The sequence below is a fragment of the Hemibagrus wyckioides genome, linkage group LG10 (genome assembly GCF_019097595.1).
Source record: "Hemibagrus wyckioides isolate EC202008001 linkage group LG10, SWU_Hwy_1.0, whole genome shotgun sequence".
Taxonomy (NCBI): Eukaryota; Metazoa; Chordata; class Actinopteri; order Siluriformes; family Bagridae; genus Hemibagrus; species Hemibagrus wyckioides.
The window spans coordinates 14996191-15067775 of record NC_080719.1 but is presented as its reverse complement, the minus strand read 5'-3'; the positions used below and the strand labels follow the sequence as shown (position 1 = coordinate 15067775).

At 38.8% G+C, this 71585-nt stretch overlaps 4 protein-coding genes across 5 annotated transcripts in view; all 4 read right to left on the bottom strand.

Annotated features, from left to right (window-relative positions):
• Positions 1 to 10622, bottom strand: part of nrd1b (nardilysin b (N-arginine dibasic convertase)) — a 12654-nt gene extending 2032 nt beyond the window's left edge. The window contains exons 1-26 of one of the 2 annotated variants that reach the window (XM_058401663.1): positions 10479 to 10622; positions 9611 to 9806; positions 9299 to 9527; positions 8888 to 8969; positions 8110 to 8263; positions 7176 to 7249; positions 6933 to 7028; positions 6673 to 6795; positions 6499 to 6556; positions 6315 to 6388; positions 6001 to 6070; positions 5768 to 5845; positions 5552 to 5672; positions 5384 to 5442; positions 4340 to 4394; positions 4119 to 4223; positions 3737 to 3860; positions 3098 to 3184; positions 2884 to 3003; positions 2708 to 2759; positions 2291 to 2441; positions 1965 to 2092; positions 1329 to 1491; positions 1168 to 1199; positions 736 to 874; positions 36 to 83 (exon numbers count right to left, since the gene is read on the bottom strand). In XM_058401663.1, the coding sequence (XP_058257646.1) occupies positions 36 to 83; positions 736 to 874; positions 1168 to 1199; positions 1329 to 1491; positions 1965 to 2092; positions 2291 to 2441; positions 2708 to 2759; positions 2884 to 3003; positions 3098 to 3184; positions 3737 to 3860; positions 4119 to 4223; positions 4340 to 4394; positions 5384 to 5442; positions 5552 to 5672; positions 5768 to 5845; positions 6001 to 6070; positions 6315 to 6388; positions 6499 to 6556; positions 6673 to 6795; positions 6933 to 7028; positions 7176 to 7249; positions 8110 to 8263; positions 8888 to 8969; positions 9299 to 9527; positions 9611 to 9804 (2616 nt within the window). In that variant the 5' untranslated portion in view covers positions 9805 to 9806; positions 10479 to 10622. Of the gene's footprint in view, positions 1 to 35; positions 84 to 735; positions 875 to 1167; positions 1200 to 1328; positions 1492 to 1964; positions 2093 to 2290; positions 2442 to 2707; positions 2760 to 2883; positions 3004 to 3097; positions 3185 to 3736; positions 3861 to 4118; positions 4224 to 4339; positions 4395 to 5383; positions 5443 to 5551; positions 5673 to 5767; positions 5846 to 6000; positions 6071 to 6314; positions 6389 to 6498; positions 6557 to 6672; positions 6796 to 6932; positions 7029 to 7175; positions 7250 to 8109; positions 8264 to 8887; positions 8970 to 9298; positions 9528 to 9610; positions 9807 to 10228; positions 10453 to 10478 lie in introns of those variants that run through there. The other variant, XM_058401664.1, reaches the window with a different exon arrangement.
• A 2898-nt stretch (positions 10623 to 13520) lies between these two features.
• On the bottom strand, positions 13521 to 22069 carry rab3b (RAB3B, member RAS oncogene family). Its single transcript, XM_058401578.1, has 5 exons — positions 20741 to 22069; positions 20005 to 20229; positions 17884 to 18002; positions 15881 to 16005; positions 13521 to 15756 (listed from the first exon to the last, which is right to left on the bottom strand). The coding sequence occupies exons 2-5, from the start codon at positions 20227 to 20229 to the stop codon at positions 15572 to 15574; spliced, it is 654 nt and encodes a 217-aa protein (XP_058257561.1). The 5' UTR covers positions 20741 to 22069; the 3' UTR covers positions 13521 to 15571.
• A 984-nt stretch (positions 22070 to 23053) lies between these two features.
• Positions 23054 to 26392, bottom strand: atpaf1 (ATP synthase mitochondrial F1 complex assembly factor 1). Its single transcript, XM_058401577.1, has 9 exons — positions 26177 to 26392; positions 25616 to 25724; positions 25444 to 25491; positions 25298 to 25360; positions 25085 to 25135; positions 24917 to 24964; positions 23881 to 23976; positions 23691 to 23798; positions 23054 to 23433 (listed from the first exon to the last, which is right to left on the bottom strand). The coding sequence occupies exons 1-9, from the start codon at positions 26383 to 26385 to the stop codon at positions 23257 to 23259; spliced, it is 909 nt and encodes a 302-aa protein (XP_058257560.1). The 5' UTR covers positions 26386 to 26392; the 3' UTR covers positions 23054 to 23256.
• An 808-nt stretch (positions 26393 to 27200) lies between these two features.
• Positions 27201 to 58638, bottom strand: frem1b (Fras1 related extracellular matrix 1b). Its single transcript, XM_058401783.1, has 35 exons — positions 58161 to 58638; positions 57234 to 57484; positions 56230 to 56324; positions 55798 to 56087; positions 55285 to 55484; positions 54856 to 55179; positions 54552 to 54660; positions 53893 to 54024; positions 50024 to 50368; positions 49771 to 49913; positions 49320 to 49516; positions 48536 to 48626; positions 48261 to 48428; positions 47262 to 47470; positions 46644 to 46737; positions 46216 to 46468; positions 45806 to 45997; positions 43269 to 43454; positions 42979 to 43175; positions 42369 to 42594; positions 40864 to 41008; positions 40235 to 40376; positions 39953 to 40148; positions 38443 to 38707; positions 35837 to 36251; positions 34640 to 34841; positions 34407 to 34551; positions 32198 to 32327; positions 32004 to 32076; positions 30778 to 30927; positions 30141 to 30457; positions 29293 to 29445; positions 29070 to 29185; positions 27662 to 27747; positions 27201 to 27506 (listed from the first exon to the last, which is right to left on the bottom strand). Exons 2-35 carry the CDS (start codon positions 57465 to 57467, stop codon positions 27286 to 27288), a joined length of 6441 nt encoding a protein of 2146 aa, XP_058257766.1. The 5' UTR covers positions 57468 to 57484; positions 58161 to 58638; the 3' UTR covers positions 27201 to 27285.
• Positions 58639 to 71585: the final 12947 nt, after the last annotated feature.

The following is a 71585-nucleotide window of genomic DNA, read 5'->3' as shown; positions in this document are numbered from 1 at the left end:
TAATGTGGTATATAACTGAGCTGTTCAACTCTTACCACTAGCAGCTCCATCAGTGCATGCTCTATGAGGCTCTTAATCCCAGACTGGAAACAAAAATATCAGATAATATCAAGACCACAAGCACAGAACCAATTAGTAGAATAAATTTCATGAATAAGTTATAGTGCTTGCACTGCTTCTTGGCTCCTTAGATTTAATGAAGTGTAACACACTTGAACAGAATTAAGGCCTACATTGTCACATACACTATAGCTTTCATAGTGGGATTTAATTAATTATTTAAACTTATATATTTTTTCTAAATTATTCCATATGTACTTGATCAGCCAGGATGCTGGATGATTAAAAGTCTATTTTAACAGTTTTTACTGGAGCTATTGGGCTAATGTACATATACTGCATATATATCTTTTCTTTTTTTTACATTAAAATGCATCTAGTTCTTCAGTTGTGAGACAGACCCGTCAAAAGGGCGATATACAATTCAATTTTATTTCTTTAACTTGGGGACGAAGCATATTTGCTGAAATACAGACATAACTTTAAATCCATAATGGACAAGCCAAAAGTAACTGTGGCAAGACAAAACTCTGAGAAACTCTGAGTGGACCCAGACAAATAGGAACCGATTCTGTTTTCAGACAGTGGGATTGTAAATCATTAGATTATACAGTCATATAGAGAAAAAGTTGAACAGTGCATTATGTGTTAAAAGAATACAAACACATTAAATACCTGATAATAAACAGTGACCTCAGAGTTGGCATCACCCTTGTTTAGGGATTGAACTTTACACAGGTGATGCTTCTTTGGCAGATCCACCACACGGAAGAGAACAGGAGGCTCAGATGGAAGTGGCTGAAACTGGAGCTTCCTGTGAGACAAAAGATCAAATGAAACATTGAGTAGAGCCTGGAGAACAAAATCCTGTGTGGTAAATAAAAAGCATTACAGCCACACTAATGTGCATTACTTTTGACATAAGACTTAAATCAGTGGTTCTTGTGGTTACATGTGTATCCCTGCTCTAATACAGGGTTCATTTATTTTCTTACTGAACAGATTTCAGGCCCATGCAAGAATCCTGAAAACTGACTCAGTTTATGAAATGGCTGATGAACTTAAGGGGTAAAATGACCAAAAAGAAGAAACATAATAAGCACTTACTCAACAAAATACTGCAGGAATTCTTTGGACTCCTATGGAAGCAAAAGTACCACAGTAATTAGGATTAGGATGAAGCGGATTTGTGACAATGTTCAATACAATCTTCAGAAGATCTTGTCTTCTTTTAGATTTTCCTTCATTTATATACTAAAGTGACTCACATCCTTTGTGAAGTTGCCCTGCACAAGTCCTTCCACAAACATTTCTGCCTTAAACTTAGTGACAAACTGCATCAGATCTTCCACAGTGAGGTTCTTATTGATGGCCTGGTACTTCTGGATGACTGACCATCGAGAAGGCTCCAGGATCTGCAGACGCACATCTCTGTGACAAATGAGAGACTAGGTAATCAACAAAAAAAAAAAACCAAACATATAAAACAATACCAAATATAATACAAAAGAAACATAATGAATATAATACACAGGGCCACCATGAAGTTAGCTAAGATGGGGAAACATCTAAGGACCCATAGAAAAGGGGAAAGACTGCCCATTCATATCATTCTCCGGTCTCTTGTTCTCTATCAAAATGATTAAAGGAAGACTTAAAATCACAAATCAAATACATAACAACTCTATATAGACTTAAAATGGCACTCTAATTATAGTTTTACAGCACCAATGTAGTATTAGCAGCACTAATGATATTTTATTAATTCCATAAAGCAATAATGTCATAAACTTTACATTTGTTTGAGGAATACATTTACGTCGGAGCAAAATTCTGCAGGACAGAGCATTTCCAGAAGCACAGTTTGGCATCAATAGCTTAATCAGTGAATAAAGTATACTGACTTTCCCAGCCTCTCCGGCTTGATGAGGATGTTGAAGTATGTCTTTTTTAACTGCTCTACGAACATGCTGAACACATCAAGAGTTGCAGTGAACTCTGCCAAGTAGTCTACAATCAGGTTCAGTAGCAACTGTGAAGACACAAAATAACAGACTGGTATAAACAGAATGAAATCTTGTATGGAGGAAATGTAAACTATAGAAACTGAATAAAAATAATCGCCAGACTTAAACAGGGGGCAGAGTTCAAAATGTTGATTAAGCCTAATGAAATCTATCACAACCAAAATATTTTTGTATGCATTTGATCTGCCCAGCCACATGCTTACGGGGAGTTTGTGATTGAAACCTTTGAGCCGTATGACCAGGCCGTAATCCCACGGAACCATCTTGTACTCCAACTGGGCCACATCTGCATCATAGGCCGGCTCAGCCAAGTTATGGGCCAGGATGTTCACAAAGAGATCAAACAGAACCAGGCTTTATGAGGGAACACAGGAAGAAAGGAAAAACATTAAACTGAATAATGCATAAGAACAATTTGATGGAAATAACAGCTACAAGCAAAAAAAATAAAGTGGACAAAGGGTAGAGGGAAAAATAAATCACTTTTATACTGCAAGTTCTCCAAATGCTGTACACACACACACACACACATACACACAGATATATTTAAGAATCTGTCGCCTGCAGCATAATTTGTTTTATATTGTCTGGTAATGAACAAGAAGTTAACCAACACTCACTTTTCAGGAGACTCTTGGATCAGGGGTGTGAGCAAGTTGAAGCGGATATATGCTGCAGAGGGAGTAATAAAAAGATGGAAGAACATTCACAATCAATTAATCATATGATTCTTTTTTTTCTTCTAACACCATCTCCTTCACCACCTCTATCCTGTCTTTCTATCACCAACACACACCTTTTGGTATTTTGAACTTCATGTCCTTTTTGAACCACAGTCGCCCGTGGCTGTTTTCAACTATTTTGACCGGGTATTCGACGTCAGGACAATCTGATGTTTTCAACGTAAAATCCGTGGCTGCAGCCAGACATACAAATAGAAAATGAGAGAATGTGAGTCAAACATATTAAACAACAGAAGCACTCATCATTCAGCAAACACCAGAGCAGACCTATGAACTTGTTCTCAGCTGGGAGGTGAAGGGCAGGGCTTAGAGGAAAATCTTTAGACCACAGCTCAGTCCATTCCATAGGAATATCTGTAAAGGCAAAAGCAATATCAATAAGGGTCTTTTAACAATACACAGTTCGGTTTAATTGTTATGGGCAAGATGTGAAATTGGTTTAGAGACTAAGTGATACATCTGGATGTTTTGACTACAAGTTACGGATTCTATAAGTTATGGATTTAAAGATTGTGTCAAAAAAAATGTTAATGTACGAACAACATTCCTAAGCAAACCAAAAAGGCCACTGTATGATGAATACATATGCAGTTCGCACTATGCAGCATTAAATACACTGTCCTTTTTTTTTTTTTAAAATATACAAATTTTTTAGATGGAACAATTTAATCAATACTGATGGACTCGGGTCAAAATAACATTTTCATCTATCAAGATGATCATTCAAGTGTTTAATTGTGAAATCAACCTGTATAGACAGTTCCACTGATTTTATTGTTTCCGTTTAAGCCAACTTTTAAGTGCTGAAGCAACCATCAGTGCTGAAATACATCGGCCTGTCTGGCAACGATATGACATTTACGCTGTTGTATATCATATTTTGCCGATCAACCTAATGGCTCCCACCTTCTACACTGTACTGGGTGCCAAACCACTTCTCCTTCTGTGGGCACTGTCCCTCGTGTTCCGGGGAAAGCAGCAGCAGGTTTGCTCTCTCAGGAGTTAGCAGCTCCAAGGCACGGGAAATTAACTTCACACACACAGATAAATAGTAGTAATAACTGCCCTAATCATAAATGACATTCTCTTATAATAAACAAACCATTTGCTTCAACTTAATGCTTTCAAGCAAGAAAAATACCTACAGCCTGAACCACTAGAAAAAGCTTATTTTGACAGGTCAAAGTTAAATACTATTAGTCTGACTCATCTTACTCTTCCATCTGTGATGAATTAATAGCTACATTAAAATTCAAGCAGTAACGGAGGAAGTGTACGGCACACATACCTCTGGGTTGTACTCAAACATGAGCTGGTCTCCACAGAGAAAGTCTTCTTTAGGGAAAAGCTGCATGTTCTCACAGATTTTCTCCACATACTCTATTGGATCTGTCTGTAAAAAAAATTAAAATAATAATAATAATAATAATAATAATAATAATAATGTGATAAGAAAGCCACACCTTATCTGTATTAGTTTAGTCATTAAAACAAAGCAAACGCACATACCTGCTCTTGATAATGAAACTCATTGGCATCGATCTTCTGAATTTCTTCATAAATCCTGGGGAAGAACACAAGGTAAACAAAGGGTTTAATGAACTAATGAACCAAGGTGATGGTTGTATTTAAAAAATACACGATATTGCCAAAAGTTTTGGGACACCTCTCTAAATCACGGAGTTCAGGTGTTGTGTTTCAGTGGTTAGGCTTACCCCCTTAGTTCCAGTGAAAGGAACTCTTAATGCTTTAGCATACCAAGACATTTTGGACAATATCATGCCCACAACATCTCCCAACCCCTTCCTGTTCCAACATGACTGTGCACCAGTGCACAAAGCAAGGTCCATAAAGACATGGATGAGTGAAGTTGGTGTAGAGGAACTTGACTGGCCTGCCCTCAACCCAATAGAACACCTTTGTAATAAATTAGAGTGGAGACTGTCTATCTATGACTAAACAAGAGAGCAGTGAGCTCAGTGGTTAAATAGTCAGTCATTTTAGTCAAACACATTTCTATCTATTGCATTTTTAGAACTTGAATGATTACAACAGATAGGAACTTTGAAAACTGTGTACTGAGAAAAATATAGAAAACACGTTTACACAGATCATGGATGTCTAGAGAGTATTTGTTTAAGATTTTGGGTTAACAGTGAAAAGCTTCTAGCGTGGCAAAAACCTTCAGCAGCTCGAGGGCTACTGTACAATGCCTGCCCACAGCCAATTACTTTCCGAGTACACGCCATGTGTAGAAAGCAATTACGTATACTGTAATGTATGTATGAGTAACATTCATGACACTTAAGGTAAAGTATTTGTGGTGCTTTTTTAATAAATAAGATCAAATTGCATCAAATTCCTTGGCTGTTTTGAATGTTGTATTCATGCTGTGACAGAGGATTTTAGCCTGATGACATTCGTAATCCCTGACCTAGACAATTAGCACGAGGACGCATTTTTTCTATAAAAACTACAAAGCACTTCAGAACGGAAGCAGATAATGGCATCTGCTAAATGATATAAATTGCTTGTGACTGCTCTGAGGCTCACCTTTGCTGTGGTTCGAGTTTCTGAAGCATCTTCATGTACTGGAACACCAAATGCACCACCTATGATAATAAAAAAACCTTTAAACCATGTGTTCATTTTCTACCGCCACCCCCACCCCCACCCCCCACCCTCCCCATGTGCATAAAGACCAGCTCGGAGTTTTCTGACCTGGTAGAAATTCTGGTAACCCTCGTCTGTCAGCGTGATGGATATGCTAAAGATGGAGTAAGTGGTGTTCTGATCAAAACCTGTCTCGCTATTTCCTCCAAACAGACACAACGCCCAGCACCTACACATACAAGGAATATTAGATCAAGATGAAAGGCATCTTATTCACATTTAATGTACTTATAAAATGTGAATCAGTGATAGTACAGAACTTACTTCTTCCTGAGCACAGAGAGGATACTGCCAGCACCCTCATGTCCAACCAGCCAGGAAAGGTAGTGCAAAGGTTTCACTCTGTAGTTGCACACACAGACATGGAATTATTCTTTTAGTACATAATTTCTCTAATTATTGAAACAACTGGGCTCCATAAAAACATCCAGTATGTGATAATTCATGCTGACAGCAGCAAGTGTAAGAACAGTAAGGTGTCACATTTCACCGCTAACCTGTAATGCATGCCTTGAGGAGGTAAAGCCCAGCTGACGGTGAGAGCATGGATTTTTCTTACAGGAACCACTGGAAAAGAAAAAAAAACAGATTTAGGGTTACTGATATAGAGTAGCACTATTCTTCCTTTAATAACACAAGAGCAGCAAACATTTAAGATATAATAACTATATAAGAACAAAGAGTCAGCCCAGGCAATGAGTTTTCTTTAAAAAAAGAAAAGAAAAAATATGGCTTTTCTGCCATGCTAAAATTTATAGACACATTTTAACATTTTGAATGCAAATGTCTAGAGTCACAATAGAGGCAGTACCTCTATAAAGCTTGTTGAAATCTGGTGTAGCAAAAGGGTCCTGAAGGTTGGAAAAATCAGCACGTGTCTGACCACTGAGAGGAACAAGAAAAATAAATGTCAAAAATAATAATAATACATAAGACATGTCAGATGATTGTACAGCTTAAGATGATGGTTAAGAAATAATGTGGAGAACACTCACTTGTTTGGGACCTTGATGAAAATTTCCCTCACCCACTCCTCTAAAGTGTCCAGTGTCTCTGCAGAGAAAATGAGCATCGTATTATCAGCGTGCAAAAATACCTTTGAGCTTAGACAGCATGGACAAGGCTGTTTAAATTGTTTCTAACAACCAGAGGTTTGTGATGTCTGTTACCTCGGGACTGCACAGCGAGGGTCATGTAATGGGCAGAGTAGTATCTCCCCCAGAACTCCTGCAGGCGCTCGTAAGTATTTATCATCTTCTCCTTTGGCTCGTGCTTCAGAGTTTGGGCGTTTCCTTTAAACAAACAAAATAAAGCACTTGAGATTAAATGTGGTGTAAGTCTGAATACAGAGGGAGATCTTCTATTTATATAATAATGTTAGACAAACAATATTTCAGATATCTATGAAAGCAAGAAAACAAGATCTCACCCCAGCAGAATTTGCTCATTGGATGTTTGGGCTTTGCTAGACTTCCAAACAGCATTTCTTTGCGATGAGAGTCTGACGGCCTGGCCAACTGGTATTCTGAACATTCACAGAAAAAACACACATTTCTCTCACACTCAGACTCCAACACCAGTGTCTGTGTATAATTATACATACAACTTTGATCTCCAGACGCTTTTCTAAACCCCAGGACCTGTATATTTATAATATTGATCATTTACTAACCACTGTCCACTGCCTCCACCTCCCGTTCAATAGCATCTTCTATCATCAAAGGGCAGATGAAGAACTGTGCCCACCTGCAGACATATTCAGTGAATTCACAATCATTAAAAATGACAGGTTTAGTTTGTAGTAAAACCAGGATCTGGCTTGTGTTAGCCAAGACACTCCGTTAAAAGATTGTTTTATGTATCGTACACTCAGATGGCTCTGTACATAAGGATCATGAGAGTTAAAATGTAATTTGGTACTAGTACTCGTGTATGCACTTCTATGCACCAGCATCCAATGTAAAAACTATAGAAACACACTGTGCTGATTAACTGTGGGGTTTTTTCAGTCTAATACTGGCACACAGTGTTCATTTACACCAATCAGGCATAACATTATGACCACCTGCCTAATATCGTGTTGCTACCAAAACAGCCCTGACCCGTCATGCACTGTGTATTCTGACACCTTTCTATCAGAACCAGCATTAATGTCTTCAGTAATTTGAGCAACAGTAGCCCGTCTGTTGGATCGGATTACACGGGCCAGCCTTCGCCCCCCACGTGCATCAATGAGCCTTGGCTGCTCATGACCCTGTCCCCGGTTCACCACTGTTCCTTCCTTGGACCACTTTTGATAGATACTGATCTGCTCTGATCCAGTTGCCTAGCCATCACAATTTGTCCCTTATCAAACTCGCTCAAATCCTTACACTTGCCCATGTTTCCTGCGTCTAACACATCAACTTTGAGGACAAAATGTTCTCTTGCTGCCTAATATACCCCCCCACTAACAGGTGCCATGATGAGGAGATAATCCGTGTTATTCACCTGTTATTCACCATTCTGTTACTATTCACTTCAACGAGCAAATTTTCTGGAAATATGTTCCCAACAATACATAATTGGATTGAAAGGTATTCTGCATATGAATACATAAAACTTGCCTATCCAGTGCCTCTCTGAAGTACTTCCTCTGAACATCAAACTGGAAGATGGTCCTCTCCAAGTCTGTTGAAGCGTTGTCACTGCCACCGTGCTTCTTTAGAAATGCATCAAAGCCATTCTCAGCTGGGTATTTTTCACTGCCCATAAACACCACTGAGAGACAGAGAAACAGACAGAAACATATGCAGCAGTGAAAGCTTTTTGTTAAGGACGACATGTTAATAACAGACTGTCATCAGACAAAACCATCAGACAAATCTAACCTTTCCACTGTGAGCAAATAGCTGTAATAAGAACTACAAGTATGTGGGTATGCCCAAGCAAATAGGCCATAAGTGGGGCATTATTATTAATATCAATCCATCACATACACAGCGACAGGGTCAGAACTCTTTAGCAGCTACACTACAAGAATGATAAAGAGAATAATAGAGAGGTAGACTGCACCCCAAGCCATTACTCCCATCGCTTCACAATGATCTTTATTCCTCCTGAATCTATGTCAACTTGTTAATAAAAAGGACACATTGAAAGGACATCCTTCTAACTCCAGCCCAAACAGGTAAGTATTTATTAATAGCACACACACGTTTTCCTTTCAGTATTTTTTAAATAATATTATGGTATGATTCAGGAAAATGTATAAACCATGAATCAAGAGAAGAAAACTAAATAATGAAAAAAAAGGAAGCATGACAAATATGGCAATAGCTTGCACGACATGTTATCTGTTTCAAAAACAAACAAAAAAAACACACACACACACACAAAACTTACTATGCTCAAGGAAATGGGCAAGACCAGGCAGATCCTCTGGATCACTGAAACTTCCCACACAGATACAAAGAGCAGCCGCTGACTGAGAAAGAGAAAGTTCACAGTGCCATTAATACAAGCTTTAACAATTTATTCTCTGTTCTTCACAGTATAGTATAAACTATTGTGGTATTATGATATCCCACAGTGTTTCTAATCAAACCTTTATTATGAAAAGTAAGCTATTGGAATAGTTGGTCATAAAAATATGATGTGAACTATAAAAATCTATCTATCTATGTTATATGTGGTGTGCATGGAGAGTCACACAACTAGTTATGATCCTCAAGATGCTCTCTAGTTGGATGATAAACATCAGATTAGAACTAAATTTTAAAAATCTGCACTCCAGATGATCAGTGAAACAATCACCTGTTTCTCTGATGTGCCTTTCTTCATCTTTTTCCTCACTTCACCAGAGTCATTACTATCTCTGTCAGCATCGCTGTCTTGATCAGACCCGCCATCCTCCTCCTCTTCCTCCTCACTGTCATCACCATCATAATCATCATCATCTGACTGGTCTGACTTACACGTGCAGGCTTCCTGACTTTGATCCGAGATGAGCAGTGCTCTCAGACCGTTGCTCAACTCAATGTACCTGAATGTACGATAAAGAAGTTAAATGTTAAATGCATAGGGACCTGGATCAAGCAAGTCAGCAGCTACGAGGCTCCATCTTACCTGTATTTCTTTGGGTCACTTGGTGATTTAATTATCTGCAAGTCCTCAAAGTCTTTCTCTGCTATCCCAGCTGGGTCTCCAGCAGTCAGAGCAGCTCTCGGTTCGGTCTGAGGCTGTGGTGGCGGCTCTCCGCTCTCAGGCCCGAGCTCCTGGAGAGTTCCACAGGAGGTTTTGGACTTGTTTTTCTGAGGCATTTCTATAAGAAAAAACAAACCCTGTGATTACACACCACATTAGAAAGGCAATAAACATACATGGGTCCTCATATCAAAGAATAAATTAAAATAAAATAAAATAAAATCTGACCAGTTCTCCACCCTACAGTGAGATTACAGTGACATGGGCTGCATCTTAAACCACAGCTTTACTACCAATTGCTCTAGTTTAGGATTTTTGCAGTGTAGTTTGCCGTAATGTCTAAGTGTAGAAAATATTAATTTTACAATACAAAAGCAATAATACACCATCGCATGTGCGCAATACCCATAATGCACCATTTCAGACATGTACACACTTTGCATAATAACATCACAAACTAAATTACACTGTTACAAATAACAATGCACTGAAACAATACATTTAATACTTATCGTAATAATTAGAAAAGAATATAACAACCCAAGTAAACAGATCTGTTTCGACGCTGTATTCCCCCTAGTATAAACGCACTATCATTCACCACTAGCTAGCCACTTCAGCTTAAGCACAAGTGTCACACAAGATGGTGTGATTCACTCCACCGTGCCTGAGAATACATGTCTCTAAGATAATACGAGTTACATCTTAAATAAAAAAAAAACATGAGGAATATTTAACACCTCTAAAGCTATAGGTATTTTGTCAAAGCTTCAATATACGCTTTAGTTACCGGTACTGAGCAAAGAAGCTAGGTTGGTTCTTCTTTTCTTGCCTTAATGTGGACCGAGTCACAAATATCACCAAACCCCTACGTAGGTACACTACATAGGGCAGATAAGTAACAGCTTCTGCTGGATGCGCTCTATATTCCCGTAGGCACGCGTTTAGTATTAGGACCTGCCCCTTTACGTGACTTTTAAAGCTCTAGTATGGAACAATGTGATTGGTGAATAGATTTGAACGCAAAAACTAGGGATATTCTGATTGGTTTAGCTGGCAACAGGCTGGAAGGGCAGCTGTAGGGAGAGCTCTTTGACAGTCGGCCTCTGTGGGCGTGGTTCATGAATGGACGTGTATTAGGTTTTTCTTTTCGCAAAATAATAATTAAATGTTAATATGACAGCCTAACTTGCAGTGGAATAAACAATCAACCGTGTGAGGGGTGAGGCTCAGACTCTTCCTCACAGTGTGCTCATGTGTCCACTGCTGGCATATTTTCATATTTTTAATCGCATACATTTGTATATTTTATATGAAATACAAAGGTCAACAACTACCTGTTGCTTTTTGTTGAAAACTTCTTGTCATGATGATGGATGACAAAGTGATTTTACACGTTTGTGACCTTGTATTTATACCTTGAAGAACCTGAGTATAGTTAAAGACAACAGCAGTTTTTTGAGTTGCTTGGCTGGAAAAATAGAATCATTGTAATTTACACCGATCAGGCATAACATTATGAGCAGTGACAGGTGAAGTGAATAACACTGATTATCTCCTCATCATGGCACCTGTTAGTGGGTGGGATATATTAGGCAGCATGTGAACATTTTGTCCTCAAAGTTGATGTGTTAGAAGCAGGAAAAATGGACAGTCGTAAGGATTTGAGCGAGTTTGACAAGAGACAAATTGTGATGGCTAGACGACTGGATCAGAGCATCTCCAAAACTGCAGCTCTTGTGGGGTGTTCCCGATCTGCAGTGGTCAGTATCTATCAAAAGTGGTCCAAGGAAGGAACAGTGGTGAACTAGTGACAGGGTCATGGGCAGCCAAGGCTCATTGATGTAGGTGGGGAGTGAAGGCTGGCCCGTGTGGTCCGATCCAACAGACGAGCTACTGTTGCTCAAATTGCTGAAGAAGTTAATGCTGGTTCTGATAGAATTCACAGTGCATTACAGTTTGTTGTGTTTTGGCAGCAAAAGGGGGACCAACACAATATTTCGTGTCTTATAATATGACAATATGCACGTAAAATGGTGTTACAGCACAGAGTGAAGAGGGAGGTGTCTAAGGCCAAGCAGAAGGCGTATGATGAGTTGTACGCTAGGTTAGACAGTAGAGACGGAGAGAAGGACTTGTACAGTTTAGCTAGGCAGAGGGATTGAGATGGGAAGGATGTGCGGCAAGTTAGAGTTATTAAGGATAGAGATGGAAAGGTGCTCGCAAGTGAGGAGAGTGTACAGAGGAGATGGAAGGAGTACTTTGAAGAGCTGATGAATGAGGAAAATGAGAGGGAAGAAAGAGTAGAAGGGGTGAACTCTGTGGAACAGAAAGTAGATAAGATTAGAAAGGATAAAGTCAGGAAGGCTTTGAAGAGGATGAAAAGTGGAAAGGCAGTTGGTCCTGACGACATCCCGGTGGAGGTCTGGAAGTGTCTAGGAGAGGCGGCAGTGGAATTTTTAACTAGTCTGTTTAACAGGGTTTTAGAGAGTGAGAAGATGCCTGAGAAATGGAGAAGAAGTGTATTAGTGCCTTATTTAAGAATAAGGGTGATGTGCAGAGTTGCAGCAGATATAGGGGGATTAAGTTGATGATCCATACAATGAAGCTATGGCAAAGAGTAGTGGAAGCTAGGTTAAGGAAGGTAGTGGAAATTTGTGAGCAGCAGTATGGCTTCATGCCCAGAAAGAGCACAACAGATGCAATTTTTGCTCTGAGAATGTTGATGGAGAAGTATAGGGATGGTCAGAGAGAGTTGCACTGTGTGTTTGTAGACTTGGAGAAAGCGTATGACAGGGTGCCAAGAGAAGAGCTGTGGTACTGTATGAGGAAGTCAGGAGTAGCAGAGAAGTATGTCAGAGTGGTGCAGGACATGTATGAGAGGAGCAGGACAGTGGTAAGGTGTGCTGTAGGGCAGACAGAGGAGTTCAAAGTGGAGGTGGGACTGCATCAGGGATCGGCTTTGAGCCCCTTCCTTTTGCTATGGTGATGGACCAGTTGTCAGAGGAGGTCAGACAGGAGTCTCCTTGGACAATGATGTTTGCAGATGACATTGTGATCTGTAGTGAGAACAGGGAGCAGGTGGAGGAAAACCTGGAGAGGTGAAGGTTTGCACTGGAGAGAAGAGGAATGAAAGTCAGTCGTAGTAAGACTAAGTACATGTGTGTGAATGAAAGGGAGGGAAGTGGAACAGTAAGATTACAGGGTGAAGAGGTGAAGAAGTTACAGGAGTTTAAGTACTTGGGGTCAACAGTCCAGAGTAATGGAGAGTGTGGGAAAGAGGTAAAGAAGCGAGTGCAGGCAGGTTGGAATGGGTGGAGAAAGGTGTCGGGAGTTCTGTGTGATAGAAGAATATCAGCGAGAATCAAGGGGAAGGTGTACAGGACAGTGGTGAGACCGGCCATGCTGTATGGTTTAGAGACAGTGTCACTGAGGAAGAGACAGGAGTCAGAGCTGGAGGTAGCAGAGCTGAAGATGTTGAGGTTCTCTCTGGGAGTGACAAGGTTGGACAGGATTAGGAACAAGTACATCAGAGGGACAGCTCATGTTGGACGTTTGGAGGACAAAGGTAGAGAGGCCAGATTAAGATGGTTTGGACATGTTTAGAGGAGGGAGAGTGAGTATATTGGTAGGAGAATGTTGGACAGGGAGCTGCCAGGCAGGAGGCAAAGGGGAAGGCCAAAGAGGAGGTATATGGATGTAATAAATGAGGATATGAAGCTAGTGGTTGTAAGTGTTGAGGATGCAGAAGATAGGGATAGGTGGAGAGAGATGATTCGCTGTGGCGACCCCTGAAGGGAAAAGCCAAAAGAAGAAGAAGATGCACATAAAATGGTGTGAGTGGTACTTTTATTGTTACAAAGTGCATCTAAAACCAACTTTTACAATGGTCTGTACAATCACTCTATATCCTTGTGCAAATTTTTCTACCAGAAAAAAAATTACTGACAGCAAAGTTACAGTACATCTATATGTTCCCAGCTTCAATTATAGCATAAAAATAAATATCTACTCAGCAAAGACCAGCTTGATAGCTTACAACATCTCAATTATAAATATCTCATGTAAAATTAATTTCAAAGTAGTTACATAAAACATTATTCATAAATGCTTACATCACTCAAGTGAAAACTCAATGTATGTGATACATGTAGAACTCCACAAGGATTTGCTACGTTTCTGAAATATAAATCAGTCGTGGCACAAATATACATATACTGGCATCTCTAAAGATATTTGAATGTGTTGTCACTGTAAATGAAGCATAAATATGTGCAGTAACAACCTGAATATCACCTTACGGATCCATATGGTCAGTACGCGCACACACACACACACGCACGCACACACACAACATTCAAATATATAGTTACATATATTCCACAAGAAAATACTCACTTTGATGCAAGAGAACATGTAGGGATTTGATTTTTGTTTCATAAGACTATTTGTAGGCTACTCAGCTTGATTCATGCAAGTACTAAACTACTTTTGATCTATCATGATATACTGAACATTTGCAAAGTGCTCCATATGTCCAAACCCACACATTATATTGTGCCTATTATAGGTTTTCAAAGGAACCTATGGTGTTATTTTATTGCCAAAAATGTAGAGCACTTTAGCTTTAGTAGCCGTTAGCTTTAGATACTCAACAATACATGTGTACAAGTACAAGTTAAATTCATTTTTCTCACGTATACTTTTTTGTGCTCACCCGCTGAGGTTTCCTTTTTCATGCTTTGGTGCAACATCACTACCGAAAGTCGTCAGCCAATCAGAATGGGTTTCAGCTTCCCTACAATTTAACAGTAGGAGGATATCTAGATAAGCTCCTCCCATTCTGATACAATATTGCTGATGCTGGGCAGTTGGAGTGGTCAATAATCAGTAGCAAGAACCAATAAATGCTTACAGGCACTGAAAACATATGACCGTAAAAATGTTTGAGAGTGAGCAGGATGAGATTGCTTTACATTTTCTGAATGTGATTTTTTCCCCCCCATTTAAACAATAAGGAGGAAAACTTGCAAGTGCTTCCTCTGAGACTTTTCCGCTTACGCTCTGTCACATGGCAGCTGAACACACTAGGAGGAAAGCGGTATCTGGACATACTGCATAAACGATGCCCTCTCACAGATGCTCACAACTGATAATGTGGTGGTCATTTATGGTTTGTTATCATGGATTGCTGTGGCATAGTAGGCAGATTCAATCTCCTGATGGTAGGGTGAATGCTTTTTCTTCCCTCTCTCACCCAAGCGTAACAGATTTGAGCCTGGACATTTAATTTGGTATGACAGCAAAGTAAATATGAGCAAGAGTGAAAGGTCTCTTAATAACCAGTCAAAACTTTGTGCTCTTGACTTTTGGCAGTGAAATAACTTTATAAGAACCCACCAGCCTGTGGTTCTGCAAAGGTTAAAAAAGCAGAACATCAAACCCACCCTGAAACAACAGACCATTATTGTGCATAATATATAACTGTTATGGCCACTCTGTAATTGTCTGAGTTTAGGTGATACTTGTGCTCTTTTACTGAGCAACAGTTGAAGAAAAGAAGCAGAGAGATTGTGTTAGGTGAACTTTAAGCACCGTCTTTGCTAAAATAATACACCTTTTGAGGTCTGATTTACTCATGTGAGATATCTGTGTCTGGCAGTGAGCATGTGCTTTTTTGTGCTTTGCTGGAGTCCCTGCTTTGACCTCACTCTGACCCTTAGTTAGAGATGTGCTAAAAGTGACAGTGTAGAAGTAACAGTAAATTACATGTAACACTACTACATGTGAGGAATAAAAAAAAATGGATGGAAATGGAAAGCAGATGGAAAGACAGGATCAGCACAATAGTCTAGCATGTGACAGCAGAGTAAACAGGCTAAATCAGCAGCAATTCTGAGGTAGCTGCGTCGGCTTGTCACTAAGCCGAGTGGTCTTGGCTCCACTGATCATGGACGGGTCTGCGTCCACTCGCTCAGACATCTTCACGCAGATGATGTCCACCAGACGCTCAAACACCTGCCTGACGTTGATGTTTTCCTTGGCGCTTGCCTCATAGTACTCAAAACCTGAAGAAAGTCATGTCATTTTATATAATAACCAGGTCCTCTTTAATTCTGTAATTTGGATTTTCCGAGTTTTACTATTTGACATTGATAAAGCATTTTAAAATGGCTTCTTTGTCCTACTCACCAAGTTGATCAGCCAAGTGCTTGCCTTTCTCCACAGGTATCACTCTTTCATCAGCCATGTCACATTTATTTCCCACTAAAATAACCTGAGCATTGTCCCATGAGTAGGTCTTAATCTGGGTTGCCCTGAAACAAGAAACGTTTATGGTTTAGTCAGTGCTTTAAACTGCAGCAGCATAATACAGGATGATATGATGATATAATATTGATATTGTGATACATTTGTTTATAATACTTCTCAGATATTTTAACGGTATCAGAAAATATTTTAAACGACATTTAAATCTGGGAGCAGCTGATTTGGTGGTTAAGCTTTTCATTGTTTATTAAAATATTTTATTTGTTTAATTTATTTGCTTTTAATATTTTACTCATTTGTTATCATTGGAAATTATTTGGAAACTTTAAATTGCTTTAAAAAGTTTTCAAATGCAACTTTCATAGCAAACCTATTTATCATGAGCCATATTTATTTATCAAAAAATTGCTTCAAATATTGTGATATTTTGTCACATCACCCACCACCACATCAACATATTTACAGCGTCGGTAATTAATATGAATTAATATGTGATAAATGTAGATGTGTCTTCTGCACACCTCATCATACCTTCTGTTTATCATCATGTATTTCATCATAAACACTCATGCATGCTGTCTTCAATCAAGCTTCTTTCCTTTCACGGAATGACCTGCTGGATCCCACCAGTATTGCTTCAAGACCTACTATTCCCCCATAATTGACCTATTGACAGTTGCTGATCCCCTAGAAAAGTATTAGTTCTTACACTGATGATTTAATCTTCCACTGTTCATCCTGGCTACTCTCTTCTAACAGGATCTGCACTTAGATAGGAGTTGTATTCCTCATAAAGACCGTCTGTGGTTTCACAGGTAGAAGAATAAAGAGTCTGATCTCAACGTACACCAGTTTGTTGGAAATCAACTTTTATACCATGTCTTATCAATGCTATACAGATGATTCTGAGCGCTAATAGGCTTTTGCCCTGGAAGATATCTGAGCCTTGATGAATTCCCATCACTTCCAACTACACATTTTGATGACCCTTTTATCAGCCTGGCAAGAATCTCAATTCCAGCCAAACACAATTTTAGCAACAGATCAGGCCTTATGACCAATGTTTACAGCATTCCAGTGTACTAGCACTTAATACTACGATAATAAGCACTTAGAACTTAATTCATTTGCATGGTTGCTTCTTCTGTTCTATGATTTTTACTTGTAACTTTTAGATAAATAAAACCCTTTTTACCAGTTATAAATATACCATGGCATCCAAAATCTGGGATTTTAAAAAGTAAAGAAATGCTCAATAGCATGAATATTTCATATTCAATATTTTAACAAATATATAACGTATAACAAATTTGTGATACTGTCCATGATACCTTCTTTGAACAAAATCTCCAAAAAGAATTTCAGATGATATACAGATGGATTTGAGCTAACACAGATCATCAAGTATTAAACAAACTTGTAAAATTCAAAAACTAAAAAAACTCTGAAATGAATGCAAATAATTTGTTGCTGCTGGTGGTCTTGACCCTATAGCGTATATAACACAGTGGTTATGAGTGACTTATCATGCGTGTGCACATTCTCAGACAGATAGCAAGGTTACAGCACATTTATACTATAGGTCAAAATTGTAGAAGCGAAAAATGAGGTATTATGGAATTATGGTATTATTTGTAAGACTGGTTCAATATATGTGTATCTACATCTAATATCTGTATCTATGTAGCTGCACAATATGAAGAATTCATTACCCCAAACCTGATCCTGGTCTATCCTTTATATTGCACTAAGAATTACTCCACTACTCCAGCACAGCCTCATAATGAGGTTGTTACTTAGCTGCTAAAGTGAGTCAGGTATTTTCTGGAGAAGAAAGATGGACAAAGATGTCCAGCACAGGGGGACTCCATGACCAGGACTGACATTCACTCTTCCAGAAAACTACAGCTCTGATTTGGACTCACCAATCCTGTACTGCATTAAACGACTCCTCATTGGTGATGTCATACATGAGAATGAAGCCCATTGCTCCTCTATAGTAAGCGGTGGTGATGGTCCTGTAACGCTCCTGACCTGCTGTATCCTGCACAGAGCAAAACCAAAAAGCCCAAAACATTGACACCTGTAATGCATATTGTGAGGGTTGTGTTGAGATGCTGCAAGGTATTCATGATCTTTAAAATGCTGATGGAAAGAGTGGGTCAGAGTTCATTTATTGGAAATGCTCAAAGAAAAGGTCATGAAATGAAAAGGTCAATTCATGCATTAATGATTGATGATCTGATGGTCTTTGTCATTTTTGACATGAATTATGTCTTGATGTCACAGTAAGAGCTGTAGCTATATATAACCTGGCATAACTCCTAGTGTGGTAATCTCACTATATCTGAAAACCAGCTTGTGATGATCATTCCCATTGCTATGGAACGGAAATTATACTTCTTGATAATTATCTTTAGCACAATTTGAAAAATCTGTATGTTCATGGTTTATTGATTTAGACACATACATATTGAATATTAGGATCACTGGAGAATGCCTTTAATAATGTTTGCACCTGTTTATGTGTGAATTATTTTTCTTTATACCACAACGCTATTGAATACCTGTTTCCGGGAAAATGATTCACTTGCAAAAACAGTAGCTCTCACAGTAGTTACAGATGCAAGGCAAATCACAGGTTTATATTAATAACACATTGTTTCTATAGTAACAGCTCATTCACAGGGACTTGCATGGCTGTGCTCCACATCCATTGAAGCTGGATATAAATAACATAGGGGCTACTATGTAATCTGAATGGATTAAAAACTGTGTCCTTATTTAACAAAAACAAAACATAAAGCTTAATTGTTGATATGGTAAAGCCTACTGCGAGGAGATTTTTATAGAAGCAGTCTCAAGTGTCAGTAAGGTTTTGGACATGAAACGTTATCAGGACAGTTTTTACGTAACATGACAATCTGTGTGCTTTGTCTTATTAACTTCAAGAAAGAAAGAAAGAAAGAAAGAAAGAAAGAAAGAAAGAAAGAAAGAAAGAAAGAAAGAAAGAAAGAAAGAAAGAAAGAAAGAAAGAAAGAAAGAAAGAAAGAAAGAAAGAAAGAAAGAAAGAAAGAAAGAAAGAAAGAGAAGCCCCTTACTTATTGTATAAAATGCCACATTAGGTATATTGAGTGCTTACTGATGCCTAATAAACTGACCTTGGCAGATAAGTCCAAATCACCACTATGCACGTCACAGACGGTTCAGATTACAACTGATCAGCAGGATCTCCACATGATCAGGCAAACGATGACAACATATGAATCTCGCTTCATTAAAAACACCACAACATGGCTCATTTGAAGCGTACTTTATCGGATGAAAAGCCGTGGCATCATCAACATCATTCACTGCATCCATTCCACCATCAGCAACTTTGCAGCTGTTTTGGGGATTCTATTTTTTCCCATCTCTCATCGCACTCCTGTTCAATCAGCCTTGATTACAACTTGCACACAACCACAAACTGCAATTTACTGAAGATACTGTCTTCAGCCTTAACCGTGTGTTTACTCTCTTGTACTACCCCTACTCCCCCCCCCCCACACACACACACTGAGGAGCAGCTTTAATTGGCTCTGAGCATCATTCTGCCGTGTGCTGCTGTACTGCTGCTATGACAACCAGCACTGATGATGCAAGCAGAGGGAGGCTTTTTCCTTGCTTTTCCTCCTGAATAAAATACCAATTCCATTCACAGTTTGGTAGAGAGCTGTGCACTGAAAGTCAGAGGACTCTGAAATGATTCACCTTAAAGGCGCTGAGGTCATAGCACGCATCGATGTGTGTCTAAAATAGATCATGCACCAAAGTGCCTGGTTTGCAAGATCTGTCCTGAGGTTGATATTCTATCACTTACCATATATACCATCTGTTCAGAGAAAGAGTGTGAATTCACACTGTACTGATATTTTTGTGCAGGACAAAAATATGACTTTCTCAATGATGGGTGAATATTTTGGAATATAAAGAATGAGAATGAATTCATTGACACCAAATGAAGGGTATCCACATATAAAGACATACGATCCTGATGGACTCACCCAGATTTGAAGTTTGACCCTCTTGTCATTGCGGTAGACAGTTTTTACTTTAAAGTCGATGCCAACAGTGCTGACAAATGAGTTGCTGAACGAATCGTCTGCATATCGGAATAGAAAGCTGGTTTTGCCCACACTACTGTTGCCTATAATGAGGAGCTTGAACATGTAGTCAAAGTTCTGGTCGGAGCCATCTCTTTGTCCGAAGCGCTGATCTGCTTTTGCCATCTGTAAAAGCACAGAACCAGACAGGTGTGTATATATAGCTCTGAGCTGTGAAAATGATTCCTACAGACTACCATTTCATTTTCATGACAGGGTGGAAAAAGCCTCTACAGGCCATCATGGTGTATCTACTGAGGCTCCTTAAAGTACAATTCATCTGCAATCAACAGATACCTTTCAGATGAGCTGATATGCTTGATATGCATGTAAAAATGTAATTTGCAGCTTAGTATATTTTGACAGCAGCATGTCACCTACAAATATCACTGATTGAACAGATTTAATAAGCTGGCATCACGGAATAATACTGACATTACAGAAAATAAGGTGTAAACAACGAGCAGGTGAGAAGAGCTGGAACACACACACACACACACACACGGCCTGAACGACGACGTGCACAGGCGATTGATATCATATGTGCTGCGTGTAGAAGGAAGAAGAAGACATGCACATCTTATCCCACACATCAGGTTGGTTAATTAATGGTCATATGATGGAGATGCTCTCCTACCTCGAGTGTGTGAGCGCTGCTTCCCTCCGTCCTTCCTTCTAGGTGGGGGCGGATTGCACTGATCGGAGACGAACCGTTTGGACGAATCGTTTCTGTCTGAAATATTTTGAATGGGTTCGAGTGAATCGATTCGCACGAGCGAACGAATCGAAAGTTGCCCTTACATCCGAAATACTGAACCAAGGTGTACGTTTCCTAAATCACAACCACAGATTATCTTAGGCTACAATATTGCCATACTTTGATATTTACTACTATACACCCTCAGACAAATAAACCATTCCGTGTCGCTGGGGTTGTACTTTAGTGAGCCTAAAAAGTACACTATATTCACACCTTCATGTAAAAGACACATTAAAGGCGCTTTCTGTAGTTTATTATGTTAAGGACGTACAGCTGTAGCCAAAAATATTTTGATTCATTGATAACTAAACATTTAGGTTTTAACAACGAACAGCCCCGTCTTCTACTACTGATGCTTGGTGACTCAAATGAATCAAAACACGCGCTCAATGACGCAAACTGGTACTTCAAAAGAATCGATTCTGTAAATGAGTCATATGGTCCATCACTAGTTGATAGAGCAGGGGACAAGGCTGTTACACTTGAACTTTATGATGGTGGTGTCACACTCACCCGTTATCACTAATTTGTTAAGTTTACCAACATATTAACATAACATACTGGGCATTAACACTGTGAATGGTTAACCCCAGAGACAACAGACACTTAAAGCACTATACATTACCACTGTAACTGGTTAACCACAGAGATGTCTAATACACTAAAACTGTGCAAAATAAGACCAAATTCAGTGCATGATAAAGTTACCTTGTTAACCTTAATGTCTGCTAGATAGATTTTCCAGAAACATGAGTGAATGAATGAATGAAGGGTGAAAGGAAGCACACAGGGGCTGTATTCATGCATTAAACGCAGTGGATATCACCGCCTTAATTTTGCTGCACTCATCAAATTAAAATTCATGTGTGCTGATAAATGGAAACTTTTAAAACAAATGACTCATAATGATATCATTAAGACAATGACAAAAACAGGGCCTTGATAGCAATTGCACTTCTAGCTGTTTATCATAACAGCATTGGCTCATTTTATGAATGGACGTATTCATAATAGCTGACTTTAATGACAGCTCATCAATTCAACATCATCTCAACAACAGCAAGGACACTGACATCATGCCGGATAGAGAGAGAGAGAATAAATGCCATGCTGAGGATCACGATACTGAACCACACCAGCAGAAATCTACCTACCTAATTTAAGCTGTCACGTAATTACTCAGTCCTTCTTAGCCTGGAACTGAAATGTGCTGCAAGTGTCAGGGGTTTAACTGTGGTTTAGGAAGTGAAGGAGTTTCATGAGTTCCAACATTGTAGGAAGTGCAGTATTCAGTGTGGGTCATTATATGTAGTGGTTGCTATTATTGAATCTTTTAAATCAAGGTTTCAATATGGGTTTCAAGAATAAGGATTTAATTTAATTAATGCCAATTGATGATCACGTTAAAGTCGTCCAAAAAGTCCTGTATTGCTAAGATACATGACACAATAAAGCCTTCAAAGAATGAACACATCTAGATAATTCTCCTCACATATATACAGAGCAGTCAACATTTGTCTTGACATAAGGAACCCTTATAATTTTGAAAATGAAAGCATTTCCTGATAAGGAGTGTGAAAGTGTATTACACCATCATCATTACAACCATTATGCCATGCTTTACGATGAGTTAAATTATCATCAAATCTAAATCGACTCTATACACCATTGTTTCCGGCTTATTAAACATCACTCTTACAGTGTATATTATTGGCAGCAAGATGTTAAATTTGTTCCACACTATTTTCACATTTGCAAAATATTAAATAACTATGTTCAATGAATGTGGCAATGAAGTTCATATGGGTGTAACAGTTCCAGTCATCATATTCATAACTGCATTATATATGCATCAGACTGCACTCCAAACCAACAATATCTATAATGGTCTCTTATCAGATTCCAAACAAAATATTATTTATATTCTGGAGTTAAGTGTCAACTGTCCTCATGTACACAATTATCATAAATACACAACCTTGGTGTTGTATAAATAATTGTTCATTCGACAAGAATACGACTGAATAACTTTAGAGTCTGAAGAGTCAAGCTTCAGACTCCTTTACTCCATTATCCTGGAGGAGGAAAGGTTGCTTTTAGTGGCCTGTGGCGGCAAGTATTTACATAAATACCTTTTAAACATTTGTACAGGAAGGAACTAACAGATCACGCTATGTAATAAAGTATTCCTAAGGGGAATTGAGCTAGTGAAGGCAACACAGAGCTTGTGTACATCAAATCTGTCTATTATATTGATGCAGTAATTAGGTGGGGTTGTAAGACGATAGCACTGAGGGCTAGTACAGTCAGATCAACACCAGAGTGCTCCCTCCATGTGTCCTTCCGATCCTTTATGCATGACTCCTCCAGCCTCGATCCCACAGGACAGGGTGTTACTTTGCAGTGACAGTCTGTCCTACCCCGCTCTGCTCGAGCTCTGTGATCACAGCCATGTGTTTAAACTCCGCTGGTCTGTGGTTGAACGTCTCTACTAGTTGAAAAGTCTCATGTCTCTGAGCTGCATAGAATAATTGCACCTGATTGGCTAAGCATTGGGCTTCGTGAACCGTCTGGAAAACATGGGCATAAGAGAGAACATAAAATATGCAGAACATGTATTTAAATAATAAAGGAACAGTCTGACCAAAAATAAACTTGAGAAACATTTCCCACTTTGGATTTAAACTGGAGCAAATGTTTACAATTAATGGAAGCCAATTTATCATCACACAAACTGAACTAAAATTTAACTATAAATTACACTATTAACCCAGATATTCTTTGAATAAGTGTATTATCAAAACAGTCTCTTGAGTATGCTACTCACAACAAACTTGCTATCCATTTCAGCAGTCATGAGCACGATGTCCTTGTCCTGCTTCAGGTCTGAGTAGTGGTACAGAATCAGCTGGCTGGGAGCGTTTTCTCCCATAGTCTAGTAGGAAATTTGCATTGCATTAACAAACAGAAAGCTTTGCACTGGGATGTATATTAGCCCGTCCACAAGGACTTTTTACCTGAACATTGATGAGGGAGGTGAAGTGTAGCTCCGGACCAGCCCATTGACCCAGAAAGAATTCGTATCCTTCTTTCCGGGGCAGAGCGTACAGAAACTGTTGTAAAAAAAGAAAACAAGGTTAATTCACTAATTTCATTTCCTCGGGTCACGGGGAGCCTGTGCCTATCTCAGGTTAATTCACTGATGAAGGCTGGTTAATTCACTAATGAATCAATAAAGTAATAAGAAAAAATGTAATAGTAATATGATTGTGATAACGTCTTGATAAAACTTGATAAAAAATCCATTGCAAATATTTTCAGATACATTTTACATAGTACATTCAAATGATTTACTTCTTAAAAAATATATGCCCAAACAAACCTATTATTTAACTGATATTTATTATTGTTCTATTATTTATATAAACCTATTTTTTGTTTGAAAACCATATACAGAGTATAACATGGAACGAAATAAAATATTAACGGGACTCTTTAGCTGCAGATATTAAATCAATGCTGCCACCTTGTGGTGAAATTGTGTTTTATCATCTTCTTCATATAAATATCTGGTTCTGAACCATGGTCATATCAATGTATTCCCCCTGGGACAAACATCAGTGCACTCCCGAACCCGATCTGATCTTCAGTCCTTCATCAGCTGAAATGTGTGTTAGAGTAGCAAATACAGGAAAGGTACTCCAGGGTAACAGTAACACAAATGATATTTCTGCTAGAGATCTCAGGGTTCTGCAGGTTTCATGGTGTTTAGTATTGCAGATCTTAGTAGGAGAAAGCACTGCTAATACTTGAATAGCTGACTGAAATAAATGGAAACTCTAAGGGCACCACAACAACTATTAGTATGTTTGGCCGAGTCAAAATATGTACACAAGTTGGTTCCACAGTACACATAATTTAACAAACCAAAACACAAAGAGGGCATATAATGTAAAGCGTTACCAGACTGAGCACTGCCTATATGAAAGCAGCCTCCATGTTCCAGGATTAAATAAGCACTTTTCTTGAGAATATCATCACTGTATATCTTACCGTTGGGCACAACTTGGCATGGTTGATGATCTTCTCAAAGGTTGAGCCCTGAAGTATAAAAATGATTTAGTTACTGTGAACTAGATACATGTGTCATTGTTTACATTTTTTCCCTAAATTCAGTCATTTTATCATACACCAGCAAAATAAAGAAATGAGCTTACTCACTGGTATGACAGCGCTGATTGTGTCTTTTGTTGAGAAGTAGTTCATCCAAAGCTACACAAAAGAAAGTTTGTTTAATATTCCAACTAGTAACTAATAAATGTAATTATCTTGTGGCCAACACCATGCTTAAATGATTCACCATGTGCTAATTATACATACAGTATATCTAAAATACATATTACAGATGTTTCATTCAATAACTAATATGGTCACCTCTCCAATTTCAGGACCAGACTTGTCCTTCACCATGTCAAGGTTGAGGATTGAATCTAATGTCTGTAACAAAAACAAACAAACGAAACAGTTGAATAACAGAGAACTAAATAAATCTTAGTACAGCATATGTAGAATTCTGCTACCTTGTTTTTGGTAAAACCTCCAGATCCAGTTTTGTTTTCCTTATCTTTCTGGAAGCATGAGAGGAAAAACAGTCCACATTAAAGGAGAGCAGTAACATATTACGAGGTGTAGGCTACGGAAACATGGGCAATGAACGAACAGGAACATGTCTTCGTTTCAGCTGTCAGTTACCTCCTGCTCCATCAGTTTAATGAAGTCAGCTTGTTTCGAGTGTCCAACAGGTTCCTTCTTTATCTCACTGCACTTCTCCAGGCGGGCTTTGAATTCTTGAGGTTTGGTGCTGGTGATACAACAAAAAGATGACTGATTGATTATATACATGCATGTGATTTTATATACATAGAGAGAGAGACAGAGAGAAGGAGGGGGAGATAGACAGAAAGGTAGATATCACTGCAATTGAGTCTACAATCCAAACAACAACATTTTAATCTTGTAGCCATAACGTATCTCTGCCCAAATCTGACATTATTCGTCAGATTTATTTATGTACAGACAAGCTGAAATGTTATGGTGAGTAAATTACTTAAATGTAGCATAAGGTACATAACATTCAGAACACCATAGAAAACATGCTACATAATATGACCCAATCTGTATATTTTTCCCCCAGTTATTTTGACGTTTATTATGATAGGATGCTATTATTATATTTTGATAGTGTTGTAGAAGGGTTAGATTGTGATATGTTATAGGTGTAGCACTCTAATATAACAATTAACCTTAGCGTACCTCCGCAGTTTTCTGATCTTCTCTTCATATTTACTATAATACGGGTTTTCCTCTAATTCCGGCTCCTTTGTCACAGAAAAAGCCCTAAGCTGATTCGGCACAAGTCCAGGTATAAGGGGTCGAATCCCCGCAGCTCTCACCGCTAACATCCCACGGTATAAGCAGGCCATTTGCACCATGGCCGCCGCCATTTTCTCCTCGTCGCACATCAATAATGTTCCGTCTAACTTCCCGCAGTTATTGGTTCCGCTTACACAAAACAGACTAAAAAGTATCAAAACAAATTTTGTACCAACATAGTAATAAACAAACAAACAAACAAACAAACAAATAAATGCACAAAGCAAGAAAAGCTGAGTCTTTTAGCTTGCCTTTTAAAAATGTTTCCTTTCATTCCTAAATTTTGCTTAAATATCTTTTACAAATGTACTTAAGCCAACATGGTGTATAAAGTTTTTTGTTTTGCACGGGAAAAGGTTAATAATCGAATGGAATTAAGATTATAGCTAGCTTTCCATGTATATTAGGAGTTGATTAAAATAGCAGAATAAACATATCAAATATACATGCAAAGCTGAAACTACAGTATTTCAATGTCACATACAGTACTGTAATTATGCACATGACTACAGTCTGATGCACATGCAAAAAAAATGCAAAGAAATGATGATGAATGTGATGAATGATGATGAAAATGAAATAATAGGTCGACATAAAAACATACAACAAAGAACGGTAAAGACTAATAAACTATATGTTAATCTCCTTCCTGACATAACCATGTACCATTCTACTTTTTAATGAAAAACTAATGTTCGGTAATGCAGAATGCATAAAATAAACACACACACACACACACACACACACACACACACACAGAGGTGGTACTTACCTCTGCATTGATTTTAAATGTTTTCCTATAACAGCACATCTAATTGTCTTTTATTCTTTACGTATATTACAGCACACCTTTAAACAAATATTATGCAAAATATTTTGTAATTGAAAAAGGAAAACAGACTGGTCAAATAATATATAAAATATTTATTAATGGTTTACAAGTAAGAAAGAAGTGTCACAAGCTGAATAAAGACATATTCATTGTCTCTTTATTTGCTGACTTCTGCATGTGCTGAACAAATATATTTGTGTTCTGCTATTGTTGTATTGCAGTTTTCTCTAGTCCATATTCTTTGGTCCCGGGCTAGCACACAGCTGCGGGTGGAGCCACTGTGGCCATGACTGTCTGAGTTTTTGTTCTTCTCAAGTCTGGAGAATTTCAGTCTCGTGCTGTCGGCCCAAAACCACTGGCCTGGAGATCCAGAAAGCCCTACACACACAGCATCCATAAAAATGACCACACTGAAAACATCACATCTAATGCTTTACAGTATATTATACAGTGGGTGAGATATCATATTGTGATTCATTGCAAAATATTACAGTTCTTGGTGAAGCCTAGAGGAACGTAGTTTGTATCCTCACCAATCCAAAATGGTTGTTTTCCAGCAAATCTCCACAGCCACTTCATATGTTTCTTGGAACGAACACTCGTCAAGTGACTGTCCAGCCTGGATTTGTAGGATCAGTGAAAGAAAACAAGGGATATAGTTATATATACATATACATTTGTATATATACATAGTACACACACACACACACACACACACACACATATATATATATATATATATATATATATATATATATATATATATATATATATATATATATATATGTGTACTACTGACAAACTGACAAAAAGTTAAGGATATTTGGCTTTTGGGTGAAATTTATGGAAAATGTAAAAAGTTGACGCTACAGTGATATTATATCACAAAAGTAGGGCATTTAAGCAGAAACATACAATGGTGATTTCCTCATCTCAAACAATTTCTTGAAACAAAAGCCAACAACAGTGGTGGGTATACCACAACAAAAAAAGTCAATGTCTCAATAATTTGTCATGTGCCCTTGACCATCAATTACAGCTTGACAACGACGCCTCGTGCTGTTCACGAGTCGACTTATTGTCTCCCGAGGCATGGCATTCCACCCTTCTTGAAGGGCGGCCCTCAGGTCATTGAGGTTCTGGGGTGCAGGGTTACGAGCCTCTACACGGTGACTCAGCTGATCCCATAGGTTTTCTATGGGATTCAGGTCAAGTGCAGGCCACTCCATTTGAGGTACCCCAACCTCCAGTGTTCCCTAATGATGTGACCTCGATGAGCTGGAGCACTGTCGTCCATGAAGATGAAATTAGGCCTATGTTGTTTATGCAGGGGCACAATGACTGGATTAATGATGTTATTCACGTAGGTATCGGCTTGTCACTGTACCATTCACAAGATGTAGGGCAGTTCTGTATTGAGTAGACACACCTGCCCAGACTGTAACACCACCACAACAGTGGCTGATGCATAGCGCTCTCCTTGACATCTCCAACATCGTGGTGGCCATCATTTCTGCTCAGCGTGAATCGACTTTCATCAGAGAACAGCACTGAGGCCCACTGGTCCCTCGTCCAGCGTAAATGCTCCCTGGCCCATGCAAGATGCCTGGTGGTGTGGTCAGGTACCCTTGCAGGTCTAGCACGCAGACCACGCTGATGTAAACGGTTTCGAATGGTCTGATGTGACACTTGGGTGCCTCTCACCTCCCTTAAATGTGCCTGGAGTTGAGTGGCATTCATCATCCGGTTCCGCAGGGCACTGTTCACAATGAAGCGGTCATCAACGTGGGATGTGGCCAAAGGACGTCCACTTCTATGCCTTTCTGTGACTCTTCCAGTCTCTCTGTATCAATGTGTTCCTGCGTTCCTTAACTTTTTGTGAGCAGTGTATATATACACAATCAAATTTAGTGCAAGAGGGAGGTATTTTGATTAACATACACTGCGCATGCACGCTGAGCATTCCTCAAGGTGGCTTGACCTGGGCCTAGGATGTAGCAATGCTTTCTGTAATGGCTCCACCCAGAAGGACAGCCAACACTAACAGCCTTTGCAGACTAAATATAAAAGAATGGAAGAAGATATAAAGTTTTGTGAATGAGAGATTCTAATAACGCAATATATTTTTAAATAAGTCTCATAATCAATAATTAGATGTGCTAACCTTTTGTTGGCGTACAGCTGACGTTAAGCTGGTAGAAAATGTGTCTCTCTGAGGAGTCTCAGGCCAGTTCCAGATTGGCATGATCTCAAGTTCTGGGTGGACACGAGGCACTGGTATTTCCAACGCCGGCCTTACTGGAGTCAATCTATAAAGCTAATAGCCAAAATTGAAAATTTCATCCTTAAAATCCAGTCTTATCTGTCAGGTTATTGTTTTAAAAAGTATTCAGTAACTACAGAGAAACTAAAATAAATGTATGCAGGTATACAGGTCTGGACCCACTGACATATCCTGGGAGTTTAGGCAGGTAAGTAATGTCTAATAAAATAGTAAGAAAAATATAAAATAATGATCTCAATTAACCTTTTGCAATATGGGTTTAAGACAACAGTGTCACAAAAAAATTATGGCTCCCTAAAAAATTCTTAAAACTTTAAGGATTGGGAGCATGTTAAATAAAACAGAGACAGAATGAATGTGCTGCTTAATAAGCCACTTTTTTATAAAATGTTCTAGAGATTTCAGTAAATAAATAATTTAAGACTTGTTCTTGTGGTACAGACTTCTTATACAGTTATACAGTGATAGTGAGCAGATATCGTGATATAGAGTTCTATATGGAGTTGCACAGAGCTTAAACCATGTCCATTTTTCAGAATGTTTCATCATACCATCTGAATAGTGCACTATTACTGTTGTAATGCAGTATTACTAAGATGAATAATAGAACTATTCCTAGAAAACATAAATGTACTGTCAGAATTTCTCAAAGTATTGCTCAACTGCATGTTTCTGCAAGTATTGCTCAACGCAAAATATTCAGGCTGAAGAGATTGAGTATTTAATACCCAATGTGTATGTGAAGATTCCTGTCTCACTCCAGATCCACTGTTCCCTAGCACTCTTGGCTGTGTGTTTCCTTGGCTGAAGGACGGCTGATCTGCTGCCTCCCCACCACTGAAGCGAATAAACTGTGTGCGATATGGGACATCTCCTCTTGGTGGATAGTTCTCCCATACATTCCCAGTGTTTGGGTCTGGTGTGAAGTCGTCTTCTGCTGCTCCTGGTGTTGGTGGATGTGGAGGATTGTGGATTCGTGGAGGAGTTATAAAAGGAGTTCTTTTCTCATCATCCTCAACAATCAGGTCATCTGGGTCACATCTACCTAATGAAGGACATATAAATATATAATATAAACTAGAGGTGCAACTTTTAGCACTTGTGGCCTAAAGCTGCTACAGACTACAAGAGAACAGAACCTTTATGACTGAACCAATTGGAAGACTCATCAGCCACAGTAATTAGTGAAAAGGGCCTATATAGCAAGTGGCATGACATGGACATGATACTATGTTAAAAAGAAGAAAAGCATAGTCATTAAATAATGTACAACAGGTTTGTATCAACACAAAATTGACATTCAAAATCCGTTATATATCTTCCGAGTTATTTTGGTAAAAAATGTGCATGCACTGGGGATTATACCATGTCTGGGATCCACAATCTCCACTGAGGCTCTGCTTCTTGCACCTAAAACAACATTCTTCTGGGCTTTTAGCACCACCTCCAGCCTCTCATGGTTCTCCTCCAGTCCATCATCTTTGAGGTAAATATTCCAAAATTTCACTGTGACTCCTATAAAAGAGGGGAATACAGAGAGTATAACATAGGGGATGGTCTTCCTCACTTGTACACTTTAACAAACACACAGACACAACATACATTATCTAAAATTTGAAACATGGATGAAAACTAATTAGTCTAATTAGTAATTAAATATTAACGATTTTTTAAAAAATATAATCAGTTTGTCAGCTTAATATACTCAATATATAAAAAGTTGCAGATGTAGGTCAAGAACTACAGTTAATGTTCACATCAGAATGAAGAAAAAGTGTGATCTCTGTGACTTTAATCGTGGCATGGTTGTTGGTGCCAGATGGGCTGGTTAAAGTTCTTCAGAAACTGCTGATCATCTGGAGTTGAGTCTCTAGAGTTTCCTTAGAATTTTGCAATAAAGAAAAAACATTCAATAAACGACAGTTCTGTGGGTAGAAATGCCTTGCTAATATGTGATTATAGATGAAAATGGCCAGATTGGTTCTAGCTGCCAGGAAGAATATAATAACTTAAATAATCACTCTGTGGAGAGCAGAAGAGACCCTGAGCATGCACAAAACATGGGACCTTTGGGTGGATGGGCTATAACAGCAGAAGTCACACTGTCAGTAAAGTACAGGAATCTGAGGCTCAAAAATCATATGCAACACAATCACCGGATCTGGACAGGTAAAGATTAGAATTTTTTTAATTCTTGAAATGTTTCAGGTTTCATATTTCTGTACTTGGCTGACAGGAGCAGAACCTGATAAGGTTTGATGTGCATTCCAAGATGCTTTTATGCTCTGCATGGTTGTAAAGAGATCAGCAGTTTCTGAAATACTCAGATGAGTCCACCTGGCACCAACAACCATACCATGATCACAGAGATCAAACTTTTTCTCAATTTTCTAACATTAACTGAAGCTCTTGACCTGTGTCTGCATGGTTTTATGCACTCTGCTGCTGCCGCTGCATGATTGGCTGATAGAAAACTGCCTGAATGTGCCGGTATGTGTGTATTTATTATGTACACACACACACACACAAACACATTTACAAAGTGAATACACTGAACTGAAAGTACTAATAGAAAATAAAAGTCAAGACACCTGGATCAAACTGTATCAGACTAGCCGAGCTGTGAGTGAAGTCCTTTCCCACCTTTGCTGTTCCATCTTCTACCTGAAAGAGAAAAAATAAATCATTTACTTTACATCACACCAAACTCAATTTTCCCCTTTACACCAAGCCAGCATGAAACACTTTTATTTCCTCAAACTTTATTGCTATTGTTGATATTCACCTGGATGCCAACAAAGGCAGGGTCTACGCTGTTCCCACTGCGCATCACCTGCACAGCTAGAGTTCCTGCGTTCTCACACACACGATAACAGGATGCCATCAACTCCACTCGGGACCATCGGAGCTCCATTCTGGGTTTGGCACACAACAGATTTCACACTAGCATTTGGCTTGAATTGTGTTGCATTAACCTCTTCTACAGACAACTTTATAAAGAACATTACACATGGCTTAGAGACTAAACATATCAGTCAGACCCAAATGCTACAAATCAATCTGAAAAGACAAATTATATCTAAAGTTTGATATTTTTTAGTTGTGGGTCTTGACCCACAACCCACAACTTGAGTTAGTCTTGTAGCTTCAATGCAAATCTGAAGAAGCAAATTTTAGAAAATAAATGGGTTTGTTGGATCATCTACATACAGTGTCAGAGGAGAAATAGGTTTATTTAACCCATTAAATCTAAAGGAGATGACTATAACTGCATATCTGTTTCTGTGAAGGTTCTTTTTTTGGTAGTTAGCTGAATATTTCATACTATACCAAACTTCTGCTAGTGGCTAGTGTGTAAAAGGACAGAGGAAATTGCCATTTTCAGTTTCTCTGTTACTGCTTTATCATGATTTAAATAGAGTAAACAGAGTGTGTGGCGAAGAAACAACTGGTTATAGTTTCTATGCTAATATCAGGAGCTAACTCATTTTGTAGGTATTCTACAACATTAAAAGTAATTTTAAATTAATTAAAAATATGTTGTGACTCTCATCTAAATTAATAAATTGACAAATTTGTGTTGTATAAGAAGAATAAACACTTTGGGCCATGCTGATATTGGAAAATGATCAAGTTTGTGACAGTAACAGTAACTCATGTGATTCGCATCACACAACCATGATGTAGATTATTCTCCTAGAATAATTATGCTTAAAGCTAAATAACTGAATAGTTTGGTGAGCTAAGAGGTTAAACCAGGGCTCCCCAAACTACGGCCCAGGGGCTGAATGTGGCCCACCCCCACAACAATGCCAGAGACATCCATCCATTGTCTATACCCGTTTTATTCCTAATTAGGGTCATGGGGATCTGCTGGAGCCTATCCCAGCACACATTGGGCAAAAGGCAGGGGTACACACTGGACAGGTCACCAGTCCATCACAGGGCCACATATAGACAGACAACCACACACACTCCTAATTTAGAATTACCAATCAACCTAATGTACATGTTTTTAGACTGTGGGATGAAACTGGAGTACCCAGTGTTAACCCAAGCAAGCATGGGCAGAACATGCAAACTCCACACAGAAAGGCCCCTGCCTGTTCAAGCCCAGGATTTGAACCCAGGGCCTTCTTGCTGTGAGGCACCAGTGCTAACCACTAAGCCAATGCTGCCCAATGCCAGAGACATATTTTGAAAATTTAATTCTAAATAAATGTTTTACTTATTTCTGTATTTGATAATAAATGTTGGCTTTCAAACTAAAATTTCCCTTAGTTATTAACGTAGCCTAATTATTTGTTAAATTCACCTACCAACAGAACATTCAACATAACGTACCATCGTGAATGAACAGGTGACCAGTGTGAAAATTCAAAGAGACAACAAAATGGCCAAACGGTTGGTATAAAGAAAAGTTGATTCAGAATTGCAGGGTATTTAACCAAAAGTGGACAAAAAGTGATATATTTTTTTGTTCAGTGCAAAGAAGTGGCTGTTTATCTCATCTGTCAAGAAACAGTGTCTGTGTTCAAAGAATAGAATCTCCTCCAACACTATGAAACCCACCACAGTGACAAGTATGCTAGCTTGCGAGTCCAAATGAGAACAGACAAAGTGTTGAAAAGTAATGATCATTTGTCTGTATGGAGCATAACAAAATAATTAACTATTCTAGCATTAGTGGGCATAATAAATACATTTCAAATCATAATAAAATCTCCACAATAATACTAGTAGTCATTCCGGCCCATGTAATTGTCTGGTTCAGACTGACCAGGCCCCCCATTAAAGAAAGGGAAAATTATGTGGATCTCACAGAAACGTTTGGGGACCCCTGGGTTAAATTAACTTAAAATATCTTCATAAAACTTTAAGCATGTAGCAAACATGATGCAACAAACAAATTATTAGAACAAACCCAGTGAAATGCAAACTGCTGAATAATAATCTATAATCCATATAAATAAACACAAAAACAGATAACATACACTTCTGGAAGCATGATGTTTCCTGCTGGGTCAGTGAGCTGGAACTCAAAGCTGTCTGCCGTCACTTCCATGTCTGAGGGAATGATGTAGCGGACTGCTTTCTGGTCCACATCCTTCTGAGTGAAGCGTCCTTTGATATAGCCACCTATGAACACCAAAAAACATACATGAGTTAAAATCCTACTTATCATAATTGATAACATTAATCATCAACAGTCAATCAGTGCACCTGCCTGTGATGGCGTTCTCAAGGTATCCAAAATGTGGAGGCCGTGTAATGATGAACTCCAGCGCCTGGTTAGGGCTATCCGGATCTGAAGTCTGGAGGTATTTGGAGGTGATATAGATGCCTTGTTGGTTGCTTTGTAGATATTCCACTGTACTGGGGGTCCCTTTGGTTACAATGTGTGGAGGGGTCTTGTCTAAGACTTCTATCTGTAAACACAATTGCAGAATTATTTCTACACTCAGTGCTGGATTTAAACCACAAGAGGGAGCCATAATAATGGCTCATGATGAGATTCCTCATGAAGAGAAAGCATAGGTGTGTGATTTAATCTGAAAGGCAAAGGAGGTCGAAGAAGACATCATACTCTAAATAAAACATTTGAAGTGAAACCCTTCTATTAAATAGCTATTGCTATTAGATCATAATGTGAAGTCATTTTGCATTTTAAACTTGATATGTTCATTAAAGTATACTATAAAAAGCTTGTTAGCTGCCTATCTGATCACATACCAGAAATGTTAAGTTATAATCTAAAAACATCACACAATATGTGCTATTATAGCATGTGACCTAAATGCATCATCATTTCAACCTGCAATCTCTGTCAGGGGCAAATTTGTTAACATATTATATTATATTATATTATATTATATTATATTATATTATATTATATTATATTATATTATATTATATTATATTATATTATATTATATTATATTATATTATATTATATTATATTATATTATATTATATTATATTATATTATATTATATTATATTATATTATATTATATTATCTTTTTATTATTTATTATATTTATCTTTTAATATTTTATTTTATAGTGTGTATTTTATTGTACTTTACAGCAGTTATTGTATGTACAGCCTTACAACTCTCTATTTTTATTTATTTATTTATTTATTTATTTATTTATTTATTTAACTAAATTTCCTGCCTCCAAAGCCAAAGCTAGTATATGCACAACGTACATTTCTACTGATAACAATTATTTGCTAGTTATGTGATACAATCTAATACAAGACACCACTCAGTGGTAAAAGCTTTTTTACGGTAACAGTGTGCATACTCGCACATAAGCACTTACCATATTACAAACAATTTGCTCATACAAAAGAATAGTTTCTAATGTTACTATAAAAGAAATATTACTATGTTTTTTATGTATAAATCCCATCCTTGCCTGTATTGTGAAAACCGTCACTTGCTCCTTCAGTTGTCCATGTTCCAGATAGCCTTTATTGGTTCCATCTGATGGCTGAAAGGTGAACCTGTCAATCTTAGCAAAGCTGTTAAGATGCTGGTAGCTCAGGTGCATGTTGTTGATGTCTAACTGTGTAAAGCGGGTCTGGGACATGGGAAACCCGTTTAACAGTAGCTTGCCATACTGTGGTGGTTGAATGACAGTATAGGTGAGGTTCTCTAAGGCTGTATCAGGATCTGTTAGCTGCAGATGCTCAGGTGAGATGGTCCTTGTGGTTCCTTCTGTAAGCTGGAGGCCGGTGTTGATGCTCAGGGTGGGTGCGATGCGGTCATGGTGCTCCACTGTGAAAGTAAGGCTACTTCTAATCGAGGTCACGCCATTGCTGATGTCAAAGCTGAAAAGAAGATTAATATGGTTGAAGATTAAGAAGTTCTTTAAATGCTAGTTAAGACCTTCTGATCAGCTGAGCTTACCCTGGTCTGGGGAACCCCTGTCCTGCACATTTTAGTGTTTTCCCTGCTCTATCACAGCCACTTTAAATTGGAAAGGGCTGATATTTTGCTGATCAATTGAATCAGGTATATTGAGAGCAGCTGTAAATATGCTGTACAGTGAGTACTCCAGGACCATGACTGGGAATCAATATGACAGTGGCATTGGGGGTGATTTAAAAAGTGGTGGGTGAACAGGAACTTATTCTACTTCCAGGCCAGTATAGCTCAAATCACACATCGCTGTCACTGATAAATGATGTCCATTTTAAACATCAACATCATGCCTGACCAGCACACGTCTTCTCATTCAGATAGCCAAACAAGCTAAACATCTGGCCTTACCATTATTTCACATTTTGCTCAGTAATTGTGCCCAGTGCACCACTCACATGGCAGCAACTGCTGAGACAATGCCAGGCAGAAATTATTACTCTCCTAATAATGCCCATTCATCATCCACCTGTCACCAGTGAGCAGAGGGATGATCAGGGCTCCCCAAAAAACACCTTCTGCCTCTCTTTCCCTCTCTGTCCCTCTTGGCCTCGGCCTGAGTTGCTGTCGGCGCTCAGTTTTGACACACAGGTGTTCGCTCAGGTGTTTCCCTAGTTAGAGGGTCTGTTGTCTCAAGCTGCTTGCTGTAAGTGCAAATACAAGATGTTCGAAAAACATCCTCTGTGTACCAGCCAGTGCAATGGCTTTAATACATCTAATGTCCAAGTGTGGTTCTGACTGTTTACTGTTAGATCTCTGGTTTTTGTGAAGTCTAGCAGCGAATGGTGCCGAGTTGTGACTGTAGACCTGAATTGCCTGTAAATGGTGCTATACTGATGCACCGTGCTGTTGTGACGGCACACACTGGCATGGAGTCGAATTGCTACTCACCCTCTTTTAAGTAGTACCATCACCAGACTTGGCTGAAAGAGGCTTGTGTGCTCCCAGCTGACCCTGAAGTGAAACTCAGCCAAGGTTTTGGGTGACAAACCCAGTCACAAACACATATGAGAGAGGCAGGACAGGTCAGCCATACGCTGCCTTCTCTGAAGTCTGCCTCCTGTCAAATTGGCTGGAAAAGTACATAAATATGGTGGAATGCTCCATATTCTCTTATTTTCTTTCTTTTTCTGTCACTGTTGTAGTTTGGCCATCAGAAGACTCCATGCCTTGTTGTTTTTTAAATACTCAAAGGCTGCTACTGAAATATTTAAATGGGTTTTAACTTGTATGTGATGCAAGCTGATGTAAGTGGAATAGAAAAAAAAAAAAATCAAAATACATAATGTGCATCACTACTTATTTTGACTACAGTAGTTAAAATAAATGAAAAAAAGAAAAGAAAAAAGAAATAAAAAAAATCCACAAAAGATATTAAGTACTATAATGGAAAAATTGAATACATATATTTCTACATATATACACATTTTATTTATTTATTTATTTATTTACTTACTTATAATATGTTCTCCTGCTAGCTGGCTAGCTAAATGCCATTAAACTAGCTTGTATTTATAGCAGATCAACACAGTGGGGTTTCAGAATGTGTCTTGGTTTATTTTTTTAATACTTCCAGTGATTTCTTTAACAATAACAAAACCTGATAAAATATACAGTAAAATTCCAAAGTACTTTTTTTCATTATAGCTATCTGGCATAGTCTGTAGATTCTGTGACTAAAAGTTTTTGTTTTACTGATTGGTTGCGAGGTGTGGAGGCTATTTTATGACGTCACAACTTAAGCCTGTGAGCTGATACAGCAGTCCCTGAATGTCTCTAAAACAGTCCCCAGAATTACTGGCAAAGTCAAAAAAGAGATTCAAACATCAATCTTTATGATCAGAATCAGCCTTTTAAAAGAGGTTAAAGAACTACAAATTTTGTTATAACTATTAGGTTTAATTGTGTATTTTGACATATTTTACTCTAAGGTATTCCCAATGTGAATATCATATCATACTGCCTACACCTACACATCAGTGTAATTCATTTCATTACACTATAATGCACTTCATCAAGCATCTCAATATCCTAAATAACTGTGTTTTAAATCTTTTTTTTCTCTTAGATATATAGAGGTTCCAACCCAGTGAGACTAACCTGAAAGAGTCGTGGTCAGTAAAATGACTGTCGTCGTGAGTGTAGCACACTCGGTGCGAAGCCACATCCATCTGGGTGAAAGAGAGCAGTGGGATTCCTGGATATTGGACCATGTGCAGGTGTCCATGTTTAGGAGGGATGGTCACAGTGTAGACAAGCTCAACTGATTGGCTTCCACTGTCTGTAGCCATCAGAATGTCTGTGGTCAGTATAACCCTCTCCCCTTCGGATATAGTCATGGGCTTAGTGATCAGAGCAATGTCACCTGATAGAGCAAAACAGACCAAGGAAAGGACGATGTATATGCATTATGTATCATCAGCATATGTGTGTGTGTGTGTGTGTGTGTGCATACATACATGAGCCATATAGAAATATTAGCTCTGTAGAAGGAAATTGAATTTGTTGAACCGCTTAAACTCTTGGCTCATTAAACTCTCACCTATTGCTAATAGGTTTTAAGAGGTTTAAACCACCCTAAATTTCCTTTAAACAAAAATGATTTGAAGGAACAAACTGCTCAAAGTGTAGTTGCCACTAACCAATTTAAGATTTAAGCCACATTTTACGAAATAGGGAGGTAAAAATGTCAGTTATTACATTTCTAAATGGGTGGGAAATGTAGGGCTTCCAGAATTATGATACAGATCCTTTTTGTTGTCTAATGACATCAAGCAATTTATTATTTAATATAAATTAATATGATCGTTGTATGATATTAGGAATTCACCCTTTCTAATGGATCTAGTAAAGTTCATTCTGTAAAAACAACATCTAATATCTCCCAATGACACTGATGTCAAGCTAAACACAAAGTAAAGCTGAACTAAAAGTGACTTTGTAGGAGTTGTGTGTCATCCCTCAGTGGCCGAGGGGACAGGTCTAGGAACAAGGACGAGGCTACAGTTGCTGGCACTCTGGTCTGTTAATAACTCACACTCATTGGGAGGTAGAAACAGGTTCAAACGTCTCACCTCTGCTCCACCTGAATCAGCAGCACAGACCTAGAAGCTGCTGTTTCACCCACTTGGCCAAGGGAAGGCCATGCTTACAGTCACACATGCATATAGATTATATCTGTCAAACAAAGTGTTTTATTCTTTGACTGAGAGAAAAACACAGCTGGAATACAGGCTGGTCCTGCAAACAGTCAACAGACATTGTTACTGTGCCACTACAATAATTGTTTGAATTTAACAGCTTCTGTTTGTTTCCTTTTGCATCTATTCCTGTAAGCAAGAACAATTGTAATTGCTGCAGTCCAATTAATACACTCACAATCCTTTCCCTTTAGACAGTACAATTTCTGCCCCTTTGCTGAAGTTATCTACATAGGTAAGGTAATTTCATGGCCAGAAAAATGTAATCATGAAACTGAAATAAAAAAAGGAACAGGAAAAACACAGTAGTAGGAAACATATTGAAATATTATGATTATTGCAGGTCTAGAAAGAGTTTTAATAATTACTAAAGCTAATTTGAAGTTTGAGGTGAAACCTGAGGCACATACCTTTTTGAACAGTTTGGACAGCAATGAAGAAACTCAGTGGAGGTGTCTCATTGTCTCTGTCACTGAGGAAAAAGTGGAAGCGGTCATGACCTTTGAACCCACTGAATGTAGTGTGTTTGTACAACAGGCGATTCATCTCCACATCGTCCTGTGTAAAGTTTTGACCTGCGTTCAGGTCAGTGAATCCAGCTTCTGTCTGCGCAGCACACAGTCACATGAGACACATCAAAAAGGCTTTGTAAAAAGAAAAGTGTTTATTGATTGTTGTTACATGAAGCTAACCTTGAGTTGGAGAAGGCCAAATCTGGGGCCGGCATTAAGAACATAATAGACCTGGTTGCTGGGGGTATCATAGTCTTCTGCCTCCAGCACCACACTGGAGATTACCCTCATCTCCAAAGCGTCCACCTCTAAACCTGCATTCCTGCACACACAGAACAGGGACAAGAGATGCTGAGCCACAGCGGGGGCTCATGCAAGCCTCCAAGCTCAAATGAGCCTTACACAAATAAATACGTAAATGCATCAGAGCCAGATGCCTCTGTCAGGATCAAAAGCTAGCAGGACTGGCCTGGACTGTCTGGCCTGTCATCACAAGTAATGACACAAACAACGAGGAAGTGCCAAATAATATTATTTCTGCTGGGTTGAAGTTTACATGAAAATCCTTGGCCTAAAATCCTAAATGAAGTCAAATCTTAGGCGGGAATAAAATACCACTATTGCAAGTAAAACCATTCCCAGTCACTCAGTAAAGAGGATGCAGATTCCCCAACCACATCTGCAGAGCAGAATGTATTGCCCCCTGTAGTCCACCCCCTCTCTCTATAGTGTCCCTGTCCTTCTCCTCTGCTGAATCTCCTCCTTCTGTCTGACTCTCTGACTTGGAATTTGTCCCAGGGCGTCCTTACTTTATCAGTCGGGGCTTTTCATCATTGACTGGTAGGATGTGGACCCATGCCGTCCCCTGGACAGCATGCCTGCCATCTGTCAGCTGCATGGTGAAAGTGTCCTCACGGGTTTCTGTGTCATCGTGCATATACATAATCTTCATTCCTGCAAACCACAACAAGAGATACAGTCAATAGATGTTTGAATAAGGAGACAAAGTAATGCTTTAACTCGTGCCACTGAGTGTTAAAAGTATAGTGTTTACCAAAAATGTTTACACTTTTTTTAAGGAAAACACATCTTAAACTGTGTACACATTTTAAATAATCTCACATTGTTGATTATTTTGATTAGTGTGGACAGCAGACCTTAAAACAATACGAATTAATATATGGGGGAAAAAAATTCACTTGAGTGAAGGTCAGAATGTATTTACATTTAAATATAGCCAAGTATATTTTGAACTGATGAAAAGAGTTCATCACAAGTTTAGCACAACCAGTCCACTGCGACTAACAAGTTTGCTAATCAGTCAGTCATAAAGAAAATATACTGTGAACCTGGATCATCCTAGAATTTAGTTTAATAATGTTTAATGACCCTTTTTGAATGACTGCTAAGGCACAATAGCGACAAAAATGGAAAAAGAGAAAAGCTAATTTAACAAGCTGAAATAAAATTATAAAACTTAAAAAACTTAATTAGCTAATTTCCTTAGCTTACCTTTAACCTAAAGTTAACTTATTATTTCATTTTTATGTAGGAGCCATACGTATAAGATATAAAAATTGGAATATATGTATATATTTATATATAAAAAGAAAAATAATTTTTCTTGCTTTGAGGTTTGAATTTTTTTCTTGCTTTGAGGCTTGCAAGGTCTAAATAAAAACCTAAGGAGTATTAATGAGCCTTTTAGGCTTTTTCAGCATAGTAATGAAATAGTTACTGATGTATTGTCCACCTCTGGTGAAAACACATGATGATTTACTGAACTGTATGTCTTAGAGCTAAACCAGTAGCCATATGTCCATTTTACTTGTAAGCAACCTTTATATAAGTTTTAGATTTATATAAATTGTTACTTTAATGCTGTTTTCTATACTGTGACCTTTGATAACCCCATTAAAGTACAGTTTTATTGCCAGACATGCTGTAACTATGATATCAACCTTGTTACATGAGCTTTTGTTTTTGCTCATTTCCTGATCATCAACATTTCTGCGGATTTACATCATTTTCTATCAGGAAAAGCTGCGCAGTCACTGTATACACAGTGGCTCTGAGGTAATTGTGCAGGAAAGGCCTTCACAGATGTGGCAGAAGCACCACAGGCACTCCATGACCTCTGTCTCCTGCAACATCTGTTCAGCAAGTCTGGAACCCAGAGAGAACAAACCAGCGCCCTCTGGGAGATACAGGGGCAGCCAGCCTTGGTGGTGAGGCGCTGCACTGACAAACCTCCCTCTCCACCCCAGTGCTAAACAGAGTTCCAAACTTGGAGAGATTGTGAAGAGAAACTGACCTTGTCGCAGTGCTTGTATGGTAAAGGATTGCACTGGTATACTCCTTCGCAAAATCTCTGGGCCCATATCTTTATATTGGTTCATGTCAAGCCCATAGATCCCATGCAGCAGAGCCCCGTGAGCAGGAGGAACAAGGATGGTGAAGCTCAGAAGGTCTGGTGGAGCATCAAGGTCCACTGCATCTAAAATAGCAGGGTTGAGATCTTTCATTCCTCCCTCCATAACCTTTAGTAACAGAGAAGAAAAAAGAAAAAAGATAGAGGAGTAAGTTCATCTTCAGTAAGTGTTTTATCCTCATCATGGGAATACTGGGTAAAAATATATCCCAATGAAACACAAGTACAACACAAGTCACGTCCACACAGACGTTCACACTGCAGCAAATTAGCCAGTCCACCCAAAATTACAGGATTTTATGAGCTGGGAGGAAATCAGAGAACAGGAAGGAATCCTTGCAGAATCCTGGAACTGTGAGGAAGCAAATGCTACCTGTGGCACCACCATGGCACCCAGAACAAGACAAATTGCCTATATTTAAAATGTATTCACTGGAACATCTTTTGCTATGGAGTATATTATACATGCAGAAGAAATGAAAGTGTAACTAACTGTGAAGTTGTGCAGAAACAGAGATGGAGCTTCGTCATTTGCGGGGTTGATAACGATGTAGAAAGGTACAGGTTCAGACTTATGGACTCCATCACTGACACTAACACTGAAGTGGTCTCCTGTGGGCTCCACACCTTGGTGAATTGACTGGACGTAATTGATGAATCCAGAGCTGAGATGTAGCTGACTGAAAGAATCTAAATTGAGAGAGTATTACTTAGTGGAAATGTAAAAGGCAAAAGAGTCATGTTGTAATTAGGTTTATATACGATTCAGGGATTAATACTGACCCACTTGGATTCCAGCATTGCTTTTCTCAAAGCCTGGGGAGGGAAGGGTGTTCTCCAGAAAGCCATACTGAGGTGGGATCTCTATGAAGAAGTTTAACTGGTCTGGTTTGGTGTCAGGGTCTGTAGCCATTAACAGATCACCACAAAGGCAAAGACTAGATCCCTCATCCACCACCAACATGTTTCCTAACAGAGATCAGTTGCTGTTAATTAGTACAGTCAGAAATACTTTTTTTTGCCTAGATACAGGCAAGTAAAGCATTCATTAATAGTTAATTCATTAAATCAATACTACAGGGTTTTGGATTTTCCAAATATGTAGCTATTGAGTGACTATGGGCAAATATTTTTCTTTTCTATAAGTCATTTATTTGAAAAGTTGAATTCTGAAAAAATGTATTCTGTCACTAAATTATTTAAACACTTTAAAATACTATACATATATAACATTTAATACTACAGCTCATACTTTTATAGTCAAAACTTCAAACATTGCAGAAATATAGCTCAAAATCATTCTGGTACCTTATAGATTTAGTCGTGTCCATATGCTCTGAAGTGAAAATTAAGTGCAACATTGCCCTGACACACACAGTTCTCTTCTGCATGGGTGTGACACTTGCTGTGACAGTTTATTAGCTCTTAATTATTTTACCTAACACATCTGAAAATAACATTGTTATTTCGTGAGATACTTTTCTTTCTTTCCCTGTGTCTATTTCAGCATCTCTCTCACTCTCTGCCTCTCCCTCCTGCCCGCTATACTGACCCCTCACATTCCCTCTCTTTCTCCACTCTTTGGGCTCTTGGCCAGGCTGCTGCCACCTGGATGCTGATAAAGCCATCATTCCCACACTTACTGGCATCTGCTCCCATTTACTGCACTGATAAATGATGAATGGGGAACGGGCACAGAGGAGGCTGTTTGGATCACGCTCTAGAATAAGGACGGAAATGAACGACCAACAGTCTGCAATCAAGGTGATAAAACCATTATACCTCACCAAGGAAAGCGGAAATTCCAGATTTCCCTTTGTTTCACTTGCTTAATGCTTTAATGCCTGTCATTTTTTTTGTTTTATTTAGAGTAAATTAATTAAACAACTACGTTTTGTTAAAAACTAGTCCAGTGTATGGTGTGTGGTAACAATCCTGCAGAATACCTTCCAAGGATTTGGAGATTTAGGGGATCATCAGAATCTTCTGAATGAGCTAAAACTTGGCAGAGGGAAATACAAAACAAAGGCTGTGTTTTTGTCTTTTCTGCACATAGCATGCTCTATTGTGTTTTTCCCTACCTCGCTGTTCATTTCGCTGGAAGTGGATGTATATGCTATCTGTTCGACGGCTTTCCTGCTGTGCTGTAATCCCAGTCAGCTGTGTGTGGCTCCGCTGTCCCTCAATTCACCAAATAGTGTGCATACTGTATATATACACTGGGATTTCATGTAGGTTTTTAACAAACATCCACATCCTTTGCTCCTTCCTCTCATTGTTTCTCAGTGGTCAGTGTTTTTCAGTGATAACTACAAAGTGCATGTCAGTCTAGGGATTTAGTGAAAATCCATATCCTGAGCCTTGAATGTATGTGCGCCTCCCTTATATAAGGGAGGATGGGGGAGTAGACATGTCTCAGATCAACTCTGAGCTACTTTGTGAATTAGTGGAAAAGGTTATTGAAAGTTGGGGATTTGATTTGGTCATTAAAATGGATTTCAACACTTTTTTTTAACAGGAAAAAAAAACCTAGAAATTGTGAAGCCAGTTTTAATAAACATGTTTCCATGAAGCCATGTGGATTTTGGCAGTCTTTAGGTAGAACTTATTCCTTATTATTTGCTATTATAAGTTATTATTTCACACTTATGCATTCATTTTCACAAGTGTTTTTTATAAAACCTAACTAAAACATAAATTACAAACATATGGGTTTTCAATCTATATGGAGTTTTGGAGGGTGTTCCCTATTTTCCCCCTTTTTATTCCTCCACAATTTGGTCACCTGCCATTTCCCAGTCACCAACCAGATCTCCACTATCAGGACTACAAATCAGGGAGGGTGAAGGCTAAAAACTGCTACTTTGTGAAGCCACATAATACCATTTTTCAAAACTTAACACCCTGTGTAAAATATTGCATTCACAAGCTCACAGACAGTCACGATTAGCTGGTATTGCTGTGATCGACAAGCTCTTAGACAGAATATTATCTCAAATATACTACATTGGTTAGGGCATGTGTTCAACCTTTACATTGTAAAAATGTACTCTGTACCCATAAATTATGCAGTGCTTTTTACATTGCTCTACGCAGTGCTCTTCCTGTAGTACATCACCTACCCTTACAGACAAATAATACAGCCCATGCCCCTTTGCATAAATTATAAGGACTGTCATTAAAAATAATTTATCAAACACACCAGTAGACTTAATTTAATGCAGTGTTTGTTAATCATCCAGTAACAAAAATGGTCCACATACATGACCATTTATACACAAAATGTAAATGACTCTGCCAAGAATCTAGAAGATCTTTACCTATAGTTATGGATGGTGCCTTGTTGTTTACAGGAATCACAGTGACATTAAGGTCATAGACAGGAAGTGTCCCATGTAAAGGGACAGGTGGTGGGACTGCATCTTCTTGACAGCAGCTGTCTGTCCCAGCCTCTCCATCAGACACTATAAGAGTAACAGTGTCTGATACGGGGTCTGGACCAATTTCACCTCCTAGTCACAAAAATGAGAACAAAAAGATTTGGCCATACTAATGTGTAATATGCATTGGTTTCATTTACTCTTTTCTTCAAAACTTGTGTTAAGTGTTGCAGGATACAGTTGACTCTACTTTATCCAAATCATATATAACAGGCCAGTGTTCACGGTCAAATTCAATTAGGTTCTTGGTGAGTTGTACTGTAAGTTTTGTATTTTGTCTATCCTCTCACCTGTGTGCATGTAGAAGATTAGGCCATTGAGCACGTCAAGCTGAGAGAATTTGTCCACAATGACTCCGTTCCTCTGCAGCACACCACGGGCCGGAGTCCGAGCCAGCATGTAGGTGAGTCGGGTATCATCACTGTCTGCATCTGTAGCGAATAAATACTCAGCAGTAATCTGCACAAGACTGCCTTCCATGCATGAGAGCCCATCTTTCAGGCCTGAGCCCAGCTGTGGGGGCTCATCATTCACGGGGAGTATCTAAACATGGGAACAACCATTTATTCAAAACACGTATTTGAAACATATTTGAATTTGCATTATTGATAGTAGTTTGTGTGTTTGCCAATTTCTTGGTTTAACTTAATAAAACTGTCTTGGATTTGGGTTCCTGAATTGTATTTAGATCTATTTTATACATTTTTTTGTCACTCACCTGCACCAAAAGTTCACTCTGAGCAGAGTTGATTCCATCTGTAATCGTAAGGCCTATGCTATCCCTTGTAGTCTCAGAGTCGTCATGAATATATCTACCACAAAAAAAAAGTAATCATAACAATGGGCTGTATTTAGAGTTGGCAACTGAAATCCAAATGTTACAGCACTATTTATGCAAGGCTAAGTTACTTGTATTGACAGTCAGGTTATTTATGTACTTTAAGTACTTTAAGTACTGAAGATTTTCTGACTCTGCTATTTAAATGATGTAAATCACCTTTGTGTAGTTCACAACTCAAGTTTAGTCAAATTGCTCCTGAAAAGAGTTTACGTGTTGGGATTTTTCAATACCATCTCAACAACCACTTTAATTTATCCCTGAAAATAAATAGAGGTAGAAACTGTAGATGTATTCACATCCAGTTATCGTCAAGCTATCTCAATATGTCTATAGTTTCCATATTCTGTAGGACTGAATGTCCAGTTTCATTATTAACTCCTCACTACAGATGCGTAACTCAACTCTAAATACAGCCCAATGTCTCTAAAGGGTCTAAGGAAATAAAAGTGAGTCTTCAGCTCTATACACTCCATTCTGTCATTTCTACAATCCTACCTTACTCTCAGTGCTTTTATGTCTTGTAGGTTGAAGCTTTCTCCTTCTGATAGCAACACCCCTTGCAGCTCCAGTCTGCCATGTTGGGGTTGTGTTCGCACCTGCACCCTGAGTTTCTCCTTCGGACTGTCAGCATCTCGCACCAATAGGTGCTCCTCCATCAGGAAACTGCTTCCACCCTCCTCCACTTTCAGCAGGTTAGTGAACATCTGTACATTAGAATGAGAAAAGTCATGTTAAAGACAAGAAGCTTACAATATTATTCACTTCGAATCATGTTTTCATTGATTATAACCAGCAGTTGATTCCAAAAAAGGGGGGTGGGGGGTAGGCACAGACAATGAGTTTGAACAAGTGAATATATTGTACAAGTAGTGCACATAGTGTACATATTCTTTCCAAACAAAGGTTTTATAAAAAACTTTCATACATATTAAAAAACCTAAATTAACTATACACCGATCAGACATAACATTATGAGCAGTGAGAGGTGAAGTGAATAACACTGATTATCTCCTCATCATGGTACCTGTTAGTGGGTGGGATATATTAGGCAGCAAGTGAACATTTTGTTCACAAAGTTGATGTGTTAGAAGCAGGAAAAATGGGCAAGTGTAAGGATTTGAGTGAGTTTGACAAGGGCCAAATTGTGATGGCTAGATGACTGGATCAGAGCATCTCCAAAACTGCAGCTCTTGTGGAGTGTTCCCAGTCTGCAGTGGTCAGTATCTATCAAAAGTATCCTGTAAATCTTTTAAGTCCTGTAAGTTGCAGGATGGGGCCTCCATGGGACTCACAGCAACTTACAGGACTTAAAGGATCTGCTGCTAAAATCTTGGTGCCAGATACCACAGCACACCTTCGGGGATCTAGTAGAGTTCATGCCTCGATGGGTCAGGGCTGTTTGGGCAGCAAAACGAGGACCAACACAATATTAGATGGGTGGTCATAATGTTATGCCTGATCAGTGTATTCCAAAAGTGTAAGCATCTACATTACCTCTGGAACCTGATTGTCCACAGGTGTGACTGTGATGTTAAAGATCAGTCCAGTGAGTGCGCCACCCTGTTGGTCATTTACAGAGAAGACAAACTGCACGAAGAGTGGCTCAGGACCAATATCCTCTACAGGTGGCATGTAGGCTATTTTGTGGTGGGTCACTGCATGCTATGGAAATCAACAAGCAATATATTGTAATATTCACTATTTGTAATATTGTAATATTTTTGGCACCAATAATCTGAAAATGAGATCTAGTATATAAAACAACAAACCTGAGTAAATGACTTTAGCACTGGAATCATGGCATCTTTTTTCATGGATTTTGTAGTTTCTGTGTAGAAGAGTCTACCAGCATCTGGAAGCCTTTGAAAGAAAGACAGTCAGTGTATTACGTTTATTTATCCACTTTTTTCATTCTTTTCTAAGTAAAGAGGAACATGTCAAAGGTCTTGCACATGTTAATCACAAATTCTCACACATGCTACAGATATTCAGTTGATAGCAGCATAGAAAATGTGATTATTTTTCATTAGGATCTTCAATTATAATGTGTTCTTTCTCACATGTTGTAAATAACCAAGCTTAAATGCCCCATGATACATTCTTTCATCACATTACATGTTCATTGTCTTCAGTAACATTCAAGCAATGTAATAAAATCGTTATGAACCATTAAATTACAGGCGCATGATTTGTTTGTTCTCTCTTTTTGACCTCCTGCATGTGCTTGCATAAAACACTATTGCTTCACTTTAAACCAAAAAATGGACTTTACATACCTGAAGGCACTTAACAAAGTGGCTAATGGCTTTCAAACATTGACTGAAGGCACTCTTTACTGAGCATTACTTACTTTAAAACTCTCAACCTGTACAGTTTTGTTGCTGTAACAGGCTTTTACCTTAATGCCACTGATTTATTTGTACAAGCATTAGGATTTGTTTTTGATGGAGACACAATGCACTTCTGTAAGAAATTTGGGATGAATGCTCTAACTGCAAATGCAGATGTAAAACTAATGTTTTTCTTCTTTAGTTAAGAAGTTTGAGCACATACTGAGGTTTGGTAGGGCTGAAACATGATTGGGTGATGAAGTACATCAGGTCAGTGTCTGGGTGCTCAGGGGCTTGGAAGTGAAGGTGGCGTTGTGTAATATAAACAAGCTCTGTCTCTTTTACTGTGATGGAACGGACTGTGCCCGAGACCTCCACTGGCAGCTGGTCTTTCACAGGGAACACATGGACCATCACCGTCTGTGAGTGAAACAAAGGACAGCGTCAGATACAGTCCACCTGAATCTTATTTTAGCCTTCATATAGTAGTACAATCCTGGCAGTACTGACTGACATATGTTTTATAAAATAATAATTATTATATTATTGCAGTAATACAAACTCAAGACAAAATAATAATGATATTTACAGTTATTGTATATTGGCTAGTCATCATCATACAGTTATTGTATACTGGCTATTCATTAATTTTCACATAAACATGTCGTCCTCACGTGTCTGTCAGATAGATTCGGTGGTTCATGGATGTCAGAGAGGATGAAGTCAAACGAGTCTTCAAAAATCTCCTCTCCTGTGTGTCTGTAGTAGATCAGGCCCTGTAGTATATCCCTTTGCATAAATGTCTTCACTGGAATACCTGCCAAACATCACCACTGACTCAAATATTGAGTTACACTGATTTTAAACAACTCAACTAGGAAACTAGTTTTCCTAATACTGAAACATTGAAGGATTTACAATACATACCTGGTTCATGTGCAGAGCTTTTCCTGACTATGTTGCCTGCACTGGGGAAAGTAACAAGCTGGTAGTTAATATAGTCATCGCTGGAATCCAGATCTGATGCCATAAGCATATACTCTTCCACCAGAACCGAACCCCCCTCCTGCACCTCAAATGCTACATTGTTGATAAGAAAAGGAGGAGTGTCATCTTTGGGGAGGATGTTGATGGGAAACTTGTGACGAATGCTGTGGCGTCCATCTGTGATTCTGAAGATGATGTAGTCCCTTGTGGTGTCACTATCAGAATGATGATAAACCACCACTCCCTCATGGAGGTCCTTCACTTTAAACATGAAGCCCTTTCCACCTGGACAGCAATAAAAGAAATGAGGCTCGGTTGTTCCTGTATGGTCAGGATTAAAGAACAGAAATCATTAAAACACAAAAGAAAGCATGCAGTGTTTATGCCATGTGGATCATTGGCAAATTAATAACACTCTAAAATCATACAATATTCGAATTTAACATTTAATCATATAGTTAAATTATTGTTTAATTTACCAGAAAATCAGCCATATTCGAGGCATCTGCCTTAATTCAGAAAAAAAGAGAGCATCTTTTCCTATCTGGGTTGCCAGAAAGAGTGCAGGATAAGGCCAGACTGAGCAATGACTGGTAGGAAACCTAATTAGCAGATTTATTAAGAGAGAAATTAGTACAATTGAGTAATTGGGCCCAAAGTTGATGGTGGGCATTGAGCCAAGAAATCAACATGTACTGTGTAGACCCATGTTTCTGAGAGCAGTGTGTGGGGCAAATGAAACATTGCAGATTATATTACTTTGCTATGACCCTGTTTCAAGGAGACTGTATGTTTGAATCCCATCAATCCCATATCCATTTATGGCTGGGAGTCCAGGACAGTCAGCTTGGCCTTGTTCACTGGGTAGTGTTACTATGAGAAATAGATTGATAAACTGGGAGAAAGATGGCATTTCCCCCCTCCTCTGTTGATTTAAGTGACTCTAGCTAGTCTTGGGACCTAATGAATACTGTAGATTTAGCTCTCTCCTCCAAGAAAGTTCAGCTGCTCTATGTCTTGCTTCTCACATCTCAGAATGAGTATCTCATAATAAGCATGTAGGAAAATGAGATTAAATGATTCTTCTCTAAAAGATGCTCCTCAAGATGCTAGATCCTCAAGATATTTCTGTTATAGTTTTGTAAATGTCACATTTGGTTGTTCAAGAGACATTCCAGCTCTATCCAAATAGGATAAGATATGGAGTAAGATATAATGCCAATTAGGTGGTCCTCTACAAGGAAATTACATCAGCTGGTAGGACATGGATTACAACAACAATCAGCACTTTAATAAACGTGTCTAAACTTATAAAATATTAGGAAGTTGCATTAACCATGACTCAAAATGACCTTGTGTAGGCTTCTTCCTAATTAGCTAACAAGTTACATGGAACTTGAAATGTAATGCAATTTGTGCCGAGATTGGTTAGATATGTGTGCTACCTGGGGATCAATAATTCCGTGAAAAACTGCAGGGGATGCTCTTCTGTCGTATTTGATTTCTGACTTGGGAAGACATGTCAGGCTTGTTTATACATCAGGTATTATAATAAATGCAATACAATAAATTCCTTAGCATGTTCAGACTCTCGCTGCTCTAACAAAGCTAGCTAAGCTAACCACATTGCCAGTGACCTTGTGTAGTACATCTGGCCCATGTGCACAGTGGCATGAAATGATATTAGCAATCTGCTTTATTGAGGCACTGTGCAAAAACAAGCATGTTCTTGCCACCCGCTGGAGTGGAAGGAAGGACGCTAGGACTCTGAAGATGTCTTTGTGCAGAGACCCACTGGCAAACTGTCGCCAGTGCATTTTACACTTGATTAGTGAACACATGCTAGCCATCTCACACATTCTGAGTTGTGCAAGCATAAAAAGCATGGGGTTAATACATAATAAACTCAGACATTACGCTGACCTATTAGTTGGTCAGGAGCTCTTGGTTGCACAATTCCATTTGATTATACTGTTGTAGCAAGGAGATTATTTATATTCACATTATTTACTGCCTCATGTCACACACATGAGGATAGATCCCTTCTGAGCCTGGTTCCTCTCAAGCTTTCTTTCTCGTATCTCAGGGAGTTTTTCCTTGCACTGTCAACTCAGGCTTGCTCATTAGGGATCAATATTAATTTGATTTTTTTCTATGTTTCTATATTCCTCTAACACTGCTTTGACACAATGTTCATTGTTAAAAGCACTATACGAATAAATTGAATTAAACTGAATTAAAATAGGGGAAACAGACCGTTATTCCCATAACAAAAATACACTATATTGCCAAAAGTATTCGCTCACCTGCCTTGACTCGCATATGAACTTAAGTGACATCCCATTCCTAATCCATAGGGTTCAATATGATGTCGGTCCACCCTTTGCAGCTATAACAGCTTCAACTCTTCTGGGAAGGCTGTCCACAAGGTTTAGGAGTGTGTTTATGGGAATTTTTGACCATTCTTCCAGAAGAGCATTTGTGAGGTCACACACTGATGTTGGACGAGAAGGCCTGGCTCTCAGTCTCCGCTCTAATTCATCCCAAAGGTGTTCGGGTTGAGGTCAAGACTCTGTGCAGGCCAGTCAATTTCATCCACACCAGACTCTGTCATCCATGTCTTTATGGACCTTGCTTTGTGCACTGGTGCACAGTCATGTTGGAAGAGGAAGGGGCCAGCTCCAAACTGTTCCCACAAAGTTGGGAGCATGGAATTGTCCAAAATGTCTTGGTATGCTGAAGCATTCAGAGTTCCTTTCACTGGAACTAAGGGGCCAAGCCCAGCTCCTGAAAACAACCCCACACCATAATCCCCCCTCCACCAAACTTTACACTTGGCACAATGCAGTCAGACAAGTACCGTTCTCCTGGCAACTGCCAAACCCAGACTCGTCCATCAGATTGCCAGATGGAGAAGCATGATTCGTCACTCCAGAGAACGCGTCTCCACTGCTCTAGAGTCCAGTGGCGGTGTGCTTTACACCACTGCATCCGACGCTTTGCATTGCACTTGGTGATGTATGGCTTGGATGCAGCTGCTCGGCCATGGAAACCCATTCCATGAAGCTCTCTGCGCACTGTTCTTGAGCTAATTTGAAGGCCACATGAAGTTTGGAGGTCTGTAGCGATTGACTCTGCAGAAAGTTGGCGACCTCTTCGCACTATGCCCCTCAGCATCCGCTGACCCCGCTCCGTCAGTTTACATGGCCTACCACTTCGTGGCTGAGTTGTTGTCGTTCCCAAACACTTCCACGTTCTTATAATACAGCTGACAGTTGACTGTGGAATATTTAGGAGCGAGGAAATTTCACGACTGGATTTGTTGCACAGGTGGCATCCTATCACAGTTCCACGCTGGAATTCACTGAGCTCCTGAGAGCGACCCATTCTTTCAGTCTGCATGCCTAGGTGCTTGATTTTATACACCTGTGGCCATGGAAGTGATTGGAACACCTGATTCTGATTATTTGGATGGGTGAGCGAATACTTTTGGCAATATAGTGTATGTTATTGTTTTAAACCTAGTGTCTGGTCTGCAACTTATATAAAATATAAACTTCAATCTACTATGGAAGTAATCTGGAAGTTTTCACTGTAAAATCTGAGGCACTAAAGGCCTACACTACAAACAAGGAAGGAAATGTAAAAATTCACATATGGATAAGTGCTTCTCTGTTAAGTGCTTTTCCTGAACAGGAAGCTTTTGTTTGGATGGCAGGGAGTGGAGAGAGCTCACTATCATCATTTTAAGATTTATCATAGCTTTGGAGACAACATGCAGATGATAGGAAGATAATATATAATTCCACCTCGAACACTGAGCCGTCCATGCAGAGGGCCGTCCACAGCTACCAGAGTGACAGCGTCTATGTTGTCATTATCGACAATCTGCAGGTTCTCCCATGTGATTGGTCTGGACTGACCCTCCAGTAGATCCAGACCTTTATGGAAAGAAGCATTACAGATATTAATGTCTGAAATGTCAAAGATACTGAAAATGCTACCCATTGAATGCAGTTACTTCAATCACAAATTTGACATTTTACATACTGTCTTATTTTGCTAAATATTGATATTATTGAAGTCTATTAAATCTGCACCAGTATTGGTGTTTACTTTACTTATATATCCTAAATGCTAAATAAGAACACAGCTAGAATAAAAAAAAACATTTCAAAATATATCAACTGAAAATATCTTAATATCTTAAGCTTAATTTATTTTGATTAATTAATTAATTTTTTTAAATTATTTTTTACAGCTGTAAAATTAGTACAAATACAGACTCATTAGACTTAATACTGAATTAGTAAATTAATATTATTATTTTTTTTCGGATAGTGCCATGATTTTTTTGCACTAACAAACAAATAAATACATATGGCATGATATCTAATCTTAGTAAATTAGCTCATTTTAGATAACCTCACTTTAGCTAGGACCACAAGTCTGCACATATTTTAAATACCCAGATTCCAGGATACTCGAGGAGCATTTGTTTCTGCTGTGCGGATTGAGATGTGCATCATAATAGGCGGACTAGGTGTGAAAAAGCCATCAATAGCTTGGAAATCAACCTATGAAACAAGAAAACTTCAAGTAAATGACAAATTTTAACATATTTAAAAATGTTTATTTTGCTTTGGAACACATGAAAATCTTTTTTTATTGGAATAAATATTTTCTCCACTTTGTCTGAATCAAGACATTTGACTTACACCTGGTTTAGACACAAGAACAGCAGAATAAATTTCAAACTTGATTTTGCTCACCTCAATATTCTTTCTGTTGGTGTGGCTGCTGTTTGGGGGCTGATATGCAATCTTCATCTCATTCAGGTCTTGCCAAGAGAAGGAAAAGACAGCCTTGGTATGATCATCCAGATGTGTGATGTAACCCTCTGCTGGAGGCTTAGTCACGTTAAACACCAGCTGAGCCTGTGGGGTCTCGTCGTCTTTGGCATCCAGAGAAGCTGTGGTCATAGGGGTCAGGATGAACTGATCTACTTCTAGGATGAACATGGACATGAAAGCAGCATGGGGAGGCTGGTTGTGCATGGCTCCATGGATCAGGACCGGGAGCCAAACACTCTCCGCCTGTGGAATGACAGAATAAAAGCCTGTAATTGGGTAGTTCTAAAACAATACATGTACTTGCCGGTTATGTTTTAATACATGAAGCTGTGTAAATTAATTTTTTACCTTTAAGAGGGCCCGAGTGTTTTGATCTCTGATTTCCACCTTGAGTGGTACATAATCAATTTCAGGTGAAGGAGGGCTGAGGTGCTCGTACTTTAAACCTGAAGTAAGGAACTCACTGCAGCTGGTCTTCAGGAAGCGTACCTCTCTGGTGTTATGGACACAGGCCTTATTTCCAGGGCAAGAAATAGCTGTTTGTCGACCTTCATGATGAGAAAAAATTCAATTTAAGTTGACACAAATTAATGGATGGTCTCAATGTTTAAAACAGACTCTTGTTCAGGAAAACCTCTTCATAGGGAAGTGTTTATCCATATGTGAATTTTCACATGCTTTCCCTCTGTATTTGGAGGAATATAGTGGCCCAGACTTTACAGTTATTATAAAATAATAATATTTGAAAGTAAATTCAGCAGTTATTAGCAGTTTACATTTTGAAGTGGTAGACTAATCTATGTATATATAAAAATAATATACAAAAAATAGATTTCTTTTTTAATGAGAATATTGCCATACCTTTTCTTGGCCCAGGGATCAGCTCCGATGCCTGATCTCTCTGTGCCAGATCCTCTTTAACGACTTGACCCAACATAGGGACACTGATCTCAGAATTGAGGAGACGGACAGTACAGATCACGTCAGGCTCAGATATGAAGGTCAGCACACTGTTGTCAATGGTGTTAGAGAGTCTGTAAAACTCTGGAACCACCAAAGGAACTTTTCCAAACTCTATCAAACTCCTCTGAGCTGCTAGCACCTGCACCCTCAGCAGGAACGTCTCAGTAAATGTCTCTGAATGCGTGAATCTGGGAAAGAAATCTATTGTTAATATGCACCTTTCTAAATTAGAAAAAGGAGAGTAGTATTAATTCTTGTACAAGAACATTTAAACAATAAAATGCTTAGAAGGAGCAAAGAAGAATAAATGTTAACAGTTACTGTGTGTACCTATAGACTCTCAGCATGACTGTGTCCTCCTCCAATAATGGACTGCCATTGTGAATATATTTCACCTCATCTGACTGAAAGTGGCAGTCAAAAACCTAGGACATAAAATTTGGTAATTAGAAATCACATTCCAGTCAGAGTCTTTATTGGGATGTTTATTGGGAGCTAAGGTTACTGTGTTATTCACGTGCTACTCCTTGATTTCCACAAACCTTCACAAAATATGCAGGTAAATTAGAGTAAGAATAGTTTTGTGTGTGTGTGTGTGTGTGTGTTTGTGTGTGTGTGCATAGTCCTGCAATGGATTGGTACATCATCCAGGATGTGTTGACCCCTCACTGTAGACTCTGGATCATATGTCACTCTTGTCACTCAAAGAGATCACAGTTCAACCAGAATTGATGAATTGACTTGAATGACTTGAATTTTATTTACCTCATGTTGATTTAAAACTTAAAAACTTCAAGATTTGTGTTAATGGTTTTAGAATTCTGACGGGGATCCATGTGGAACCTTTTGTGAATGAGCAACCATCTGTCTGAAGGTTTCTACATTTACAGATTTTCCTAGGAAACCGTTTAAGGTGCTTAGATCTAACCTTTAAGACATGAAGCTAATGCGGTAATGTCATTATGCGAGCACTTAATTTGCAGTAGGAAATAAAACAGATGCTCTGCTAATGCAATTTTGCACTATACAGAGCTTTTAGGCCTTTCTTTGCAACCCATAATCTAAAAACCTGGCCACAGCTCTGGACATATTGTGCTGGATTAAGTAAACATTACAGGCCACCTGATTTACACAAGGAGCTTCTTCAGTATGAGATGTTAGATATTTACATGTCTACAGCATTTGGCTGACACCTAATCCAATTTTTCACTTAACATCAGGGGGTTTTAAGGGTGTTGCTCAAGGGCCCAGCAGTGACAGTTCGGAGTTTGAACTCACAACCTTCTGATCAGTAGATGAACATCTTAACCAATGAGCTATGACATGGACTTTACCTGTGGAGTAAGTTTTCCCACCCTCTGAGTCACAGGCTCATTGAGCACCACTTCCACTTTGCAGGCCTCTGATGTCTCATCAATGTTGAACTGCAGCTCTTCTTTGGTCACTGAGACACTCTGGCCTCGGATCACCCGCAGTCCAGAGTTCCTCCTTAACACACTTTCTGCCTGGCTTAGTAGCAGGATGTAGCCTAAGGCAACCAGTGTCCATAGAAGGTCCACCACCCCCATATGTTCGGTTTGTTCAGCTGTTTTTGTAAACACAAGAAGTGTTATTGGACTTTAGAGAATGTTAAGTTGCCAAGGGCTCATCGCATCTGTACAGTATTGAGACAATAAGGTGATTAGAATCAAGGCACTTAAGCTTGTGGAAATGAGTCATGTTCCAAACCAACAAGTAACAAAATAATATGTGAACTCCAGATAGATAACTAGACATAGAGAAGATTGGAAATGGATAAATACTTACGGTATTTATGTGCTATATACTTTGACTTATACTATATGGTTGTGTTCATTCAAGGTAAATTAACACAATCTTAATCCTTTGTGGGCTTAAATCATCATTACATTTGGAGTTGGCAAAGCTGGAGGAGATTTTTTAGTTTAAATCCAAAACTCATGCTAATGCATCCTGTGTGTTATATTAAGGTATAAAACAGTGATTGTGCCAATTGCTTGACATGTGACTCCGGATGTGTAAAATAAGGCTTTAGAACATGTTCAGACAAATCAGAGCACTGCTGTTACTTGAGGACACAATATAAACAGCCCCAAACCAGATGCAAACCAATAAACTGCTCTTTGTCTCATTAGAAAATGACTCAATATAACTGAGAGGATTTGCGTGGTGTGGTCTTAGTCTCTTATCATCAGAAACATGCAGGGAGGCAAGCAGAAGGAGCATGGAGGCATTGTACATACCTGCTTCAGCTGACTCTCCAGTTCTGGCCTTCTCTGCTGAGTTTTTGGGAAAATCTCCGTCTGCTCAGTGGTCCTGAAAGAGTGCAGGGGGTCTGTGCACATCCAGCCCCCTGCCTCACACAAACTGCTTCACACAAAAAGGAAAACAAATAGAGAATGAAAACAATAAGAAAAACAAAAGAAAGAAGGTCAGTACATCTGCCCCACTTCCTAGAGCTTGAAATGAAGCAGCGATACAAAGTAGACAGAGAACAAGAAAGAAAAGTAAAATGGTGAAGGAGAGAGAGGGGAAGAAAAATTAGACGTCCAAACACAGGAAATGTGCAGAGCAGTTCCAAGAGTTTTTACTCCTCTAATGCTGCCTTTGACTCACAAACCCAGATGTTCCTATTCCCTAAAGAAGGCATGCTTTAGACCCCACTGTTCCCTCAAAGAGAAAGAAGGAGGAAACTTGGAAAGCAAGAAGGGGAGAGAGGTAGAAAGGCGGAAAGACAGAGTTCAACTAAGTAAGTAAAAGTTATTTCAGTGAACGCAAAGTTTGAAAGGCGGACCTGTTCACTGACTTCTGAGGACTTTGATGTTTTATGGCATTGAAGCCCTCCTGGGGTGAACAGAAAGGGGCGTAACAAAGGGCTATAACACACGCACACACACTCACACACACACACACACACACTGACACACACACACACACACACACTGACACACACACACACACACTGACACACACACTCATTTACTTACTCCACACTCATTTTACCCCCAGCAGCACACAAACACTTAACCAACTACACACACATTTCTGCACCGATCCACACAGAATGTTTTCTAATGCTGTCAGTCTCTCTGCTCTGTGGGAAGGATGTCAAGACTCTGATCCACAGCCTCGCTGAAAAGCTGAAGGAATTATAAAAACACCTTAGTACTGCTTAAGATGATCAGTATCAGTAGTACAGCTCTGCTTCTAATGCCATTGTATAACAGGAGGAACTACTTCACTTCTACAAAGTTAACATCAGTTGGCTACTTCACTTCTTCATTATTACTCTTGGGCTGTTTCTGTACCTTCCTGTGTGGTTTAAATCTGAACAAATCCAGAGGTGGGTTTTTTTTTGCCCCTAGGCCTACTTCAACCAGCCCAGGAGAGTGCAAGTGATATAACATATGGCGTAATATAAGCAAACCTTGTTGACGTTTCTGAGTTTGAGATCTCTGTTTTATGCTAATGACAACTCGATCTTCAGACTGGCTCCTGCTCATTCTGAGATAACATCAAATACTTTTAAACCATATTCTTTTACTACATCCACATTCGCACATTAATTCAATTACATTACATCTCAAATACACTAAACTATAATATATTACAATAGTCTCCATTTATGTACTGACAATATATATGCATTTTATATGAGCAGCTAACCATGATGCTGCCTACTGCATATCATCTTAAGCTGCTTGAGCATAAATGATGTTCGTAGAAAAAAAGTCAATACACAGCTAAAATATCTAAACCCACGCACACCAGCACACACTTTCTGACTCAGTGAGTGGTAAGTGACTGTGATTAACAGTTTCAGGCGAGTGCCAGGGCAAGGCTGATGGTGCCAGAGTGTCGGTTTTAATTAATCCAGCGTTGCATCCAATCAGTAATGTGTTGAGGCATGTTTAACAGGACGCAGACACAAAACACTGACATTTGTTTCCTGTTCTGGCTAAGCTATTGGCTAAATTAGTTTGCCTTTCCTATTCTAGTTTGAGGAAGTCCCTGAAGCGGTCCCAGATCTAAGGAAACTTGACACTGAAAGCCATCTATTGTAGATTGGTACCCAATCGGTCACCGAGGCATTTGCTCTTCTGATATAAATTTCACATTGTTGTAATCGAATTACTGAATTCATTGATTTGGTATGTTTCTAGAAGGGCACTGAAAACAATGTTATTGTTTTTAAAAGGAACTGAATATTTTGTTTAGTGCATAATTCTGTGATTCTGTTCATATTTACTTTTACAGTTTCCATTAAAGCATATAGTTCTAACTTGCACAAGTCTGGATTTTTAAATGAGTCACTAATTTGTAATATATAATATACTGTATATGTCATTTTATACATGAACTGCAGTAAATATTTTGCTAGAGACAAACACATGTCTAAAATTTCATTATACCCATTTACAGTGTACACAGATTCATTTATTGCTCCGTATTTTATTATTTTATTAAATTGCTATAAAAAACGTAAGCTAGTCATGATATTTCTAATTATATAGACTGATTTAGATGACTTTAAAAACATAAATTTTATGTTTTGTATATATATATACACTATATTGCCAAAAGTATTCGCTCACCCTTCCAAATAATCAGAATCAGGTGTTCCAATCACTTCCATGGCCACAGGTGTATAAAATCAAGCACCTAGGCATGCAGACTGTTTTTACAAACATTTGTGAAAGAATGGGTCACTCTCAGGAGCTCAGTGAATTCCAGCGTGGAACTGTGATAGGATGCCACCTGTGCAACAAATCCAGTCGTGAAATTTCCTCGCTCCTAAATATTCCACAGTCAACTGTCAGCTGTATTATAAGAACGTGGAAGTGTTTGGGAACGACAGCAACTCAGCCACGAAGTGGTAGGCCACGTAAACTGACGGAGCGGGGTCAGCGGATGCTGAGGCTCATAGTGCGAAGAGGTCGCCAACTTTCTGCAGAGTCAATCGCTACAGACCTCCAAACTTCATGTGGCCTTCAGATTAGCTCAAGAACAGTGCGCAGAGAGCTTCATGGAATGGGTTCCCATGGCCGAGCAGCTGCATCCAAGCCATACATCACCAAGTGCAATGCAAAGCGTCGGATGCAGTGGTGTAAAGCACGCCGCCACTGGACTCTAGAGCAGTGGAGACGCGTTCTCTGGAGTGACGAATCACGCTTCTCCATCTGGCAATCTGATGGACGAGTCTGGGTTTGACGGTTGCCAGGAGAACGGTACTTGTCTGACTGCATTGTGCCAAGTGTAAAGTTTGGTGGAGGGGGGATTATGGTGTGGGGTTGTTTTTCAGGAGCTGGGCTTGGCCCCTTAGTTCCAGTGAAAGGAACTCTGAATGCTTCAGCATACCAAGACATTTTGGACAATTCCATGCTCCCAACTTTGTGGGAACAGTTTGGAGCTGGCCCCTTCCTCTTCCAACATGACTGTGCACCAGTGCACAAAGCAAGGTCCATAAAGACATGGATGACAGAGTCTGGTGTGGATGAACTTGACTGGCCTGCACAGAGTCCTGACCTCAACCCGACAGAACACCTTTGGGATGAATTAGAGCGGAGACTGAGAGCCAGGACTTCTCGTCCAACATCAGTATGTGACCTCACAAATGCTCTTCTGGAAGAATGGTCAAAAATTCCCATAAACACACTCCTAAACCTTGTGGACAGCCTTCCCAGAAAAGTTGAAGCTGTTATAGCTGCAAAGGGTGGACCGACGTCATATTGAAACCTATGGATTAGGAATGGGATGTCACTTAAGTTCATATGCGAGTCAAGGCAGGTGAGCGAATACTTTTGGGAATATAGTGTATGTACACTCATCTGTATTTGCTCATCTATAAAGTATGAAGACTAGAAAAAGTCCAGGGAATTATTTAAAACTATAAATGACTCCTGTTTTTAGCTGACAGGAGAGAAACCCAGTGTGATCTTCTGCTGTTGTAGCTCATGCACCTGAAGGTTTGATGTGTTGTGTGTATTGAGATGCTAAGTGTGGTTGTAAAGAGTGATACTTTGAGGTATTGTAGACTTCCTGTCAATTCAGACCTGTCTGATCATTCTCCTCTGATATCTCTCATCAACAAGCTGTTTCAGCCTGCAGACCCTTAGTTTTTCCGGCCCATCTGACACCATCACAAAACTTTACCTGTATAACTATGTATAACTATAATCAACTAGAGATGGATTTTCTAAAACGTACACAGCAGTAATTATTGTTATTTCTACTGTCTGTAATAAAAATATGCATTTGTAAAACTAAATTAAACATATATCATGTAGGTAACACAAATTTCATGAACATTTCCATAGGTATTTGATGTGCTTTGGATGCAAAATAAATACAGAGGAGATCATTTATATTGTATTTACCTTGAATTTTGTTTAAACTTCTACAAACTTTTGCACAGTTACTTACTTTTTGACTTTTCATCTGTGTGAATTAATTTGACACTGACAACAAATTGAGGCAAAGCCAGAAACTGCAGTAGGCTTTAGCGTTAATCCTATTTGAAGTGTCCCTTCACTCCTGATGGATTATGACTGCTAGCCTTTCACATTCAGACTTTTGAAGAGGGAATGCAGAGAACAGTGCTGGCCAAGTGCCCACCTATGCCAAAGGCGGCTGACATACTTGGGCTTTTTTAGTCCCTCTTAGCTTCATCTACTACCTTTGGTTCAGTCATAAGCCCAGTAAACAAGAGCATGATTTTGTAAGAGCGTTTTCATATTTTCAAGAGAATTTCATATTGCTTACAACTTACAACAAAACTCTGCCTCGTTACTCTCCTGTGGAATTCACACAGGATTTCAGCTTTAAGGTTGGAGTCTTGGAAGAACGTTTGAGGGGACTGAAGTGAAAAGTTCCTCACATGACGCCACTGACAACTGGCACGGAGCACTACTTTAATTAGCAGATACAACCTGATGTTACTGTAGCACCAGACACTAGGAGCACAAGGATGTTACTTTGACACCTCAGGATCACAGGCTTAAATAAAGTGATATCCTTTATTAACGCATCTAATCAGCAGCGGTAGAACTGATGATCTTGGCAAACTGTCTGACCCCAGAGCCCAAAGGCAGCCATTGCCAGCCAACTGTGCCCTGTGATCAGAGTTTCCTTTCACACAACATAACTTTCAGAGGTCTCTGCAAGGAAGTTTCACTCATGACTCTAGTGACACCTGCTACAGCATATTTTCACAAAAACATTCATTCAACAGTTATATAGTAATCAGAAATAAATAAATCAGATGTACCCGTCACTAATAAATCATTGTAAAAAGGAATAGAGAGATTGCTACAGGGTTAAAAAAGGCTGTTTGTTGCCTTCCCTCTGGTATGAAGATACAGACACTACAGATCTGTTAGTTTGTATGTGTGTGTTTGTGTGTCAGATATCTTGATCTCTTTCAAAGAAATCATGAGACATGATGGATGACCTTCACTGCAGGCGATGAGGGGAGCAATCCTGTGATTATGCAAACGAAGCAGACTTTGATGCAAAGTGCCCCAGACTGGACACAAATGTTCATGACTCGTGAAAGGGCAATACTCCCTGCAAGAAATAACACACATGAGCAGAGTGAATGAGAAGCAAGATAGGTGTAATGAGGGGTGGGGGTGGAAGTAGTGCAAAGGAACAAGTGAGGTTGCACAAGTGCCTTAATGAGAAGGGCCGGCAACTCCCCGCAGCACAATACATTATCATATTACCACATAATTAGTTTGTTTTTCCACTTGAAATGAAAGCGGGTCAACTGTGCATTCAGAACTTGAGGCAGGGGAAGAGAAAACCACTCTATACTCTCATCCCTATACACCACACACAGCTTCACAGTCATATCTGGGATCGAGTTGCACTGAGGGCCAGGAGAGTGAAGCTTCCTGAGATATCCTGAACAGTGTACACAGACCACCCAGAGTGGGTAAAAACCATTATGCAGGCATATATGGGATGAGACATAACAGATGATCTCCAGCACAGTGGCTCACTCTCAGAGTCTTGGCAACCTGCTTGGTAAAACTTCATGTTGAGTTTTGTAATTTCATATAGATGGCTGTACAATGGCGTTTTGTATATTCCTGCATATCATAAATATAGTATGATTACCTCAAAACCTAAATATAGAAAAAAATCACTAATTTTCTATATTCACTGTGTATTCACAGAAAGGATAAAATACCTTCTTGCAGTGTAATGTATGATTTAGTATATTGTATTACAATACAGTGCACACATACTGCATATTTCATGGATAAGGCAATTTATACCCACTGACCATCTCTTAGACAATTCCAGGCCTCCATAAAGAGATTGTAAAACTTCATCCAAGTCCTGTACAGTAAGTGAGGTCTGCCAATAGACTGGCCAGCAGCAAAAGTGATCACGCATTGTTCTCTTGAGTGCACTGAACCAGCAGCAGTAACTACACATTAGAGAGAATGACTGGAGTGGACTTGGCTACTGTCCTAGTTCATGCATCAGCACAGACTGCCTAAAGAGGAGAGCAGATCTCTGTCTGTTTTTCTTTACTTTGTTTGGTTGAATCTTTGGAGGAAGATGTATGTAGATTCATTTTGAATTCTATTTGACTAGCAGTGGAAATCAAATTTAATAAGGATGAGCATGTGTATGTGAAATGATGTGACACTTGTCACTCATCATCCAGATAATGACAACTTGCATGAAAGCTACTTATTTGTTGCTTCAGATGGACTTATAATTTGTAATATTTAGTATTTAATACAGACAGTTTTCCTATCTCATCTGCAAAGGCAAAGATTAAAAACTTATCTGTGGCTGCACATTTTTCATTCCAACCAAGTAGGTGCCACACAAGGCCCAGATCAACTGGTTGAACAGGTGGAAACAGGTGGAAGTCCAGCTTGGTTGGAATGAAGATCTGAAGCATGCAGGACATTTCCAGGTAGAATAGAACTGATTTAAAAATCACGGACCTTGGGTGCATCAAAAATGCATCAAAACAACATTAAAAAAAGAAATGACAATCAGGAAGCAGTAAGCAGTTGTAAGTGAGAACAGGTGCTAATACTAATGAGAAGGAAATACTGAGGAGGTGCTGCCAATGATGCATCTGTAGCATGAATAGTAAAAGATAATTCTAGATTCTCCATAATTATAGATGTAAAAATGATATAATCTGTATAATTGTAGACATGCATGATTACACATAATGTAATAACTGTAATTCATTAATGGACACATGCCCACTATAGGGTTGATATCTACAGTATGACCAACTGTAACTGGCACATCTGATTTTGAGCTTGTTGACTTCCCACTTTTCATAATTTTAGTTTCCAGGTCTTGCTCATCTTATGCCTTAGCACATAGATGCTCTTTGTTTTCCTTTTTGCTTCTCACCAAGTCTTATGTTTTTCTGTTGCAGTTTAAGAAGATGTTTTGTGATTTCTATTAGCTCCTTTCCTTAACCCTAACCCTAGTTCCTTGGTCATAACATTTCATGTTTTCTGTTTATTTACCTTATTCTGTCTACCCAGTTTCTGTTATGATTTTTTTTTTTGCTAAGCATGTCTATGGTGTCTACATTTCATCTTAATAAAACTCTGCTTCTTATATGTTTATTCATAGGACATGACTAACAAAACCTTTGTATTACATATTGCAGATACTGTTGCCAAAGTCTGTCTGAGAAGTATCCTGTAGCATCTATCACCATTCACACAGATTCACCCTGTCTTATTTGTGTATTCTGTTCTATAACAGGAACCCTGGTTCCAGCAGTTGGGTGGGTTAATCTTTGCTGGGTGGCACACACAAAAGCAAAAGCAGCATGGCTTGAGTCCAGTGATCTGGCTGCTTCCCAGTTCATGCTTAATCACAGTCTGTGGTCAGTGCTGGAGCCCTTGCCTTTTACAGCCAGCTGAAATCAGAGAGGGCCGAGTAGGTCAGCAGAATGAAGCTGGCTGCTATGAGCTTAGCATAGATGTCTGATCATGCCAAGCAGGTGTGCAATCTCTATCCGGGGACAAGGGAGGATGGAGAAGACATGCAACCAAGAAATTAGGAGTCTTGCTGCAGTTTTGAGTTGCTAAAGGGGGTTGGGGGAACATGCCAAGACCAAGAGCTTATTGCCAAAAGTGGACCTGCCAAAGCTGGATGACCCCAGTCCCCTCTGTCTCTCTCCAGACGTGTGGTCTTTCTGTCAACACGATGCCAATATGGCCTGTGTTTGGCTGTGTATATGTGTATCTGAATATGAATGCAGCCTATGTTGTGCATGAGAAGAACGGAGACTGATATTACAGAGAGAAAGATATTAAAGCAGGCCTGTCCCAAAACATGCACAATTACAGTCATCCACAATAGATATTGAAGTAATACTACAGTTATACCTTGAAATATTCATACAGAATGTTAATATTTGAGTAGTATGGTATTTAGGGAAATCAAATTGATATGAAAACCAAACATACTTGATACATGGTTTGATTTCTTCACTGGAGCAAAGAGGTAATATAGGCATATCTGTCCAATGTTCATTGGTTTTATTACAAGAAGGATAATATGTATTTATCAAAAAAAGTTATTGCAAAGAGTTAATAAAACCTGAATAATTTCCACAGTTATTGCTAAAATAACTGCAGTTTTCCATGCTAACTTCCCTGATGTTACTTTCATCGACACAGTATGATGCATGCTTCCAGTCACACTGACTATGTGTTTTGAGGTATATCTACACTTCAGGGAACAGATTTTGTATGACTTACATTACAAGTTATTTACATTAGCCTTGTAGTGCAAAACTAATAAAATAAAGTGCAAAACTAATTAATGCCTGAAACCAAACATATCTTGTCTGATTTTTAGGGTAAAGGGTCTACTTTTAGCGTCAAGGGCCAATTGTAAAATGTCAAAATTATGTTAATATTTATTATTTGCAGATTTAATCTACAGCTCATAAACCATAGCTACTTCTGCAGGTTTAATGGGAAAAAAAAGTGTCTCACTGTTCTAAGTTCATCTCCATGTGCAGATGTTTTAATTAAAAAAAAAAAAATGACAGGACACATCACTCTCCCTCTTGAGCGCTTGAACAAATTAAAGTGCATCCCAATGAGATTCCCTGCGATACAAGCACTTTGATGTGTATGCATGCAAATTCAGAAGGAAATGTCAAATTTGCATACATTCCCGTTGACCCCCATAGCCTGGCAGCGAACACTTGCGTCTCTGACAGTTCGGGCATTGCCCAGTCCAGACGAGCTGATTTGCATATGGGCGTGGTCTTCCAAACCACCGCGGGTCACGCGCGCATCTCGCGGAAGGAAGTGATTGAAAGTGACAACCGAGTGGCAGCTGATAGGGACATGGGCACGTGCACTTCGCCTTCACAGAGACTCGATTATGCATATGTGAAATAAACATGCATGTATGCTATTAAATTGTTTGAGGTTTAGTTGAAAAAGGAACATTCAATTCTCATAGATAGGAACCGTGTGCAATATCATATTATGTGCAATATGTTCTTAGTTTCCTTTTTTGTACTTTTGAATACATTTTGCATATATCGAATATTTCATTTATTTCTCATATATGTTTCATTTTAATTAAATTCTCTATCTCTACTAATTTCCTTTGGGATTAATAAACTTCTATCTTATCTTATCTTATCTTGTCTTGTCTTGTCTTGTCTTGTCTTGTCAACAACAAAAAGAAACCAAAACAAACAAACAACCCCCCCCCCAAAAAAATAACACAAAAACAAAACAACAATAAAAAAGGGGGAAAAAATATTTAGATAGATATTTATGTTAAGATGTAATGCTAATCAAAGTTAATCGAGGTTATTAATATTGTTTTATTGAAGGCAGCATGCTGGGGAAAGGGGAAGAAACAGAAACGAGAAAGCTCTAATAATAAAATAACAAAATAATAGTTTTGTTAGTTCTGTTATGTTATTTTCTAATTATTATTTTATTTTAAAATAAGTGTATTAATAATATAATTTTATTTGTTGTGCCTTGTACTATGTGAATAAAAAACTATACAAATATATCTAATATTGCTGATCCCTTGTCCGAAAAATGACCCAGAGAAGATCACGTCACTCAAGACTGCCCTCTGCCGGACTGATAAGAAAAATGATTACAGAAGTATAGCAGTAGCAGACTTCATGCAAAACATATCTCTTTAATTCCAGAGGAGGATCTGAATCCAGCACAGTCTGCAGAGCTCCCTCCTTAACATGCATAATAAATACAATTAATTATCAATCTCAATCAGGAACATTAGCAAAAGAATTCACTATGCTGGACTTTGTTCTCCTGGGACTCAAACTGGGAAACCCTGATGTTAAAGCAGCGACTTAAACACACACACACACACACACACACACACAGAAAACTGTGGTCTGATTTAATGAGAAAGCTTCTTTGTGTGTGAGTTCTTTAAAATGCATGAGGTCTTGATTTTGCAGCATTTGTAATTCAGAATTTATTAAAGAAGACTAATATTCCTAAGATGCAAATGAGAAGAAATGATTTTGCCATAATGATTAATACATTTGTTTGATTTGTTGATTAGGTCCTCGCCTCACATTACTTTCCCTAATCTGGGTCAGACCATTGCCAGAGGCAGTTCATTTTAATGGTCAGATTGCCGCTAAAGTATTTGTGCATGTCTAGTGGGTTAAAAGCCAAGGGTTCCAACAAAGCCTCATGTCATGCATATGGACAATTTTAAATACTCATATTCATATTCATAATAGTCTATATTTTTCCCTTGGCAATAAAACAGTTCTGTGACTTTTCTTCTTTTTTCTTTCCTTCTGTCAGTAAATTCATGTATAATTTCTTCTATCATTACTTGAGTCCATTTCTGAACATCAGTACAGCAAAATGATAAAAATATAGCAACATACTCAAGACTGCTTTTACCATGTGCTTGAAGTGTATTTAGGGAAAATAATTTCATGTGCCTGCTACCCCACTCACCTGAGGGTTGAACTTGTGCCTAAAATATTGTGCATTTAGGAAACTAACACATCTGTTATACATTGATCAAACCTAACCTGGGAATACCTTTAGCAGATGTTCCCAAGACATGGATTCTGTTGTCAGTTGAGCATGCAGAATTAGATAATTAGTACAATCTTTTGCTGGCTGAATAAAAAAAAAAAAATCACACAAAAAGTATACTGGTATTAGTACACATGCTTAAACAACACATACACACTTGCATGTTCTCTCAGTCTTACTGTGACAAAGGCACATACAGTAGACAAACACAGACATATAAAGACTGGCATGCGGTACAGAAATAAACACAAAAAGAGAGCAGAAGTGCACTTTTCTTAAGATGAGCCTTGAGAAGAGCTGCAGAGGGGCCTATGGAGGCTGAAGAACTGGAGCGAATGGTGATGGTGTCTCCAGAGCTGTTGGCTGCAGTTAAAGACCTGGCTGTGAACGGCAGGGACAGAGAGCAGATTTCACTCTTCAAACATGAGCTCTCTCAGCCAGACCTAGACTGTGAGTTGCTGCCAGGCTCTCATCGCAGCCAGCCTGGCCACATTCACTGTGAAAAGCCGTTTTGTTTGTTGTGTCACTTTGCTGCTCAAAAAAATCAAGATGGGTTTTGTGTGTGTGTGTGTGTGTGTGTGTGTTTGCGTGTGAAGGAGGGGCAGGTGTTGGAGGGTTTGCACATGTGCCCACACGGGAAAGGAGCCGTCCATCTCAAGCTGGGAAGGTTCCCCATCATATGGCAATCTTGCACACAACACATGGTTCTCACTGAATACGACAGCCACAACAACAACTACAAAGCCAAACCCAAGCCTACTGTTCAGCGACCAGTGCCATGTTGGAATGCTATGGATTGTTTGTAAGTCGATGAACAAAGATGCAGGGCCTCAAATGTTTCAGAGAGAAATCTGATATGAATTCTTAGGTGGAGCCAAAAGTCAGAGCACAAAAATGATACACTGTTCTCTATCAAAAAGAACAGACAGCACTGCAATATTAACAACCCTGGAGTGATTCTCAATCGCTCCCTTTAATAATCTCTGTAATATGAGGAAGCAAATCCTTTAATTACTTTTTATGAAGATATCAATAATTCAGACAACCTATTATAGAAAGAACAAATTGGAATGTACATGGTAACCAAAGTATTTAGGCAGCCACGACTCTCCTTCAGGAATTTGCAAGAAAAACATTTATCAAAGGGTCTATGTAGAAAGTGGAAAATACTAGGTCAACTAATATATATTGATTGATCGGTACACTCCATAGCTACTAGTAGGCAAATCATCCTTTATGATCAGACTATCATTAAACTCATGCTTCTAACAACAAAACAAATAAAAAAACGACACTTTTGCCTGTATCCGGCCTTCTCACTCTGTCTGTCTATCCAGAAGCTCCAGCATTGCGCACCAGATTGCCAGACCCCCTCTCTCTGCCACACATCAGTACCCAGCCTGCTGCCTGCTCCCTGAAGGACAGACCAACACCTGCTGTTGGCAAGCACTGCCTTCCCTTCCCAGCCTCCCCCTGCACTGTCTAAGTGAAGCCCAAGTGCTGTGAGGTGACACATGGAAAAGGAGTGTTGTGGATGGTGTATGGGAGTCACCATTCTGGGACTCTGTTCAGATGATCTGGCTCAAGGTTCCTCATCTATATCGTTTCACCTTCCATATGATTAACCTTTTTGGTCTTCTTTCTGGGTGTCTTAATGACCGGATATGCATTTATTTTTTGAAGAAAAGGTTAGAAAAATATATAGATATGTACTTATCATTATGACATATGATAAATAATCACTCAGGCACAGAAGACAGTCCTGTGTCAAAAACTAAACCCTACACACATGTCATCCTAGATATCACTATGGCACTATGATACACTGTGATCAGGCCTTTTACAGTTACAAAAACATTTTTAATAGTTGTTTTAATAGTTGGGAACTAGTTGTTCTTGAAACATACTGTATGTACATTTACTCACTTTCAGTAAGTACTTTATCCTTGTCAGAATGGATCCATAGCCAATGCTGAGACCAGTGGCCATGTGGTGGAACACACACACACACACACATATTACTTTGCACATTACTAATCTTGTTTTTCATCTCATTCTCCATATTTATTCCTAAATCTTTTTAGTATTTTTCTGCTATATTTTGTTATATTGGTATATTCTGCTATATTTTGTAATATTTTATATTTTGTTATTTGATATATATATATATATATATATATATATATATATATATATATATATATATATATATATATATATATATATATATATATATATATATTATATTTTATATTTTGTTATTTGATATATTTTTTGTTATATTTTTCTACCCTAATTTGGGTATTTTAGTATTTTTCTGCTATATTTTGTAATATTTTATATTTTGTTATTTGATATATATATATATATATATATATATATATATATATATATATATATATATATTATATTTTTGTTATTTGATATATATTTTTTGTTATATTTTGTACCCTAATTTGGGTATTTTAGTATTTTTGTTATATTCCTTCCTATTTTATCTATTACCTGTGTTTGTGGATACTGCTGGAAACTGTGAATTTCCCTTTGGAATGAATAAAGTATCTATCTATCTATCTATCTATCTATCTATCTATC

Excerpts from the sequence above, each read along its gene's own strand:
- rab3b (XM_058401578.1), bottom strand. The coding sequence starts at position 20,229 with ATGGCAAAAGCAGATCAGCGCTTCGGACAAAGAGATGGCTCCGACCAG. Across the intron at positions 18,003-20,004 it reads GGGTCAAACTTCAAATCTGG|GATACAGCAGGTCAGGAGCG; the intron begins GTGAGTCCATCA and ends TGCTCTGTGCAG. Across the intron at positions 15,757-15,880 it reads GCACTTGGCTGATCAACTTG|GTTTTGAGTACTATGAGGCA; the intron begins GTGAGTAGGACA and ends GACTTTCTTCAG.
- atpaf1 (XM_058401577.1), bottom strand. The coding sequence starts at position 26,385 with ATGTGCGACGAGGAGAAAATGGCGGCGGCCATGGTGCAAATGGCCTGC. Across the intron at positions 25,725-26,176 it reads AAGATCAGAAAACTGCGGAG|CACCAAACCTCAAGAATTCA; the intron begins GTACGCTAAGGT and ends TTGTATCACCAG. Across the intron at positions 24,965-25,084 it reads CAATCAGCGCTGTCATACCA|GGCTCAACCTTTGAGAAGAT; the intron begins GTGAGTAAGCTC and ends TTTATACTTCAG.
- frem1b (XM_058401783.1), bottom strand. The coding sequence starts at position 57,467 with ATGGGGGTGGTGGACCTTCTATGGACACTGGTTGCCTTAGGCTACATC. Across the intron at positions 54,025-54,551 it reads TCGAGTATCCTGGAATCTGG|GTCTGGATCTACTGGAGGGT; the intron begins GTATTTAAAATA and ends CTTTCCATAAAG. Across the intron at positions 48,429-48,535 it reads TGCTAAAGTCATTTACTCAG|CATGCAGTGACCCACCACAA; the intron begins GTTTGTTGTTTT and ends TGATTTCCATAG.